We start from the raw sequence: 72,089 nt of genomic DNA, 5'->3' as shown, positions 1-72,089 counted from the left end.
GCAGTAGACAGCACCGCATCCAGAGCAAGCGCCATCGTCCCGGGTCTGACTGGACGAAACTTCAAGAAGTCCCTCCCGACGCAGACCAAGAAGACCAACAAAAGAGGTGAAAGTCGAGGGCCTGAACGTCGCCTTGTTGGGGGTATTGGGAGCTACCCACAGAGGAACGCCAACATGGCGTCCACCTCAGCCCTATTTGTCTTTGCCTTTGCCCTTAAAGAATTTTTACTCCATCATTGCCAAAACCAGGGCCCAAGTGCGCCCCAAAGGGGTCGGACCACGCCCCTAGGCTAAGTGTGTCCAGTTGGTTGGTTGGCCGGCCTTTAACATGTTATTTTCATAGCCAGGCTCTCTACACACCTCTGCCTGCATTATGGGAAATAGAACATTTAAGTTATTCCACAATTTTGGTAGTTCACAACAAAGAGAAGATCGGGTTCTATGAGTAGAAAAGGTCAGGTTGCCTAATGAGACATTTGAAGGTGACTCAACAATGAATAATGTCTAACAAGCAGCTCTGAAATACAACGTCTGAAAGTATTAAAAATGATGTAAGATCCATGTCGTAATGAACCAGAATTATCATTTAACTCTTAATGGAAAATGGGACGCAATCTTGTCAAGAAAACAGTCAGAAAATGTGAATTATTGCCAATGTTTATCAACTGTAATGCAAGTATTGTAACGGATTATAACCCAATGTTCTTCTCTTTCTTCTTCTTCTTCTTCTTCTTCTTCTTCTTCTTCTTCTTCTTCTTCTTCTTCTTCAGTGTGTTTCTGGAAGTACTGCTCCCAGAACTAGTCCCATTCAGCCGGTATTGACCTTTTCCACAGATGGTCTCCCTCCATACTCTCCCACCTTCTCCCACCCCTCACCACTCCATCACCTTCTCCCGTCTGTCCATCTTTCCATCCGTCCATCCATCCATCCATCTCACCATCATCCATCCAAAAGATCTTACCTCCACTCTCCCCTAGTGGTTAGATGATGTATTTAATACATTTGGTCGGATTCTCTTCATTATCATAAAATGAAAAAAAGCACGACTAGCTCCAAAAGTCTAAAAGCATTTGATTCTTTGATTGCTGTCAGAATGTGACGAGAACTTCAACAGAAATACCTGTTTACGATCCCTAAATTTAAATGTTTATTCAGGAAATATATTTATATAAACTCTATTGTCAGAAGATTGCAATTTTTTTTAAAATTTAACTAATTGTTAAAGATGTTCACCAAGTATTTGAGTGCGAGGGTATCAGGGAGTGTAACTTCAAACTTTTCTTTAATTTCTTTTAAATTATTATTATTATTGCCAAAAGTTCAAAGAAAAGATTGATACCAGTCTAATGTCGTTACGGTAAATATGATGCTGCTTAAGTTTAGTCTAGCTTAGCTTAGCATAAAGACTGAAAACAAGGGATGTGTGCTGTCTTTATGCTAAGCTAAGCTTAAGCGGCTGCTGGCTCTAGCTTCATATTTGCATATCAGCATCGGTAGAGACCTTCAGAAGCTCTTACTGCTTCACCCACCCCCCCATCTCTCCCTCCATCCCCCATCCACCCCCATCCAGTCTGTCTTCCTCTTCTCTGGCTCTCCTCAGACCTTTGCGTCCTAGGAGACTGTTGCCGTGACATCAGGAGAAGCCCCGCACACCCCCCACCTCCACACCGGCGCCAGCCTCTGACGCGGACCTTTTCCTTCACTTCACATTAATTAACACGACTGACCAATCAAAAGAAGACGATGTGTGCTCGTGGCCGGGGCGCATGAACAAACACCCCCCATGTTAACCCTTTCTCTTCCTTATAAAGACAGACGCACGTCGTTGTATGTGTGCACCACCTTTAAATAAAGTTGATTTCTAGCATTGGCAAACCCGCACTGAGACAATAAAAGATTTTATTTTGTTATCTTACACTCTCTTCAGTTGTTCATTACGCAGACGGACTCACAGATCACCTGTGTTCACCTTGTGAGTCTGTGTGTGAGTCACCATGGCAACGTCTGGGTTAACAAGGAGGTTGAGGGTACTCGGCCAGGCGTTCATATCTCTACGTATCTGTCTGTTGACAAGTCTTGTCATTGCGATAACTTCACAACTGTGTAAGATGAAGACACAAAACTTTACATGCGGGTAGTTAAGATCAAAATGAAAGATGAGCTTTAAGATTGTTGTGGTCCGAGCAAGGGTGCAAGATATTGGGGGGGTAGGAAGTGGGGAAGGTGGTCTGTTTTAGTTGCTTGGTCGACCTAAAAGTTGACGAAATGAGCATTATGTCTTCAAAATATGAATGACATGGCCTTTATTGAGGAAACGGGGGGCTCTGAAGAGCTCAATACTATTCATTTTATTTGGCGAAATGTTAATTGTGGTTTGTTGTTTCTTCATTTGTGAATCTGATCTGGCAAAATAACGTGCGTTCGAGCGTGATCATTTATCGAATTTTCGTGTATTTTGAGGTTCTTCTCTGGTTTTCTCCCAGAACTGTATAATTCTTTAAAGTTTGACTTTACCCCAGTGTTATGAGTCCACAGTACCCCGATATGAACAGAAGGACATTCCTCCTCTGGATGTTTCCATGGTAATCGAGCTGTGTGTTTGCTGTCTGGGTGTGTAAACTCTGGGTCATTACATTCAGAAGGGTTTCCACAGAGGTCATCATCACTGTCGCCCCGGTGATGAGCGTGCGCGTCTGCACATGCTCCGGTGTTTACGTGCGTGTTATGTGGTAAATATACACGTACAATTATTTAAAATTCTTTGAGCGAAGAGTCCTCAATATGAAGTAAAAGTACGTAAGTGTTCATAATGAAATAGCGGTGAAATAAGAGATTCTTTAAAAAGGAACTTTTTAGTATCGAATCTATTCCAATATAAGGAGTCTGTAGTGTGCAACTGAAATATGTATTGATATTTATAGCGTAAACTACAGATAAGTAATCATTTGATAAATTGGTGACATTCAATTGTGGTTCTCTTGTGCCATCCAATGAGCGTTTAACCAAAAAGGCTTCAAAGAGGAGAAGTCAAGGCGTCAAAAGTCTCACTTGCTGGTTCACGATCATCAAACGTGCAGATGATTTTCATGTTATACCCAAGAATTCCATGAATAACAGCTGAAAAATCATTAAATAGATCTATAATAAAAGCTTTCGTCTTGAAGACCTTGTATTGTACGTCGATTAGCACGTACCAAAAAAGTTCTGACAGTCCGAGTGCACCTGAAAAGCCCCTGAGCAGACACCAACGTCCCTTTATTCCTAGCTTCGTCTGCTGAAACCCTCCAATTTACTCATGTGTCCTACTCCATAGATCCAAAGACCTTTTAACCAGGAAGTAGCATGCAGCAATACCCATACTACCTTACTACCTAGTATGCCAGAAAAATATCTAGTATGTCCCAAAAGTGTTCCAGAGAAGGAGACAGTGAGCAAGCATGATGGATACCAGGAACCTGAAACACATCTGTGCTTTTCTTACTGTCCACTGTGATAAAAGGACCTTCACCACCGGGAGGAGCTCCAGTGTAAAAAGCACTCGTTTCCCAATGAAATGACAATAACAGAAACCCGGAGACGTCGGTGATAAAATCAGTTTTAATAAAGATTTTCTCCCCGGAGAGGATATAAGGCCTAGAACACAGCAGGCTGGTGTCACAACTCACACATCTCTGCCAAACACTGAATGGCTGGAAGACGTCTGTCAAAAGTGGCGGTTTGGTGCACAAACACGCTAAAACCCACTTCTGTCCATCAATCAAACAAATGATTTTAAAAGAAATAAAGCTGCATTCAAGGAACTAGAAAAACATCTTTTTTTTCCTCCTGACTTCTGCAAAAAAACTGTAATAAAATACCACATTGATTCAAATAAAACAAACACCATTTTCTAATGTTCACACTCAAATCATTTTGTTTCTACAAATAGTGAATTACCATGACAGGAGGCACTGTTTTTAACTGATAAAGGTGTTTCCTTTTAGGACATAAATGCAACAGTTCCTACCGTACTGCACTGTCGGTGCTGACGACAGGTGCAGGGAGACTTTGTACAAGTAAGGAAAGTATTATAATGATCTATCAAAAAGTCATCATCCCCTGTTAAACCAAGCGTCGCCAAGGCCTGTCCACACTCTGCCATTCAGTAGCATTAGATACAAAGCAGGATGTCAGCTATAATCACAATATGAGTACATCGTGTCATCAGCATAGAAAGTACACATTCAGTACAATGAACAGAAGAAACGCACAAATTGAACCTTCCATCTTGATTTTGACCTCAGATTCCTCATTAACATTAAGACATAAAGATAAATAGATATTCAATGAAGAAATGTATTTCATACACTGGGCCAATAGTAGCTGGCTCTACTGAAAACCACTGAACACTGTAGTTCAGTTGTTTTTAGATTTATGAATGTTTTTATTTTATTGTATTAAGTAAGGCTTAAAGCATCATTTCTGATTTATTCCAACTTATTACTTTAGAAGTTTTCACAATAACTGAATTTGTCCTGCAGTGTCAGGAGACGAGCTAACGTTTGGTAGCGCATAACGTTAGCTAAACTGAAATCTCTGCTCCCATTGCACCTGCAGTTTTTCCTATCACTTTTTAACGGCAAGACTTGAGGGATATTTCCAGTTGTCTGGTTTTTGACCTTCATTTCAAAGACAAGCTTGTCTTGAAACACAACGCAGTCAAGACATGTTTAGCCTAGCGTAGCACAAACACTTAAAAAGGGGCGAACGGGTCGTGTTTGAAAAGTTTGAAAACTCGAATGTGAATTTTTGCATCTAGAAAGGAGTAATTATTCAAAATTCAGTGAGAAATATATACTATACAGCATGCAAATGGACGTTGAGACATGATCACAAAGAAGCCACCTTCAGTGAGCCAGTGGAGGGGCCAAAATAACCTATAACTGTTATAAACTATAAAAACATATCATGTTTAAGGTTCATTTATTTTGCAGCCTCTGCCCTTAACATTGAAAACACAACATGTGAAGCTTCAGTGGTTCCCAGAATCCATTGCATTCACATCTAGATGGCAATATCCCAGACGCAGATCAACATTGGATGTCATGGTCATGTGATCATAACGTCTTGTACTGCAAAGCTCTGACTGAAACAGGACCTAGGTTTTCAGATTCCATACATTTTTTATGTTAACGCTTCTGATTCAAATGAAAAAAACGAGCTAAACATTGTTTTTGATATTTGATATTCATCAAGTCTTTGAAGAGAACTTGGACCCGCCATCATCTGAAAAGTGAAACTAACTAGACCTCTAATTACTGGTTGTCATTATTTGTAAAACGGTTGGTATAAAGATAAAGTAGATGACTGTGCAACCCAACCTGTGAGAGCACACACACACACACACACACACACACACACACACACACACACACACACACACACAAACAGGTAATCAGGTTATAACAGTTAAAAGTAAGAAGTTAATAGATGAATTAGTATAGATCGGCCTAGTCTATAACCTGGAGCTCTTATTCTTCATATTAACGTGAATTCATCAGGATTCACCCACCAGTTGGATTTTTTGTTTCTAATCACCAGTGTTCTCCATTCTGTACTTCTTCTCGACCTCCATCTTGGTTTTTCATGCCGCTCTTGCTCTTATTTGATTTGTTTCGCAACATCCAGATAGGCAAAGTGGATCTCCCTCTCAGCCGGGCAGGTGCTGGTGAACTCCTCCCTCTGATAGGCGCAGTTTAAATACCTCCACACCCCTGTCATCTCCGCCGGGATCTCAAAGCCTCTGTATTTCTTGGCTACGACCTGCAAACAGGGGAAAAATGTAACCAGGAGTGAGTGGACAGGTGTTGGGAGCATTGTTGTAGAGATCTAAGCCATCCTAATATTCCCAGAATGCATGATCTGCTGGATTTGGAGCAAAGGAAAACAGTTTAGGTCATTCTTTCCCTACAGTATGAAAATGAGGTGAACCTTCAGGATGTGTAGTTTAGGCAGCAGGTTGCAGTCGGCCAGGGTGAGCTCAGACCCGTCTAGGAAGCTCCTGGAGGACTCGGGAAGGTCTCCTGAGGCGTCAGCATCAATCTCCTCCGGCAGGGGAGTCCTCAGGAAGTCGTCGAGACGCCGGAGAGACTTCAGCAAGGTCTTCTCTAAGGCTGCAGAGATAGAGATGGAGATGAAGCAGTAGACACATTTATCAGATGATATGATATGATGTCAAATATAACCGGCACATGACCTTCAAAGGTAGATATCTGAAGATGTATATATACACATTACAGCAGATCTGCGTGATTTGGGCCAATTGGAAGCAGCCTAACAAGCTGGAAACTCCACACTGACACATTATCACCTCATAGTGGTGAACATGTTAGCAAACATCTAGAGCAACATCACAATTCCACAGTCTAATAGTCCCTCTCTTTGAGCTCCGTTTTTGGTCTCCACCACCTTCTGAGACAAACATCTTTGCAACCTCTTAATGCTCCACCATGTTCAGCAGTACTCGCATCTGGGTACGGATCCAAACAGTTGAACCGATACCTTGTTGACGAGGTGGTCACGGTTGGGTATCAATTAAACGTTCGTACTGTTCCAAACAGTCCGTTTGTGGCGAGAACGTGATTGGACCGCAATACGATCCAACTGGGGGATACTTTGCGCCTCCTGAATAAAAGTATAAATGTAAACAATGTCATAAATAATGACCAGGACCAACATCAACGTGAGAAGTCGCCCCTCCGTTGAGTACATTGGGAAGTGGCGCTTTAATCTAGTTCTGCAAACAGTCTGCTCTTCTTTCACTCTTTGTTTACTTCCGAGAGTCATCCTGCTTTGGAAATTCGGACCAATTAGAGAGCAGTTTCTTCGTCCATCACAGATGTTTGTCTGCTTGTAAATGCTGCTCCGTGAACACAAACCAAACTCGAGGCTATATGCATTATTTTAGCAAATTGGTCCCAGATTGGGTTGAGAACAAATGAACTTTAGTGAAAACACCTGACTGTGTTTGTGCTGTTTGGTTATTTCCATTAAACCTTTTCAGTCCTTATTTATTGGCATGTCGGCCACTCCCACATTCTCTCTCTTACCGTCGTTGGCGTCTTTCCTCGGGTTCTTGACGTAAGCCGAGAACTTGGCGAACACGTCGATGCCCGCTGTGTTGGCTTCGGGGTGTTTGGGAGCCAGTCTGGGGTAGCTGATGTTAAAGACACGTTAGAGAAGCCCACTGAATACCGCTGTAGAAGTTGAAGTGAACGTGTGGTAATGTGTGTTCTGTACCGTGGTGGGGTCAGTTTCTCCTCCAGGAACTCCTCGATCTTGTTGACATCGACCTTGACTTCGCCATTAAAGGTCACAAATGGAGGGTTTGTTCCTGGAGCGAGGTCCTGCAGGTCGGCCGGCTTCCTGACAACAAGAAAACATAAAAGATATGGTTTAGAAAGACATTAATTGAACATGTGTATATATCACTTATTCTGACCTGTTAGCTTCTCAACAACGGCATGAAAGTTCAAGCATTAAGGCCCAATCCAAATATATAATGGACATGTGTGTGTGTGTGCAGAACATTACCGTTTGAGGTCGACGGTGGTGACGTTGAAGATGACTCCTTTAAGCCACAGGATCATAAAGAGTCTCTGAGAGAATGGACAGTTACCGATGCTCTCCCCATCACTTCCCGCCTACACAGAAATGAGAGAATGCTGTATATCACATTATACGAAGCCTAAGAGTTTAAACCTGACCTATGACCAGGTCATAAAGGTCTGTTGATAGTCAAACAAAGACTGAAGCTCCTCTGAGACATCACACGCGATGCATTTTTGTCGGTATTCTCATTATATCCTGACAGAAATCAATGATTCAAATGCTCTGACAGAACAAAAACAAAAAATCGGGTATCTTCAATCATTTTATGTAATTGGACGATTGGACGAGCTCCCTGTCCGTCTACCTGCCTTCCGTGGATCCTGTATGAATGATCAGTTTTTAAGGCAGTGACTTTGTGAATATAATTATTGAAGGATTTCACAACATCACTTACCTTTACAAACAGCTCAATGGTAGGGAAGCCCAATTTCTGAACTGCAATGTCACACCAGGACATGGTGACCCAATGAACGGTAGTGTGAAAGGTCACACTCCCCCAAAGACAGCTTCTTACCCCAGTAACAAAAAACAAAACCCAACAAATACAGTATAGTCCATGTTTAGTTCATCCATAACAGCGTTCCTGATAATAACCACGAAGCAGCAACGTGTCCGTCCGTCCGCCAGTCCATCCTCCCGTTCCTCAGAATGCTGCTTGGTTTGTTTTTCTGCTTTCTCTGGAATGTCAGTGTCTCCTCCAACACACAACCCCTCTTTGTCAGAACAAATATCAAACTCAGTCTCCAGTCCAAATATATGTGTGCGTATTAATCACATTGTGGGGGTGAAATATGTTCACGAAGAAAAAGCCAAGATGCTGGGCATTGGGGAACTATGAGTTTAGACATCAAAACTACTTGGTTAAGGTTAGAAAAATAATCAGGGTTGATGTTCAAATAAAAACGTAACAACGTAAATGTCATTACTAAATAACATCTGCTCTCAGCGGACGTTTTTTTACATAACACTCAAACGTTACTCAGCACTAATGCTAGCATGTTCTCCCCATGCTGCCGGGGCCTTAGTTTACATCAAATCATAATCTGACATGAGGTCAGTGTTCGTGTGAAGTTGGGAGGCAGAGAACAGCGCAAGAGTTCCTTCATGTTCCAGAGGAGTGGGTGGGAGTGGAATCTCTGCTCCATCAAAGTTTCCAGTGTGAAAACTCACACCCACAGCAGCTGAGACGTCTCCTTTGTTTTCTACGCTGAATACATCCAATATGGATGATACATTACACATGAAGCTGCCTCTAGTAGTGAGTTCAACCGAGAGTGACTGTGAGTCTGTGGCCTGCTGATCCTCACTCCCCCGCTCTTAACCGGCCCCTGGTTTGTAGGGGCCACTGGTGTTAACACAGCTCTGCATCCATAGACACAGTGTTTGGCCATCAGCTAAGCTAACAGAACTAAACACACAGCTGACTGCATCACAAGACTTGACGGGTTAAACAAATGTGGGTAGTATGCCTTCTATTAAATGTTACATCTGTGCTCATTGCAAACACACCTGTAGGAGATCTGCTCTCTGAATGCACTTTTTCTAGTTGGTGTTGAGTTTAACCTTGGCCTAATTGTTCATTTCATCCCTTGGAATGAAGACATTGTTTCCTTTTATCCATGGAGGTAAAATCTGACTGTTCACTTCAGGGGGATCAACGATTGGCTGTATGGCTCTATCCAAAGGTCTGATTGACAGGGTCAACATCAAAACCCTATTCTCGCGGGAGTAGTATTACATTATATGTAATAATTCAACACAGTCTCACTGCAATTGATGAAATAGTACCGAAATAAGGTCTATTGGTTTTGTGTTCAGGGACACAAATTGCAGGGAGGGGGGTTTCACGTCACTTGGCACGACTTTCTTTTCGTGACGACTTAGGTTTAGGCAACAAAACCACGAGCAGTTAGGTTTAGGCAACAAAACCACGAGCGGTTAGGTTTAGGCAACAAAACCACGAGCAGTTAGGTTTAGGCAACAAAACCACGAGCAGTTAGGCAACAAAACCAAGGCAACAACAAAACCACAAGCGATTAGGTTTAGGCAACAAAACCACAAGCGATTAGGTTTAGGCAACAAAACCACAAGCCAAAACCACGAGCGGTTAGGTTTAGGCAACAAAACCACGAGCAGTTAGGTTTAGGCAACAAAACCACGAGCGGTTAGGTTTGGGGAACAAAACCACCAGCGATTAGGTTTGGGCAACAAAACCACGAGCGAATTAGGTTTAGGTTTTTAGGCAACAAAACCACGAGCGGTTAGGTTTAGGCAACAAAACCACAAAGTTAGGTGTTACCAATAACACCAATGATTACTCCGTTCTATTCACACATGAACGATACCAGGAACCTGGAATCAAAGCAGCTAAATGGAACTCAGCCTGAATTGATTTCATACAATATGTTTGGTCAGAAAAAAATGATCTGAATTGGCCTTAAAACGTGTCATGCGTACTGGTTTCTTAAGACAAGGAAAAGCTTCACAAGAAGATCTATGGAGTGGAGGAAAGAAAGAAAGTTTAGAGTACTAGTTTCCAGTCACAGAAAGTAGGTCCATGAAAAAGTTCACTAAAGGTTGTTTACAAGTTTATAGGACGGTGGGGGGGGGCTGAGCAGGAGTGTAAGTCGACGGGACATATCGGGTCAACAGATCAGCAGTGGACCACAGATCTAATTGTAGTAGAGGCCTCCATATCGGCCCCGTGTTTCTAAAAAAAACAAACAAGTAAAACTTGGGAGTCAACCCTTGTGGTGCTTGGTTATTACACATAATAACGTACATGCAGTGTTCAGTTTGAGGCGAGTGTGTGTTGTTTCCAGTGACGCTGTGCTTCAGAGCCAAACGGCAGGCTAATCAGCTTACAGAGTGAGAATGCAAGAGATTAACCCTGCATGCAACGAGCGGGCAGCGGCACAAGCTCTGCTATTCACTCAGTGGTGTCAAAGAAGACAACTGATATCATGACAGGTCAACATCGTATTCATTGGTCTGGAGTATTGTAATCATGGAAGAACCACTCAGTGAAACCCTCCAAAGACCGGTTATATAACTGGCTGGCTCGTTGTCTCAGAGGGGGTGGGGGGGGGGGGGTAAAGCCAGTCTAAATTGTGTCCTTCAGGTGCTTTTTGGAGTCCAGCGACACAGAAGGGCGCTTGAGCTTTTCCGTTGTTTCCCTACCTCAGTCTGTGCTGCCAACAGAGTCCCCTTTGTTTGAATGTGAGCTCCCACAGAGAACAGGCTTGTTGTGTGTATATGTGTGTGTATGTGTGTGTATATATGTGTGTGTGTTTGTGTGAAGATATTAGTGCATTTTTTCATGGTGTTAAACCCTCTCTACTGGCCTCTTTTATTTTCGCCTCCGTTAGGAATGTGCTGCTGAACCAGAGAGCCAAACTGTCCTTTGTGCCTTCACCTCATACATACAGTACCAGTCAAAAGTTTGGACACACCTTTTCTCATTCAATGGTTTTTCTTTATTTTATTTCTACATTTTAGATTAATATTGAAGACATCCAAACTATGAAATGAACACATATGGAATTATGTGAATTATTAAGAAACAAATCTTCAACAAACCAGAATATGTTTTATATTTTAGATTAGTAGTTGAATGAGAAGGTGTCCAAACTTTTGACTGCTACTGTACATCAGTGTTCAGGTTTAAACACACACACATATATATATATATATATATATATATATATATATATATATATAGGAGGGAATAAACACCGACGTAAACTGACCGTCACAAAGGTCACAGTTGGTTTGTATTGCAATATGTCCACATGGTTAAGGGTTGCATGCATGGAGCAATGTATGCTACCATGCGTGACGGATTAGGACATCACTGACTAAACGAGAGAAGGTAAGCAGATCAACCGCTCTCAAACGGTAAATATCTACGGTCCCTGACAGGTTTCTACATGTACACCTTATCTTTCAAGCTATGCATGTTGGTTTAAAATGATTATGTTAAGATCTGCAGGTGGCTAAATGTTCAATTATATTCTGTATTTCTTACTCTCATCCAGAATACTAGCCACAGGAGACGTTAACAACATGCTTGTATGTGTCTGCTGGATGGATGTTTTTGGCTAATGCCAAAAGAGCTCGGCTCAACAACTCGGCCTGAATCTGACATCTTGAGTTTGTGAGAGCCATGCCAGTCTGCTGATGAAGGATGCTACAAAACTGGGCCCTAGTTTACTGCTCCGGAGCTGGCTAGCGCTGCTAATTGGGACATTTTTTTTTTTGGGCCCACTTTTCGGGAGAACGTGGCCTTGGGGGACCTGATCGATTTTGGCAATCAGCTGCAGTTAGCCAAACTTAGCTGGCTATCTGTATCCTGTCCAAAAAGGTTCTAGCTGATTCAGCACAGAACAAATCAATGTGAATCTTGCATGGAACCCACTTACAGAAAGAGTTTGTTTCCATAACACTATTAGCTAGACTTCAAAGTGGCTCCATTGGTTGTTTCAGGTACCAGTGAGACCACGAATCCCAAACCAGGAAGTCTAGCTTGAGTAAACCAGTGGCAGCGCTTGGACCTGCTTCATTATGGGTTGATTTGTTGGTGCAAAAACCATCAAAATCTTTGACTTTGAGCAAGAAACCCTGGTTTTCTCCGTAAATATGAATATTTTTTGGACTCAGGATGGTCACACGGTATGTTTATGGTTGTTTCATTACCTTGACATACAGGGAGATCTCGTAGACCTGGTCTAGGGGTGTTCCGCTGCTCCCGCGTCCAGTGGGCAAACGGCTCTCCATCCTCTTATGGGGGACTAGTTTCACCTCCGCCCTCTTCTCCTCCATCACCTCCCCCCGCTGAGGGATGTACGAATGTCTGTCCTCCAGCAGCACCACCCTCTTTTTCTTTACCTGCTCATCCCTCTTTTTGGGCCGGTTGTCGTGTTTGATGACTGACTTCAGCTCCTTGATCCAGTCCTCCTTCCTTGGAGGACTTTTCTCTCTCTCTTTCCTCCCCCTCTCAGATTCCCAGACCTCTTTGTTCACCGGCCTCAGTTCTTTCCTCCAGGGATTCGTTTCCGGGGCGCTCTCTTCCTCCGGGTGGACTTTTTTAATCCAGTCGTTATCTTTCTTTCTGGGTGTTAGCACTCTTGCCTTCCCCCATTCTTCCATCCTGAGAGGCTGTGGCTCAGGACACAAGATCCCATTCTCCATCACTTCTTTCAGTCCTTTAACTCTTCCATTACTGTCCTCCTCTACCTCGCTGTTGTCACCTTTTGGCTTCTCATCCTCCTCTACCTCTTCTTTTTCACCTGTTGGCTTCTCATCCTCCTCTACCTCTTCTTTTTCACTTGTTGGCTTCTCATCCTCCTCTACCTCTCTGTTGTCACCTGCTGGCTTCTCATCCTCCTCTACCTCTTCTTTTTCACCTGTCTGCTTCTCATCCTCCTCTACCTCTTCCTTCTCATCTTTTGGCTTCTCATCCTCCTCTACCTCTTCTTTTTCACCTGTTGGCTTCTCATCCTCCTCTACCTCTTCTTTTTCACCTGTTGGCTTCTCATCCTCCTCTACCTCTTCTTTTTCACCTGTTGGCTTCTCATCCTCCTCTACCTCTTCTTTTTCACCTGTTGGCTTCTCATCCTCCTCTACCTCTTCTTTTTCACTTGTTGGCTTCTCATCCTCCTCTACCTCTCTGTTGTCACCTGCTGGCTTCTCATCCTCCTCTACCTCTTCTTTTTCACCTGTCTGCTTCTCATCCTCCTCTACCTCTTCCTTCTCATCTTTTGGCTTCTCATCCTCCTCTACCTCTTCTTTTTCACCTGTTGGCTTCTCATCCTCCTCTACCTCTTCTTTTTCACCTGTTGGCTTCTCATCCTCCTCTACCTCTTCTTTTTCACCTGTTGGCTTCTCATCCTCCTCTACCTCTTCTTTTTCACCTGTTGGCTTCTCATCCTCCTCTACCTCTTCTTTTTCACCTGTTGGCTTCTCATCCTCCTCTACCTCTTCTTTTCCACCTGTTGGCTTCTCATCCTCCTCTACCTCTTCTTTTTCACCTGTTGGCTTCTCATCCACCTCTACTCCTTCCTTCTCATCTTTTAGCTTCTCATCCTCCTCTACTTCTTCCTTCTCATCTTTTAGCTTCTCATCCTTCTCTACCTCTTCTTTTCCACCTGTTGGCTTCTCATCCTCCTCTACCTCTTCTTTTCCACCTGTTGGCTTCTCATCCACCTCTACCTCTTCTTTTTCACCTTTTGGCTTCTCATCCTCCTCTACCTCTTCTTTTCCACCTGTTGGCTTCTCATCCTCCTCTACCTCTTCTTTTTCACCTGTTGGCTTCTCATCCTCCTCTACTTCTTCCTTCTCATCGTTTAGCTTCTCATCCACCTCTACTTCTTCCTTCTCATCTTTTAGCTTCTCATCCTTCTCTACCTCTTCTTTTCCACCTTTTGGCTTCTCATCCACATCTACCTCTTCCTTCTCATCTTTTGGCTTCTCATCCTTCTCTACCTCTTCTGTTCCATCTCTCTGCTCCTCATCTTTCTCTTTAACATTTACTTCTCGCGGGTCTTGGTTATCTGGGTCCTTTGTCTCCACTGTGGTGTGTTCAGAAAGGGGTGTGATGGTGGCAGGCTTTTGTTCTTCAGGTTCTCCCCTCAGACTGTCCTCTATCTCCTCGATCTCATCATCTAAAACGGTCACAGGCTCCTCCGCCATCTCCAGCTCTCCCTCCATTGCTTCTTCTTCTTCTGCTCCTCCCCCCTTCTCGTCTTCAACAAGGGCCAGCTCTCGTAGCTTTTCTCTCAATCTTTCTCCCCAATCTGTCCCTTCTTCTTTGAGGAGCTGTGAAGGACGTTCTTGCAAATCACCTCCCTGCTCTGTTGTGGACTTGTAATCCTCTGATGGAACCTCTCCTCCAGGGATATCAGGTACAGCTTCACCCCTTTCCTCTAGTTCAAAGGCTTCCTCCACCTGGTCCAATTCCACATCTTGCGGTTTGCCTAAAGGTGCCTCCTCTGGTTCTGGGAGCTCTTCCTCCGCCTGGTTTTCAACTTGAACCATCTCCTCTTCTTGCATCTTGAGATCACCTCTTCCTCTGTGCTCTTCCTCCCCCTTTGACTCTCTAAGAACTTTATCGCCCGTCTCCCTGTCCTCTTCCGTGCTGTGTCCTCCCCCGTCCGTCATTGTTAGAGTATTAACCCCAACCTGTCGCACTTGCTTTTCCTCTCGCTCCCTCTTGCTGATCCCTACCATCCTCGTTTCCTCAATCCCTCCTTCTGTCTGTGGCTGCTCTTCAGAGGGTTCAAAGGGAAGGTCTGGTGTTCCTACCTTCTCATTTACTCCACCTTCTGTCTCGAGAACATCGTCAGGAGAGGTTGTTGCACCTTTCACAAACTCGTTGGTTTCCTCATCCTCAACCTTTGTTTCCATGCGGTCCTCCTGTTGCCTTGTGATGTGATTGCTTGATTCTGCGTTATCCTTCTCATCAACCTTTTCCGTTTCATCATTCTTCTCACCGGTTAATTGGTTGGCCTGGTTGGCCACCAGTTCGATTATAGCAGTCGTATCAAAGGCTCTTCCATTGTTGATGACAGTCGAGCTTTGGCACAGCTCCTCTCGGTGGTCCACTTGTTCTGCTATCGCCGTGGCAACAGGGGTCACATCTACTGCCGAGTCCTCACTGTTGGTGGGTAGAGTGTGAACTTCTGCTTCGTGTGTGTTGTCTGAACACAACGGTGGACCTTCTCCTGGCTCTTCTACAAGAGTCCCTGAGTCCTGAACCTGCTCTGCATCATCAGAAGTGGACACCATCGGGTGGTCTTCCAGCCCATTGTCTCTCGCCGAACTTGCTATCACTTCCTCCTTTTCCTCATTGCTGTCTAACATCTGTTCTTGACCTTTCTCAACCTCAACCAATGCTGAAAAGTGACCCGGCATTGCCTTTGTGTCTTTTGACTCTTGTTCTCCCTGTTCATCTATCATTTTCTGCTCTTCATCCCCCACTTCTTCTCCTGCCTCCCTGTTTTCCTCCGGTCCTCCTTCCTCCCCCTCTTGTATTACTTCATTTGGTAACAGGGCCACTTGGATAATCCTCACTTCCTCCCTTTCGCTCTGCTCTCTGCTGTCTCCTTCGGCTCGCCCCTCTTCTGCTTCAGCCATCATCAAAACCTCCTCCCCTACTTCCTCGGCCAGTTCCACCTCCTCATCATCATCTTCTTCTCCGTCCTCATCCACTCTTCCTCTGTGGGTCTCCAGGTCTAAACGAATACCTAGTGGGCCGTAGACAATGGTGCCATTTGAGAGGTCTGGGTTTGGGCAGGATCCTGACTGAGCCATTGGGGAAAGTTTGAGTAAATGATGGGAACACTTACTTAGGAAGAACGGGTGCCAAAGTGTCCAAGATCAGCGTGAAGTTCTACAAGATGTCAAGGTTTAGTTTGGGCCCAGTTTTTGGAGATATGGATCCAGTTTCCAGATTAGATCCCAGAGTGAATCTCAGCGTGTTTCTGAGGAGGCCAAAGCTCCAAAGATCAAAACCCAATATTCCCCCCAAAAAATGTGTCTTAAAGGATCTCACAATGTTTCTGATGTTCCAAGGCAAGATGCTAGGAGTGGGAATAAACTGTTACCAAGGTCCCAAGAGGATGATTTCCAGATGAGTCCAGGTTTAAAGAGTAGTAGTCCGAGGTGGATCTCTGAATGTTTTCACAGCCCTGAAAATCGTAAAAAAAAAGAAAAACCTGTTGGATTCCAAGGAAGTTCCAAAAAGGTTCCAGTCAAAGGGAAGAAAATCCAGATCTTGATTTTTGACCTCCACCGGTCGTTACTCTTTGCTTGTGGCTGTGGTGCTCTAATTAGTACTGCACCTTAAGCCCAGTTAGACATCAATAAATACAATCTCCCTCTCCCTCTCTCTCTCTCTCTCGCTCACTCTCTCTCCAGAGGATTAAATGGAGGCTGATCCCCACATGACCTGGAGCTTAAACCCTTTCTGCCACCCAGGGACCAGCACCACTCCAGTTGGATTTCCTTAAACACACACACACACACACACACACACACACACACACACACACACACACACACACACACTGCTAAGTAACACATATCATTATTTTTATTTTCTTCATATTTTAAACAGATTCAAGTGGTTTTGTGTTGGGGAAAAAAAAAAATTCAACCAACGAGATATTTTGCTACCAGTCTCTGGGGAGAATATCCTCCAACCAGGGGATTCTATTTCCTTCATGTAAAGTAACGAGAGCGTGTTCGTGTTTTTTTCCAACAAAAAAAAACATTTTAATGTGAATTTATTTTATTTTATTTGTAGATTTAGTCAGATGTGTTTTTTTAAAAATATTTTTTGATCTGAAGATTCCAGGGCCTTCTCTGAATACCTTGAGAGCCCTGACATTTCCCCACTGATATATATATACAGCATATATATATATATATTTACAGCCAATTTTTGCACATTTTACATAGCCTATAAAAATATATTTTTTCATACAGTCAAATATTTATCTCTTTAAATGCACTTAAAGATGAATTAGATGACTTGTAATAAGTAGAGGCCGCCACAAGAGGGCAGAATGTTGACCTCCATGACATCTTGACTTCTTGACTACAGAATGAGCAGAAATTGGGAGGTTTGTGAATAAACATTGACTTTATTAGCAAGATGAAGAAAAGAAAAGAAGTCCACTTAGTTCCAGTGTTCTCATTTTTGATGATTTTTGAATATAAAGCTTGATTTAAATCAGTTTTTAATTTTGAGAAAAAGTTGCATCTTTAAATATGTAACGGAATAATTCCTGTATATAAAATCACATATTGTTAATGTTTTTTTATTTTTTTTATTTGCAATATTTAGTTACAAATAAATATACAAACATTTAACATTAACCCACACTATTTTTAATGTTTATTGGTCTTTCGTTGTAGCCTTTGAAATTCAGCTTTTAGGCCATTTCAAATGGATCAATACACTATAGATATTTGGAGGATGTGAATACAACATCATGTGTTACCCTTAATTGTGTATATTTAAAAAAAGCAATTACAGAAATTGCAGTGATGTTCAAAGATATATACATTGTTTTTTTTCCTGATTATATTTCATTTTAATACTTTTTTTAATTCACAGATGTCCACCTGAAATATGGCACCGACTACTGGGAAACTTTGACAAAAATGTAAAGAAAGAAAGAAAGATTTTCTATTTTATTGTAATTGTATTTAAAAAACATTGTACATGTGGTATTTAAATTGTTGCTGTTACGAATTAATTGTAGCCTTTGTCACATGGGTTTCTTTGTCCTTTTAGTGGAAACTGCTGATGTATAATAGTTGTTTTGTCTGTATATATAATATTTCAGTTATTGTGGATTCTTTACTGTTTTTTTATTGCTTATTTATAATACTTGTATTGATTGTTTACAGCAGCACAATATCTATGCTGCTGTAAATCCTGTAAATGTCCCTGCTGCAGGACGAATAAGATAAGATAAGATAAGATAATCCTTTATAAGTATTTTAAATAAGTAAGCACGTAAGAAAAAAAAAAAATCCACAATAACTAAAAAAAAATCTTATAATTACAGACAGAATAATTATAGTTCTAGTATTGCACAGTGTATTTGTATTGCACAGATTTATTAGTTTTTTGTTTTGTGGTCTACTAAAGGATTATATATAAGTATATATATATATATATATATATATATATATATATATATATATATATATATATATATATATATATATGTTTCAGTTACTGTGGTTTTCTATTGCTTATTTGTTTTTTATTGCTTATTTGTTTTTTATTGCTTATTTGTTTTTTATTGCTTATTTGTTTTTTATTGCTTATTTGTTTTTTATTTTATTTGTTTTTTATTGCTTATTTGTTTTTATTGCTTATTTTACTTATTTGTTTTTATTACTTATTTGTTTTTATTGCTCATTTGCTTATTTATAATAGTTATTTTTGAGCTTGTTTTTTACTATGTCTCTTGAATAACGGATTATCTTATCTTATCTCATCTTATAACAGTTATAACAGTTATTCTGTCTGTATTCTATATATATATAATAATGTTTCTATAACTAAATAAATATAATTAAAGTGTCTGTATATATATATAATGTTTCTATAATTAAATAAATATAATTAAAGTGTCTGTATATATATATATATAATAATGTTTCTATAATTAAATAAATATAATTAAAGTGTCTGTGTATATATAATAATAATGTTTCTAAAATTAAATAAATATAATTAAAGTGTCTGTATATATACATAATGTTTCTATAATCAAATAAATATAATTAAAGTGTATATATATAATAATGTTTCTATAATTAAATAAATATAATTAAAGTGTCTGTATATATATAATAATGTTTCTATAATTAAATAAATATAATTAAAGTGTCTGTATATATATATAATGTTTCTATAATTAAATAAATATAATTAAAGTCTCTGTATATATATAATAATAATGTTTCTATAATTAAATAAATATAATTAAAGTGTCTGTATATATATAATAATGTTTCTATAATTAAATAAATATAATTAAAGTGTCTGTATATATAAATATAATAATAATAATGTTTCTATAATTAAATAAATATAATTAAAGTGTCTGTATATATATATATATAATGTTTCTATAATTAAATAAATATAATTAAATAAATATAATTAAAGTGTCTGTATATATATATATATATAATGTTTCTATAATTAAATAAATATAATTAAAGTGTCTGTATATATATATATAATAATGTTTCTATAATTAAATAAATATAATTAAAGTGTCTGTATATATATAATAATGTTTCTATAATTAAATAAATATAATTAAAGTGTCTGTATATATATATATAATAATGTTTCTATAATTAAATAAATATAATTAAAGTGTCTGTATATATATATATAATAATGTTTCTATAATTAAATAAATATAATTAAAGTGTCTGTATATATATATATAATGTTTCTATAATTAAATAAATATAATTAAAGTGTCTGTATATATATATAATATAATGTTTCTATAATTAAATAAATAATTAAATAAACATAATTAAAGTGTCTGTATATATATATATAATGTTTCTATAATTAAATAAACATAATTAAAGTGTCTGTATATATATAATAATAATGTTTCTATAATTAAATAAATATAATTAAAGTGTCTGTATATATATAATAATAATGTTTCTATAATTAAATAAATATAATTAAAGTGTCTGTATATATATATATATAATGTTTCTATAATTAAACATAATTAAAGTGTCTGTATATATATATATATAATAATGTTTCTATAATTAAATAAACATAATTAAAGTGTCTGTATATATATATAATATAATTAAATAAACATAATTAAAGTGTTTCTATATATAATGTTTCTATAAAAACATAATTAAAGTGTCTGTATATATATATATATATAATTTTCTATAATTAAATAAATATAATTAAAGTGTCTGTATATATATATATAATGTTTCTATAATTAAATAAACTATAATTAAAGTAATTAAAGTGTCTGTATATATATATAATTAAATAAATATAATTAAAGTGTCTGTATATATATAATAATGTTTCTATAATTAAATAAACATAATTAAAGTGTCTGTATATATATAATAATAATGTTTCTATAATTAAATAAACATAATTAAAGTGTCTGTATATATATATATAATAATGTTTCTATAATTAAACATAATTAAAGTGTCTGTATATATATATAATAATGTTTCTATAATTAAACATAATTAAAGTGTCTGTATATATATATATAATATATGTTTCTATAATAAACATAATTAAAGTGTCTGTATATATATATATAATAATGTTTCTATAATTAAACATAATTAAAGTGTCTGTATATATATATATAATAATGTTTCTATAATTAATTAAACATAATTAAAGTGTCTGTATATATATATATATAATGTTTCTATAATTAAAAACATAATTAAAGTGTCTGTATATATATATATAATAATAATAATGTTTCTATAATTAAATAAACATAATTAAAGTGTCTGTATATATATATAATATATAATAATGTTTCTATAATTAAATAAACATAATTAAAGTGTCTGTATATATATATATATATATAATGTTTCTATAATTAAATAAACATAATTAAAGTTTCTATAATATAAAATGTTTCTATAATTAAATAAATATAATTAAAGTGTCTGTATATATATATATATAATGTTTCTATAAAAATAAACATAATTAAAGTGTATATATATAATAATAATGTTTCTATAATTAAATAAACATAATTAAAGTGTCTGTATATATATAAGAATGTTTCTATAATTAAATAAATATAATTAAAGTGTCTGTATATATATAATAATGTTTCTATAATTAAATAAACATAATTAAAGTGTCTGTATATATATATATAATAATGTTTCTATAAATAAACATAATTAAAGTGTCTGTATATATATATATATAATGTTTCTATAAATAAACATAATTAAAGTGTCTGTATATATATAATAAGGTTTCTATAATTAAACATAATTAAAGTGTCTGTATATATATATATATAATAATGTTTCTATAATTAAACATAATTAAAGTGTCTGTATATATATATATATATATATAACAATGTTTCTATAATTAAACATAATTAAAGTGTCTGTATATATATATATAATAATGTTTCTATAATTAAACATAATTAAAGTGTATATATATAATAATGTTTCTATAATTAATTAAACATAATTAAAGTGTCTGTATATATATATAATAATGTTTCTATAATTAATTAAACATAATTAAAGAAGTGTCTGTATATATATATAATAATGTTTCTATAATTAAACATAATTAAAGTGTCTGTATATATATATATAATAATGTTTCTATAATTAAATTAAACATAATTAAAGTGTATATATATAATAATGTTTCTATAATTAAAAACATAATTAAAGTGTCTGTATATATATATATATATAATAATGTTTCTATAATTATAAACATAATTAAAGTGTATATATATAATAATAATGTTTCTATAATTAAATAAACATAATTAAAGTGTCTGTATATATATAAGAATGTTTCTATAATTAAATAAATATAATTAAAGTGTCTGTATATATATAATAATGTTTCTATAATTAAATAAACATAATTAAAGTGTCTGTATATATATATATAATAATGTTTCTATAAATAAACATAATTAAAGTGTCTGTATATATATATAATAATGTCTGTATATATATAATAAGTTTCTATAATTAAACATAATTAAAGTGTCTGTATATATATAATAATGTTTCTATAATTAAACATAATTAAAGTGTCTGTATATATATATATATATATAATAATGTTTCTATAAATAAACATAATTAAAGTGTCTGTATATATATATAATAATGTTTCTATAAATAAACATAATTAAAGTGTCTGTATATATATATATATAATAAACATAATTAAAGTTTCTATAATTAAACATAATTAAAGTGTCTGTATATATATATATAATAATGTTTCTATAATTAATTAAACATAATTAAAGTGTCTGTATATATATATATAATAATGTTTGTATATATATATATATATATAATAATAATGATATAATATATTTAATAATAATGATATAATATATAACAATAATAATAATGATATAATATATATATATATAATAATGATATAATATATATATATTAATAATGATATAATATATATATATAATAATGATATAATATATATATAATAAAAATGATATAATATATATATATAATAATAATGATATAATATATATATATAATAATGATATAATATATATATATAATAATGATATAATATATATATATAATAATGATATAATATATATATATAATAATAATGATATAATATATACATATATAATAATAATGATATAATATATATATAATAATAATGATATAATATATATATATAATAATAATGATATAATATATACATATATAATAATAATGATATAATATATATATATAAGAATAATAATGATATAATATATATATATTATAATAATGATATAATATATATATATATAATAATAATGATATAATATATATATATATCTCCTATTACTATTCATAGTGAACAGATCGATCAGGTATGTTCATACACATACCTAGGAGTAGCAATAGACCATCTTCTTTCATGGAAAGATCAGATTGAATCAGTGTGTAAGAAAACAAAGCAAAGAATCTATTTCCTTCGCCGTTTAAGATCTTTTGGTGCCAGTAGAAGGATTCTTCTTTTGTTTTTCACTTCTGTCATTATGAGTGTTCTTCAGTACTGCAGTACCACCTGGTATGGATGTCTGTCTGTAGCCCTAAAGTCACAAATGTTACAACAACTAAACATTTGTTCAAAGATTGTTGGACAACCACTTCAGGAGCTGTATGCTTCCATGTATGACAACAGCATGCTGAGGTTGGCAAAAATATCACCTCAAACACTAATCATGTTTTGTATAGTGAATACAGGTTATTGCCCTCAGGAAGGAGATACGAGGTACCACTTTTCAAGAAGGTTAGACTAAAAAAGTCTTTTGTTCATCAATCGACTTTGATGCTAAACCGGAGATAGGCGAAGTGGTGGACAATGTGCTCTCGACTATCTGTACCCATGTATGTAAATTTGTTGTGTTTCAATGTGTCATGTCAATGTGTGTAATTCATGTTTTATGTTTAAACATGCAACGGCTGCTGGGTCGCAAGACAAATTTCAGCACCAGCTGACGAATAAAGTTCATATCATATCATATCATATCATAATGATATAATATATATATATTATAATAATGATATAATATATACATATATAATAATAATGATATATATTATAATAATAATGATATAATATATATATAATAATAATGATATAATATATACATATATAATAATAATGATATATATATATATTATTATAATAATGATATAATATATATATATATATATATAATGTCGCTGCAGTCCTCCTCCGTCACCAGCAGGGGGCGTACAGCGGAGGACCCGGATGTAAGCGTCCACTGGACACCACCGAGGAAGAAGACGCCGCTGCGTTCCTGTGCGCCATGCTAACGCTGCTAGCCGTCCGCAGCCCCGCGTAGAGCGGCCGGGAGCTAGCCTGTGAGCTAACGGCAGCTAGCGGCAGCTAACGGGGTCTCCGGCCCGCTCGTCCAGGGATGCAGCCGGAGGAGCAGCAGCAGGAGGAGGCCGCGGCGGAGGTGAAGCTGAGCCCGCTGCCCGGCGCACTGGTGGCCTGCAGGGTCCCGGACGGCCTGTTCGAGCCCGGAGGAGGAGCAGGAGGAGCAGGAGGGGGGGGGGGCGTGAAGGTGAGGGGCAGACACGCACGCACAGACACGCGCTGCGCAGGTTCGTGCGCGGGAGGAACCCGCAGAAACCCGCAGAAAACCCGCAGAAACCAGCAGCGCACTTCCGGGTTCAGGACCAGTGACGTGTAGCTGATCGCATGACGTCACCCGCAGTGATGCATCATGGGAACGTTTTAATAGAACATGTGCACAGGATGACCTTTAATTAATTAATTAAGATAAGATAATCACTATTATAACTATTATAACTATTATAACTGTTATAACTGTTATAAGATATAATATATAATAATAATATATAATAATAATATATAATATAACTATTATAACTGTTATAAGATAATATATATATAATAATAATATATAACTATTATAACTGTTATAAGATAATATATATATAATAATAATATATAACTATTATAACTGTTATAATATATAATAATAATATATATATAACTGTTATAATAATAATAATAATATATATATAACTTATAACTAATATATATAATAATAATATATATACTTATAAGATAATAATATATATATATAATAATAATAATAATAATATAACTATTATAACTGTTATAAGATAATATATATATATAATAATAATAATATATAACTATTATAACTGTTATAAGATAAGATAATATATATATAATAATAATAATATATAACTATTATAACTGTTATAAGATAATATATATATATAATAATAATAATATATAACTATTATAACTGTTATAAGATAAGATAATATATATATATAAATAATAATATATAAACTATTATAACTGTTATAAGATAATATATATATAATAATAATAAATATATAACTATTATAACTGTTATAAGATAATATATATATATAACTAATAATAATAATATATAACTATTATAACTGTTATAAGATAAGATAATATATATATAATAATAATAATATATAACTGTTATAAGATAAGATAATATATATAATATAATAATAATATATAACTATTATAACTGTTATAAGATAAGATATATATATATAATAATAATATATATATATTATAACTGTTATAAGATAAGATAATGTATATATATAATAATAATAATATATATATATATTATAACTGTTATAAGATAAGATAATCCTTTATTCAAGAGACAAGTAAAGAACAAATCAAAATAACTATTATAACTGTTATAAGATAATAATATATATATAATAATAATAATATATAATATTATAACTATAAGATAATATTATAAGATAATAATATATATATAATATTATAACTATAAGATAATATATATATATAATAATAATAATATATAACTATTATAACTGTTATAAGATAATATATATATATATATAATAATAATAATAATAATATATATATTATAACTGTTATAAGATAAGATAATATATATATATAATAATAATATATAACTATTATAACTGTTATAACTGTTATAAGATAATATATATATATAATAATAATAATATATAACTATTATAACTGTTATAAGATAATATATATATATATAATAATAATAATATATATACTATTATAACTGTTATAAGATAATATATATATATAATAATAATAATATATAACTATTATAACTTTAAAGATAATATATATATATATATAATAATAATAATAATATATATATTATAACTGTTATAAGATAATATAATATATATATAATAATAATAATATAATATTATAACTGTTATAAGATAATATATAATATAATAATAATAATATATAATATTATAACTGTTATAAGATAATAATATATATATAATAATAATATAATATATATATTATAACTGTTATAAGATAAGATAATATATATATATAATAATAATATATATATAACTATATAACTGTTATAAGATAAGATAATATATATATATATAATAATAATATATAACTATTATAACTGTTATAAGATAATATATATATATAATAATAATAATAATATATATATATTATAACTGTTATAAGATAAGATAATATATAATAATAATAATAATATATATATATATTATAACTGTTATAAGATAATATATATATAATAATAATAATAATATATATATTATAACTGTTATAAGATAAGATAATCCTTTATTCAAGAGACATAGTAAAGAAACAAGCTCAATAATAACTATTATAACTGTTATAAAATAAGATAATCCTTTATTTGTCCTGCAGCGGGGGGATTTAAAGGATTAAGAGACTTAGTAAAAAACAAGCTCAAAAATAAGTATTATAAATAAATAAATGAGCAATAAAAACAGTAAAGAATCCACAGTAACTCAAATATTATATATACAGACAGAATAACTATTATAACTGTTATAAAATAAGATAAGATAATCCTTTATTAGTCCTGCAGCAGGGGGATTTACAGGATTAACATCAAAAATAAGTATTATAAATGAGTAAATAAGCAATAAAAACAGTAAATAATCCACAATAACTGAAACATTATATATACAGACAGAATAACTGTTATAAGATAAGATAATCCTTTATTCAAGAGTCATAGTAAAAAAACAAGCTCAAAAATAACTATTATAAATGAGTAAATGAGCAATAAAAACAGTAACGAATCCACAATAACTGAAACATTATATATACAGACAGAAACTTATAAAACATCAACAGTAATGCGTTTATTAGTGTTCATACATTTCTAACGTATTCAAAACATTATTTGAATTTTTTTTTTTAAAGCCATTTTAATATTTTAAGTATTTTATTATATTAAAAAAAAGCATTGGAAGAAGCCACGGCAGCCTTTGCACGGCCCTTTACTGACGGGGAAACTGAACCAAAAATAGAAACTTATCTTTTCTCTCTTCAGGCGTCGTTGACAAAAATAGTATATAGATAAGTTTCACGTGGGAGAATATTCTAAAAATAGAGTTTTTTTTTTTTGGGTAGGTAGGAAGTTTTATTGCTCATCATTGCAACACAGGATAAGTTCTCCTGAAGCTGACAGTGTTTATCATTTAAGATGGAAGAAACGTATTCCTCTATATGTCAGGGGGTTTGCGCGGGGCTTCACAATACAACGTTACATCGTCGGCATAGCGACGTGTCCTCTATACTTAAGAAGGCGTACGTATCTCATTTGCAACCCTTACATCACCATCTTTGAGCACTCCTTATCTTCCTTTGGAGCTTGGAGGAGACCAAAGAAGAGCAGTAAAGTGACAGCGTGGGCTCCATGGTTAAGTCGGAGCAGTAGGCGTGGGCGGGGCTTAGCGAAGGGTCAGTTATACTCCCTTTGAATAGGTCTGCTGCTTTTTCTACACCGTTTGAAGACATCGAAATCCAGAAATCGTGGTCCCATTATTGTGAGAATCAAGAGTATAGATGTGTGACCACAGCGATGACTCTTTACACAACGGATGGGGGGGGGGGGGGAAGCACTCATCCGAAGAACAAAACAAGTCCAAATGGTGGCACTGACTCAGACTGTCACTCCACAGGTCCACAGTTGTTATTGTGAGGCGTTCAGTGGAAGGTGGGTAGATCTTCGGGGGGGACGGACGGATGTGTCACGGTGAGGATGTGGATTTCTGTCCGAGCCGCGAGGAAACACTCCGTCAGTGGAGTCTGGCTTCCGTTACTTGACGCCCTTCTGGCTGGGGGGGGGGGGGGATGTGTCATTGTAATCTGGAATCCACCTAAAAGCACAAAGAGTCTGTGGCCATGTCTTCAACCACTGAGGGGACGACTCTGTCCAAAAGCTAAGACGTGGTTTGGTTTAGAAAATGGCCTATTTTGAGCAGAATCCAGCAATTCAATTAAGCGTTTTACAATTTTGCTACTTTTCTAGATGTGGGGAAAAAATAAAAAAAACGCAATCGAGACAATATTTGTCCCTCGCCTCGGACATTTAAACGTGGAGCTCAGGCCCAACGCATCCGAGGTCCTCGAGCTGGTTTTCCGTGTCACCTTTGCCAGCCGGGTACGACCAATCGCGTAGCAGCTAGCCGCGTGTATCCGCCTCCAAACAGCAGCTGTTAGCGCTAGCGACAGTTTACCTTTCACCTCAACCGCAGCAGCTGGCTATTAGCTCTGTGTGTGTGTGTGTGTGTGTGTGTGTGTGTGTGTGTGTGTGTGTGTGTGTGTGTGTGTGTGTGTGTGTGTGTGTGTGTGTGTGTGTGTGTGTGTGTGCACACACCTGTCTGCCTCTCTCTCTCTCTCTCTCTCTCTCTCTCTCTCTCTCTCGTCTACTGAGGGAATGGAAAACAAATAGGGGGAAGATGAAACAAAAAAAAAAAAACACGGCGATGGGGGAAAAAAAGCAAAAAAAAAATGCAGCGCCGTGCACACGCTCACAGCGGGGCGAGGTCTGGAGATGATTAGCACCTACACACACACACACACACACACACACACACACACACACACACACACACACACACAGGCGGTAATGTTTAACGTCAACAAACAACACTTACACAAGAGCATCGGCCTCACTGTCGGGAGCATTACACCACTTTATTTTCCATGCGACACGCACACACACACACACGCACACACACACACACACACGCACACACACACACACACACTGACAGGACGGTGCTATTGATGGCTCCGGCGTGCATTAACACATTAACACCTGCACTCGGTGAGCCTCAGTACATCGTGTACAGTACATCCAGTGGTTCATGATGGACACATTCCAAGCCGAGCGCCAGATATAACTGTCTGCGTGACTCTCTGACCCCCCCAACGCGCTCGGTGGAGCCCGTCCTGCCCCACAGGTGGAGGTGGCGTCATGTGAAAAACATCCACGCTCCAACGTGGGTTGCTTTGTTTTGAATATGCCGGGAAGGAGTGGTCTTATGGGAGTCGTAAATGGGGGTGTATATGGTGGTTGGTGGTGTGTATGGTGGTGTACATGGGGATATAGGTGGTGTGTATGGTGGTGTACATGGTGGTGTACATGGTGGTTGGTGGTGTGTAGGGGGGTGTATAGGTGGTGTACATGGTGGTGTATACGGTGGTGTACATGGTGGTTGGTGGTGTGTAGGGGGGTGTATAGGTGGTGTGTATGGTGGTGTACATGGTGGTGTGTATGGTGTGTATATGGTGGTTGGTGGTGTGTAGGGGGGTGTATAGGTGGTGTACATGGTGGTGTACATGGTGGTGTGGTGGTGGTGGTTGGTGGTGTACATGGTGGTGTACATGGTGGTGTACATGGTGGTTGGTGGTGTACATGGTGGTGTGCATGTTGGCTCGCTGTCACACTGGTGAGGCTTACTGGGAGAGAAACCATCAACGTGAATGCGTATTAAAGCATATTTAAAGAGACAGTACGCACACATCATCTGCTGCTATTCAGTGCATAATTAATATATATATGTGTATATATATATATATATATATATATATATATATATATATATATATATATATATGTATATATATATATATATATATATATATATATATATATATATATATACATATATATATATATATATATATATATGTCTCTCTATGTCTCTCTATCTCTCTCTCTCTATGTCTCTCTCTATGTCTCTCTATGTCTCTCTCTCTCTATGTCTCTATGTCTCTCTCTCTCTCTCTATGTCTCTCTGTCTCTCTCTGTCTCTCTCTCTCTCTCTCTGTCTCTGTCTCTCTGTCTCTCTCTCTCTATGTCTCTCTATGTCTCTCTCTCTCTATGTCTCTCTCTCTATGTCTCTCTCTCTCTATGTCTATGTCTCTCTATGTCTCTCTCTCTGTCTCTCTCTCTCTCTATGTCTCTCTCTCTCTCTCTCTCTCTATGTCTCTCTCTCTCTCTGTCTCTCTCTCTCTGTCTCTGTCTCTCTGTCTCTGTCTCTCTCTCTCTCTCTCTCTCTCTGTCTCTCTCTCTGTCTCTCTCTCTCTCTCTCTCTCTCTCTATGTCTCTCTATGTCTCTGTCTCTCTCTGTCTCTCTCTCTCTCTCTCTCTCTCTCTCTCTCTCTCTCTCTCTCTCTATGTCTCTCTCTCTCTCTCTCTCTCTCTCTCTCTCTCTCTCTCTGTCTCTCTCTCTGTCTATGTCTCTCTATGTCTCTCTCTCTCTCTCTGTCTCTCTCTCTCTCTCTCTCTCTGTGTCTCTCTCTATGTCTCTCTCTCTCTCTGAACAGCCTGCTCTTGTTTTTCCAACTGCTGGCAACACACACACAAACAGACACACTCAAACAGACACACACAAACAGACACACTCACACACTTGAAGCTCTCTGCTATTAATACCTCATAAAAGCATGTTATCAAACTGCATACTTTCCATGAGCACCACCTCTGTCTCTCTCTCTCTCTCTCTCTCTCTCTTTGCTTTTCATCCCTTCATCCTGCATTCTTCCCACCAGCCATGTCTCTTTTTCTTTTTTTCTATTCCTGCCTGTCTCTCTCTCTCTCTCTCTCTCTCTCTCTCTCTCTCTCCCCCTTTGTCTCTCATCTTCATTCCATATTAAGTAGTCAGGGCTGGTCATGTGACCTGCAGTCAGCTGATGGAAAATCAAGAGTGTAAAGGCTCATTGTCACATATTTTCCATTCAACAAAGGGCTTTTTTTCTCTTCTTTGTAAATGCTTCAGAAAGCAGATTAATGCGTCAGTTTGCTTAGCCGTGATGTCATTATTTTCCAGTATCTCTCTCTACACACACACTCTACACACACACACACACACACACACACACACACACACACACACACACACACACACACAATGTGTGATTAGTCAGCACTGCCTAGTATCTGTCGGTAGAGAAGAAAAAAAACAAAATGAAAAGGAGGCCGTCCCTCCCTCCCTCCGTCCTCCGACAGGCGATTGGCTCGAGGGCGAACGAGCGAATGAATGGGAGCGGGTTGAGGGGAGGGAGGGGATTGTGGGTAATGCGTCATCGGCTGGCAGGAGGCTCATTTAAGCGGCGGTGGAGAGAGAGAGAGAGAGAGAGAGAAAAGAGAGAGGCCCGGTTGACATTTTCTGCCTCCACACCCAAAATCCTCTGGAAGATTCCTGCAGTGAGGTCGGCATAGTAACGGGGGGACGCTGCGGCAGAAGATCCCGACCGGATCACCCTGGAATGTGGGCGAGGAGGCGCTGCGTCGGAGAGTTGGCGTATCTCTAACATCGTGGAAGACGGAACAAGAGCAGCTACGGCTTTTACCACCACAGAAGAAGACCCTGGAGCTTCCCGTTAAGGAGCATCCGTCACTTCCCCCTCAGCTGTCACCCTGGGGAAGGCAACGCTCCACCGATTTCCCCCTTCCTCGTCACCGTCCTCCTCGGCGGCGCCGTCGCCCTCGCCCCCGCTGAAGACCGCCCCGGCGTGCCGTCGCGCCCTGACCTCCGGCGTCAGGTGGAGAAGGTTGGGGCTCCCCGGGTCGCCCGTCATGCACATCAAGACCACCAAGTGTAACCGCTTCTGCCTGGTCGCCTCGGTGACCAACCAGGAAGTGTTCAACCGTCCCGAGGCGCAGGTAAGAAGAGAGCGCTCGGACGCGGCTTCCTCCCAAATGATATGGCGTCTGAATATTTGAATGGAGAAAAAAAAAAAGGCTGTTGGATTGCATTATGGGAAATGTAGGCTCGAATCTGTCTTGAAGACAATGTAGCTGTTTTCTTTTCAAGCTGTGTGTTTTGAGGTGAATATGTACGTATGCACTGAATGAGGTGGATTGGAAAGTACACCGTGCACCGCCATGTTTAAGTACAGGTTGTTTTTCTTTTCCTGGAGGCCCGCTGAGAACCTTCTCAAGCATTCTGGGAAGTGAAATGTTGATCTGAGGACGGAGAGAGCAGGGAACCAGGTCCAGGTCTAAGCGTGGTGTGGCTTTCGGTGTGATAATGAGGGGCTTGAGCACTCCTTCCTCCTTTTGCCTTCATGACTCACCGCACAAGTCGGTGGCCGCTGAACAGGCGTGTTCACTGCAGGGCCACTTTGCAAGACACTCTTTATCATTTTATGGTCTTGGTTTGATGTATTCAATTCAGTTTATTGTGTACAATCGGTGCACATGTGACATCCTCTGTCCTTTGACCCTCACTTCGGCTCAGGAAAAACAAGCGGCAATGACTATAGTAGAATTAAAACACTGATATAGGGAATAATAATAGTAATGTGACTTATAATAATAGTGGTAGTAGTAGAAGGAGGCACGACCACGGTCCAGGGACCACAACGATTCGTGGAAACCTGCAAGGCGAGAAAGCAAAAAAGGGGTTCAGGGTGGAAGCAAAGCCAATAAGCGTAAAGGTACAGGGAATAGTAATAGTAATGTGACTAATAATAATAATAATAGTAGCAGTGGGTGTCTGCACGGCCACAGTCCAGGTACAGCCACGATTTATGGAAACCTGCAAGGCGAGAAAGCACAATGTATGTGCTCCATATAAGTCCCTTTAATGTTGGGTTACTGGGTCCGATATTTCTTAACATAGAAGATATTGAGTGTTATTAAAATATGTATCTGCCCCCCCCCTCTCGTTCCAGGCCCGCTTTGAGGCCCTGTTCCGTTCGTTCGAGCCCGAGGTGCAGTTCCAGTACTTCAAGTCGTTCCGGCGGGTGCGGATCAGCTTCGGCGACGCTCTGGCCGCCGCCGAGGCCAGACTCCGCCTCCACAAGACGGACTTCAACGGCAAGGAGATGAGACTCTACTTCGCCCAGGTAGCGTCTTTTGAAATCTTTTTCTCCTCGTGCTGCATTGATCGGTTCATCCAGACACAAATCATTCAGTATGAAGAGGTTCAGACTATCGGGGGACGTTTGGTAGTCTACTAACCTCCCCTTCACGCTCAAAAAACCTCAATATTTAATCATTAAATCACACAAATGATTAAATTATCATGAAATGACATTGCATCTTGCATATATTTATCATAACATTTTCTTTAAATGCCCCCTTATGTGTTTTTAAAACTAAATTAGACCTTTTTTCATTCGATCCGTCCTCCGTCTCCAGTCCGTCCACATAGGGAGTCCTCGTCTGGAGCCCCCAAGCCGGACAAACAGTTCCTGATCTCGCCCCCGCCTCCCCCCCGGTGGGCTGGGCCCAGTCTCAGGACGCCATGCCGGTCATCAACTACGACCTGCTGTGTGCCATCTCAAAGCTCGGACCAGGTACGTGGGCGGTGCTCCCTCTGATCACATGACCTCCTGGAGTCTGAAGAGCGTTGTCCTACTGAGGACTGCTTTATGACGCTTCATGACATCGTCCTTCCTTTTGTGCGTTTTTCTTTTCCCCCAGGGGACAAGTACGAGCTCCACACCGCCACCCCCACCACCCCGAGCGTGGTCATCCACGTCTGCGACGACGAGCGCGGCGGCGACAGCTCCGCCCCGGACGACAGCGACCAGGACGACAAGCCCCGCCCCTGCGGCCGAAGATCGTGCAGACGCGTCGCCCGGACTTCGCGGCCGAAGCGGATCAGTGAGCGAGCGGCGCGCGGCGGCGGCGGCCGCAATGTTTTCTTTTCATCCTGAAGTGATTTGGTCGAGAGCTCCGACGCGGGCGCTCAGAGGGGTTCGAGGACTTTGGTTGAGAGACTTCCCGCCATGTCCCGTAGACGAGCATTTCATAAGACGGAGTTGGGAGTCCAACGCTGCATTCATGTCCCGTGGGGAAAGACGGGAGATATGAACTTCCTGACACACTGTTGAGTTTAGCCATTCAGATAAAATGTGGTACGTCTGAGGATTTGAGAAGAAACCGGTGTTGAAATGTAGGAAATTATGTATTCTGATGTTTTTTTTTTGATCGTAGTGCTCAAGTACAATGACCAGGCTGTGCTGGATTTATTTGTTTGTGGTGATAATTTTTTGCAACAAAAAAAAAAACAACCTGAAAGATATCACGATTATCGGGCGCAAATAAAAGTCTGTACGAGATCATGAAAAGTGATTTGGAAGTCGGTTATTCCCACGTGACGCGAATGCAGCGTCGCTCTGACGGGTCATGTGACAATAAACAATATTCGGATGGATTTCTGTATCTGTAGATATCATAACTTCTGTCACGTTGTGCGTCAGTCGGCCGTAGAGAGTCGCCGACATGCCCCGCCCCCCCCTTGACACCCCCCTCTCCACCGCTGTGTGATGTCACGGTGGACACGTGGTCTCGGTGACATCACCGTGAGGATTACTCGGACCGGCTGCGTTTAGCTCGTAGTTTAGCTAACAGCTGTTGCTATTTTACTTGAAGGCGTTTTTTGATTGCAACACACACACGCACACACACACACACACACACACACACACACACACACACACACACACACACACACTCGATTCAACTGCACCAACCTTGATTTCTTGTCTGTAAAGAGGAAACAAACAGGGCTAACCTTTTTTTAAGCCTCTTCTGGTGCTGTGTGTGTGTGTGTGTGTTTCCATTAGCTCATGTCTTGTGTTCTTATTGGCTGTCAGATTGTGTGTGTGTGTGTGTGTGTGTGTGTGTGTGTGTGAGACCCCCACAGTGTCCAGGTCAGACCCCCCTTATGACAGTATCCAGTTTTCTTTACTAAAAAGCGGTTTTTTTGGTTACATCTCTCTGACAGGAGTCTGGCTCTTTTACTGTATGATGTAATACTGCTGCTTATGATTTATTTGTGACATCATCTGTTAGTTGTTAGTTGTTAGTTGTGAAGCTTTTTTCGTTGAGAGGACTCTGAGGATGTAATGAAGCACTGTGAAGAGCTGGACTCAGCCTCTCTGCATACTTTTATACCGCTGCTGTCTCCAGTTCGCTAACGGCATGGATTTAACATTCAATAAAGGTCAAAGTTCACACGTCTCTTTGGGATTTGTTCACTTTCATCTTCTTGTTTTTTTTGGGGGGGGAAATAGTGGATGACGTCACAGTGACTCCGCCCACTTGTTTTATAAAGACATGCTGCTACACTCTGCAGACAATCTGGGAATTTGCTTTTGATTTTAAATATTTATATATATATTTATATTATATATTTATTTATTTTATTTTATATATTTTATTTTATATATATTTCATATATAAATAAATATATTTATTTATACATATTTTATATATAGATAGATTTATTTATATATATATTATTTTATTTATATATTTTATATATATTATATATAAAGGTATATATTTATTCATATATATATTTTATGTTATATATTTATTTATATATATATTTTAAATATATATATATATTTATATGTATATTTTATATATATTTATTTTATATATATTTATATTTATTTATTTATATATATTTATTTTATATTTTATATATATAGATTTATAAAATATTATGTTTATTTATTTATATATTTTTTTATAAATTAAATATATATATTTATACATATATATTTTTATATATATATTTATTTATATATATGTATATATTTATATATATATTTTATATATATATAAATATTTATTAGTATTTATTTATATATATATATATATGTTTATTTATATATTTATTTTGTAATTAAATAAAAATATATAGAGATATATGTAAATGTATTTATATACCTATATATATATTTATATATTTATTTTTATATATATATATATATATATATATATATATATATATATATATATATAATTTATTTATATCAAAATACTATTTCCAACATCAGGAAAAAAATTCCACAACTTTGAACTCATTTATTTATCTTGTATTTTATTTTTGTTAATACTCTTTTGCATGAGATATTCATGTTTTTTATATATTCCCTACATTCTATTACAAGAAAAGGGACGCCGCTCACATTTATCTTGTACTTCAAGGTAGAATGCTCCTTGAATTATGATATTTTATGACTGAAAACACATAAATAGTGTCAACATGACATGTAAATATTTGAATTTGTTTTACATAAACTTATATGGATGTGATAATGATTTTCATATATTAGCAAATATCTGTAGAGAGCCATTAGCTGTCTTCCTGCCTCTGTTTTGAAAAAGGAAGCAGCAGCGCCCTCTGCTGTTTGTAACATGAAGTGACGTAACTTCTCCTGGTATTATGAAGAGAGAGATATATTTCTATTATAAGACCTTTTATGACCTACTGACCTCTAAGTCCTGCTGCCATGGCCTGTTTCTGCTGTTGATGTGTTCAAGGTCCTGTGTTTCTGAAATGTTGAGCTATTCTTTTCCCCCATGGAGCCTGAAGGCATCATCAGTGAGTTCAAATATTCATCTACTGTCCAACATTCGTCTTGTTGTTTTTATGAAGTCTGATGAGAAGTTATGTTTAATTCTAGACAAGAACAAAGTACTTACTCATCATTAAAATGGGCTTTGTGCTACTATTACTTCTCATAATTATCATTATTAATGACTTTTTCAGATATTCTGACAATCCCGAGATTGGGATACCAGAGAGAACCGCATTGACTGTGCAACACAAACCTACAGATATTGGTAATATTCATCTTCATTCTTATTCTGGTTATTGCTGATCTGACAGTTACCATCCCAAAACACAACTGTCAAACTGACAAATTCATAAATATTTCGATCACCTTTTTGTGCATTTCTCCCCCCTCATGTGACAAACACTTCAAACCGACCGTCCTTGACCTTCGGACAGAAGGAGTGACGGATCGTTCCCCTGTTCTCCCGGATGATTCCACACAGCCAAATATAGGTCAGTGAGAATGAAAAATAGGATTATTAAAGAAAAGTAAAAAAAAAAAAAAAAAAAAAAAAAAAGGACAGTTTATACAGCAATAGACACAATCGTGTCCTTTTGATTCATTATTCTAGAGTTTCTAGAATATAGTTTGAAGAAAAAGCTCGCTGCGGATCGGCTCACCGCGGATGATCTTGCGTGGAAACTAGACTGTCATCTGTAAATGTGGACATATAGAGTATAATTAACAAGCTCTCAACCTCTGTAAATGACAGTGTGAGGTGAAAGTATTTGTGATATTGTTGGCGGGAAGACCAGAAGAATTTATGTGCATGTTTGCTGATGACATCCGACTGTGTGTCTTCAGGGTCCACATGGGACAGGAGCTGATCCGGCTCTGGTTAGGAATGGGCGACAGCTGAAAATTCAATTTAGAAATGACTCGGTGCCAAACTGCTGTATAAGGCGGTCATATAAGTATGTAAGTATGTAAACCGAAGTATATTTCATTTCCATTTATTTTTTTGATATAGTTTAATGTCCTATACATATGTGCGATGGCATGCTGGCATTCATTTTGGGACAATTCTAATCCTAAAATGCAAGATGTTAAATGGGAAAACCTTGGATGAACCCTCTATATATATATATGCAGCGAGGACATTATGCAGTACATGTATATTAATAGAATGTGTTATAGTACCCTGCTACGTGGCTTAGTGTACGTGTGAGAGTGAGAGCTGGGATGGATAAAGGCCACATTACTGCTGGGGTCCAGACTTTTATCACAGGTTCTGAAATAGATCCCCAAAAATCCCATTAAACTCCATTTTGAGTTCCGTTCTACTCCTAAAACTCCCCTTAATGTGCAACTCCTGAGGTGGGAGGAGCGTTCTATGTCCGATGAAAAATCATGCTGTATTGAAGAAGACTTGAAACTAGAGATTGAGACCATAAACTCATGTTTACAATGTTTACTGAGGGAATAAATCAAGAGAGAAGTAGAGTCATTTTCTCATAGACTTCTATACAACCAGAGGAGTCGCCCCCTGTCACAGAAAAAGAGCAAAGAATTCAATGTTCTTGTAAAATGAGACCTTGCAGTGATGCTGAACATCCTGCAGAGGGAGTGCTGGTATTGTAAATGGACTGACCTTCCTCCATGATGTGTGAGTTACATTGAATTATGTTTAAAAACATGAACATGTGTTACAATCTTCTTGGTGATTGAAAGCAGTTTATAAACTAAGCAATCAAATCAGAAAATGAGTTTACATGTTCTCCCCATGTTCTCCCCATGTTCTCCCCATGTTCCCCCCATGTTCCCTGCATGTTCCCCCCCCATGTTCTCCCCATGTTCCCCCCATGTTCTCCCCATGTTCCCCCCATGTTCCCCCCATGTTCCCCCCATGTTCCCCCATGTTCCCCCATGTTCCCCCCCCCCATGTTCCCCCCCCCATGTTCCCCCCCCCATGTTCTCCCCATGTTCCCCCCATGTTCCCCCCCATGTTCTCCCCATGTTCCCCCATGTTCCCCCATGTTCCCCCCATGTTCCCTGCATGTTCTCCCCATGTCCCCCCCATGTCCTCCCCATGTTCTCCCCATGTTCCCCCATGTTCCCCCCCCCATGTTCTCCCCATGTTCCCCCCATGTTCTCCCCATGTTCCCCCCATGTTCTCCCCATGTTCCCCCATGTTCTCCCCATGTTCCCCCATGTTCTCCCCATGTTCTCCCCATGTTCTCCCCATGTTCTCCCATGTTCCCCCATGTTCTCCCCATGTTCTCCCCATGTTCCCCCATGTTCCCCCATGTTCTCCCCATGTTCTCCCCATGTTCTCCCCATGTTCCCCCCATGTTCTCCCCATGTCCCCCCATGTTCTCCCCATGTTCACCCCATGTTCCCCCCATGTTCTCCCCATGTTCCCCCCATGTTCTCCCCATGTTCTCCCCATGTTCCCCCATGTTCTCCCCATGTTCTCCCCCCCATGTTCCCCCCCCCATGTTCTCCCCATGTTCCCCCCATGTTCTCCCCATGTTCCCCCATGTTCTCCCCATGTTCCCCCATGTTCTCCCCCCATGTTCCCCCCCATGTTCTCCCCATGTTCCCCCATGTTCCCCCATGTTCTCCCCATGTTCCCCCCATGTTCTCCCCATGTTCTCCCCATGTCTCCCCATGTTCCCCCATGTTCTCCCCATGTTCCCCCCATGTTCTCCCCATGTTCTCCCCATGTTCCCCCATGTTCTCCCCATGTTCTCCCCATGTTCTCCCCATGTTCTCCCCATGTTCCCCCCATGTTCTCCCCATGTTCTCCCCATGTTCTCCCCATGTTCTCCCCATGTTCTCCCCCCCATGTTCCCCCCATGTTCTCCCCATGTTCCCCCATGTTCTCCCCATGTTCCCCCCATGTTCCCCCATGTTCTCCCCCCCATGTTCTCCCCATGTTCTCCCCATGTTCTCCCCATGTTCTCCCCATGTTCACCCCATGTTCTCCACATGTTCTCCCCATGTTCCCCCCATGTTCTCCCCATGTTCCCCCCATGTTCTCCCCATGTTCCCCCCATGTTCTCCCCATGTTCCCCCCATGTTCCCCCATGTTCTCCCATGTTCTCCCCATGTTCTCCCCATGTTCCCCCCATGTTCTCCCCATGTTCTCCCCATGTTCTCCCCATGTTCCCCCCATGTTCTCCCCATGTTCTCCCCATGTTCTCCCCATGTTCTCCCCATGTTCTCCCCATGTTCCTCCCATGTTCTCCCCATGTTCCCCCCATGTTCTCCCCATGTTCTCCCCATGTTCCCCCCATGTTCTCCCCATGTTCTCCCCATGTTCTCCCCATGTTCTCCCCATCTCCCCCGTTGGGTCGATTGGTGATTCTTCAGAGAGCGTGAACGGTTGTCTTTCTAGATATCTGCTGGCATCGTCTGCATATACTTCAATCTGATGGATTTGACTGGATGCAGTTCTTGCTATTAAATGAAAAAAAGCTCTCAGTCAATGTCTTTAAAAGCCATTTTATGAAGCTATCAGTCGCAGCTCCCGGACCTTTGGGCCTTTATCAGAAAGTAGCAAGACTGTGAGGAATAACGGTGATTGCTTTTAAAGGGGCCTCCGACTGTTTTTGTAGTTCTGAAGTGATTTGGAATCAGTGATAAGACAGTTATGCGTTTGTAAAGTAGATGTTTGTATTTGATGTATCAGAATTCATTCTAAAGAAGACATTTACAAAAGAAACTGTGTCAATGTAAGACTAAAATACAGATTCAAAGATTTCTCCCCATGTTAACTTCTTTTCTCCCTCTAATCCGTCCTCCATCTCTCCTCCCCCTTTTCCTCCACCTCCAACCCCCCCTCTGCTCTCTCTCTCTCTCTCTCTCTCTCTCTCTCTTCTTTCTTTTTCTTCTCGAGGAGCAGCTCACTTTCACGCAGAAGAATGGAGGAGAAGAGCGGAGAGTCATCGGCTTTCTCCGTCAGGGTCTTCACCCTGCAGGAGGAGGTGCCGGCTGAGGAGGAGCACATGGAGACACCTGAGGAGGTAACAGTGGAGGCTGCAGAGGGCGCACTTTTTGAATGTGATGATTGCATTTTGAGGTAAATAACTAACGAATCTCTTCTCTCATTAATAACTTTCAATACACTTGTGCAGTTCTAATCTAATCAGCTCTGGAACAAATCTCTTAAAAATTGCAGAATCAGCAAGAACAAAAAAAACATTAAGTGATTAAGTAATTAACAGAAACCTTCTGGCTTTTCTCAGCCTAATAATCAATTATTTCTTACTAAATTGCCATTTTGTTTTCACGTCATTATGCAGTCTGGCGTCATGTCGATGTGCATTTGAACAATGTTTGACTTAAACAGAGAAGTTGTTAGGAGCAGCTCCCTTTTAAGTAATTCATTTTTCATGTTGAGTGAAGGAATATGTTGATTTAAAGGGGAACTACACCCATTTTTTAAAAAATTCATACATGTCAAGACAGTCCGAAAAATATAAGTGAACATGAACACAACTCTCCCAAATCCAAAAAGTAGAGTTCTAAAACTTAAACGAGTGATGTCATCAAGGATAAAGGGTGGAACCGCTCCATAGACGATGAATTGGGAAAGATGAGCAACCAGAGGAATGTTCTGAGGATATCGGGACATTTTCTGCTTCAAAACTGAGAACAATACAACAGAATAAAGCAAAATTTTTGTTAATAAAATAAAATTCATTCATTGTCTATGGAGCATCACAAGTTAAAGACACACCTCTCTGGTTTGTAGCTTTGAGAGAACGAGAGCAGTTCATGTGCACATTGGAAATCATCATTTAGGTGGTGTTGTTCTTTAAGAGATGTAAAGTCCACGTAGGACAACTAAGCGGCAACCTCCAACATTAAGAAACCTCTGGAACTAAGAACAATCTTTGTCTCTATAACTAATATCCATCACAACGTAGGTGGGGTGATTTTTATATAACCCACCAGTTTAAATTAAAAAATGCACCAAATATAACAAAATAACTTTTTTTGTAAGATATCATACAAACCTTTGTATGGGGATACTTTGTCTGATTACATCCTGGTCCAATGACCATCCATCCATTATCTATACCTGCTTATCGTCTCACAGCTACAGGCAAACCAAACCTAACTAAATCCTAACCTAACCTAAACCTAACTTAACCAAACCAAACAAAACAAAACCTGACCTAAGCAAACATAACCTTACTTAAACCAAACCTAACTAAAACTAAACCTAACCTAACTAAAACTTAACCTAACTAAACCTAACTTAAACTAAACCTAACCTAACTAAAACTAAACCTAACTAAAACTAAAGCTAAAACTAAACCTAACCTAACTAAAACTTAACCTAACTAAACCTAAACCTAAACCTAACCTAACTTAAACTAAACCTAACCAAACCAAACAAAACCTGACTGAAGCAAACATAACCTTACTTAAACCAAACCTAACTAAAACTAAACCTAAACCTAACCTAACTAAAACTAAACCTAACCTAACTAAAACTAAACCTAACTTAAACTAAACCTAACCTAACTAAAACTAAACCTAACCTAACTTAAACCTAACCTAACTAAAACTAAACCTAACCTAACCTAACCTAACTAAACCTAAACCTAACCTAACCTAAACCTAACCTAACTTAAACCTAACCTAACTAAAACTAAACCTAACCTAACTAAAACTTAACCTAACTAAAACTAAACCTAACCTAACTAAACCTAAAACTAAAACTAAACCTAACCTAACCTAACCTAACCTAACCTAACCTAACTAAAACTAAACCTAAACCTAACCTAACTAAAACCTAACCGGCCCTAACATCACCGTTGCACCCGTCCCAGTTATGTTTGTTTTGGTGATGATTTGGAAATGTTCTGTTGAATTAAAACCATACTTCAAAAAGAGGAATGACTGAGCGTGTTTCTTAGACTGACAGGTGTCTCAGCCTATCACAGTCAGCAGGCGTGTCGTACCTCGGGCTTCCTCCTCTTTGCCCAACTAAACATTTAAATAGTCCGCAGACTTAATACTAAAAGTAACGGTGTGCAGTCACATAATCCAGCGTTGTGGCTCTCTGAAGGAGGTGCAGGTCCAGGAGGAGGAGGAGGCGAGCAGAGAGCAGCAGGTCAGCGTGAGCAGACAAGGAGCAGGGCAGGAGCTCACTGTGCTCCTCAGCACGGGGCTGGAGGCTCAGCAGCTCACTGTGCAGGATGGTGAGCGCACACACACACACACACACACACACACACACACACACACACACACACACACACACACACACACACACACACACATGTTTGCTTATTTAGAGAATGGCTGTAGTAGTGGAAAAAGTGTGTGCAGTGTTTGGATAAAGCTGAAGACCCAACCAGAGAGGGAATGTAGGAGTCATGATGACAGCTGACCATTTATAACATCATGTGAAGTAGAGCTGGTCAGTGGTGTAAAGGTGTATTATAGTGTCCATTACAGGTGAAAGTACCACAATGTTAAAAATACTCTATTACAAGTTAAAGTCCTGTCTTAAAATGTACAGAAATATAAATTGTACCTGAATATTAAAGATTTTTAAATTTAAATTTGACCCGTTTTGACATTTGACAGCTGTAAAAATCCCCTAAACTTTTTCCTAAAGTGACCCAAAATACACAAAAATGAAAAATATTTTAAAATGTTATTCTTTTGTATATTTCTTTTTAACACTGAGGCTGTTTCGGGTCAAATTTGACCCGTTTTGACATTTGACAGCTGTAAAAATCCCCTAAACGTCATTCTTTTAGCCTGAAATTTGATGACTTTTTCCTAAAGTGACCCAAAATACACAAAAATGAAAATATATTTTAAAATGTTATTCTACCAGTGTTTCGGTCAAATCAAGGAAAATGGTGGTTTTAGGGAATCTCGAAACTGTGAAATAGTAAAACAGCATAGGAGTGATCATATATGGTGCACAAAGGGAACAGAAGTCATCCAGAGGTCAGAGGGTGCCTTGTCACAGACACAAGATCTGCACCTGCATCTGCATAAAATAATCTACAAAGTAACAAACTTGAATCAATTTGGGTTGGGAGGGTGGTGGTGGTGGTGGTGGACCCACACTGGTAGATCTAAAATAACATTACAAAGGTACCTGAGCTGCCATTTCAGTGACTGACTTTCAACAGTTCCAGAACGTTCATGCCATTTTCAAATTCAATAAAATATATTGAAATCATCATGGCTTTAATGTTTTTATGTCTTATGTAAAACAGGACATAATAATGTGTAATAGTAGATGTTTTTCTCCAAAAAACGAATGTTGTAAAACTTAAAAAACACACTCTGAAAACATTTATTAAGGATTAATCATGAGACATAGTCTATTTAGACATTCTAAATAGATCTGCAGTTTAAAATTGGGTGTAGACACTTACTACGAGGGAATACTCTGGGTCAAAATTGACCCGGACCATGCTGTGAAGGCATTAAATATGAACAGTATGTAAGGGTTAAACCAATGTGTTTTCAGCCAACGGAGCATCGGTCTTCCAGCTCACCGTTTCCACGGAGACGGACTGCTGCCAGGTCGGAGGACAGTCCTTCCTGGTCACCGTCGGCAAACTGAGTCTGCTGCTGCAGTTCAAAACTCCAGCTGGTTTGTACACATACGGCTTCTCATCCTGGGGGTTTGGTTAGTGTGTCAGGAGTTCAAACATTCCTCTCTGAATCTCCAGATATGAAGAACTTCCAGCGGTTATTGAAGACCCGAGATGATGAAGAGACTAGGGAAGGTTGCACAGAAGGAGATGAGAGAGCTGACAAGGATGTAGAGAGAGGCCTAACAAGACATCCAAGGACTGAAAATGCTCCAACACAGGACTACCAGGTAGGTAGTTCTGACTTTGCAGGTGCAAGGATAGATAGGTTTGAAAAAGGAACTTAAAAGAGTCATTGTATTGTGTGTGTAGTTCCACAGCTGTCTGTCCCAGCAGCAGAACCTGCTCCAGGACTGCCTGAGGATCGCCACCTACCAGAAAGCCATTTTACTCAACGAGAGTGACTTCAGAGACAAGGTGTGTTCACACGAAAAGGCACTCTGTTTTTTTTTTTTCCCCAGTAAGTGCTTTAACAAACAAGCCTTTCTTTTGCTAGCCCAAAAGTAGCATCCGTTAATATTACATTTAACATGAACTACGGTTGCACCTTAAGATAAGATAAGATAAGATAATAGAGTATAGTGCAAAACAAGAGACATAGTAAAAGAAAAACAAGATAAAATTAAATTAAATTAAAAAAAACCAAGTATTATAAATAAGCAATAATCCAAATAACTGAAAAAATATTATACGTACAGACAGAAAAACTATTGATAATCAAGCTAGCGTTAGCTGCTAACTTAGCTAACTTGTTTTTGGTTCGTTTGGCCTCGCGCCTCGCTAGCTCCACTCTCTCGTCCACTTTCGGTAAAAAAAACAACAAAAAAACAAGATGGCGACGGCTAAAAAAACCCTGAGGCTTTAAAGCAGCAGACCAATGGGGGACGCCATGGCGACTACGTCCACTCGTCTTTACAGTCCGCCGTCCAAAGCTACTGACGTTTTTCCATACACACCATTTGGGGTGAAAGATTAACTTAGTATAATACTACGTCACTTGGAAGATACTCGTCATAGGTGACCAGTAGACAGATTACAGACCCACTTCCTGCTTCAACTGCTCTTTGTTCTAGTGATGTCACCATGTTCCCAGATCAGAGTGACTTCAATATTATCATAACCTATAGAATTGATTACCAGAACTACAAAAATAAGACTTGGAATTATAATTTATAATACTCCCTTCAGTTCAATGCTTCCTAAAAAAATAAAGAAATGTAGAAAGGTTTTAGGTTTTAGGTTTTAGTTAGGTTAGGTTTAGGTTTAGGTTTAGGTTTAGTTAGGTTTAGTTTAGTTTTAGTTAGGTTTAGTTTTAGTTAGGTTAGGTTTAGGTTTAGTTTTAGGTTAGGTTTAGGTTTAGTTTTAGTTAGGTTAGGTTTAGGTTTAGTTTTAGTTTTAGGTTTAGTTTTAGTTAGGTTTAGTTTTAGTTAGGTTAGGTTTAGGTTTAGTTTTAGTTAGGTTAGGTTTAGGTTTAGTTTTAGTTAGGTTAGGTTAGGTTTAGTTTTAGTTAGGTTAGGTTAGGTTTAAGTTAGGTTAGGTTAGGTTTAGTTTTATTAAAGTGGTGTGGGCGGGGCTTATTGGTCTAACGTGACATGATATTTCATGTATGGCAAAATAGCCCGGATAAGTAAAACAAAAGAAAAAGAAAATATAGCACAAGATCTGCACGTTTGACATAAATATAATATGTTTTAAACCCAACTGTGATCTGGCAGAATGTTTCGGGAGCGTATATGTATTTAGTTTGTCATTGTCGTTAGAGGCTCCCAGGAGCCTAACCAGCTCTGCCTTTCTCTTCCTGTCTCTGTAGGTGGTTCTGGATGTGTGTTGTGGTTCTGGTATTCTGTCTTTCTTTGCAGTCCAGGCAGGAGCCACCAGAGTGTATGCTGTTGAGTCCAACCCTATGGCCAAGTTTACACAGGTTATCCTCCATCTTTGTCTTTCTAATGCCAGCTTTAAGATGGTGTAAGCTCGATTTAAAACTGGTCCCTTTCTCTGCAGAAAATGAACTTTCACTGAGTCTCACCAACAAACTAAACTTTGAGGTCCCATGCAGATTTTGGAGCACAATGTTATGTGTGTGTTGGCCTAGTTAGAACCTAAAAGAAACCACAGCAATGCACTAGACAGCCCACTCGCAAGCATAGAGAACATACATCACATGCAGAGCGTGGCATACTAGGGAGTTAATGGGTTGCAGCAGCATCTGGCCAGATGTTCAGAAGAATAGGGGCTGCATCAGAGAGATGCTGAGGCACACAGTACCGGGCATAGACCGACATTTGGGGATTATACCTGCTTTCTCTGGAATATTAAACAATAACATGGAGTCATATTTCCTATTTACCTGCCCAGAAAGAGATGGAGTTTGATACTTTTCCAAAATCTGTTACTCTGGATAATTCGAAGAACTGTCCCCTGTTTTTATTGGATCGAGAATTCACCGCAAACTAAATTCTTTTGACCTCCACGGTGTTGGGATGGAGGCAGAAAATCTCACTGAAAGATATCTCGGAACCCTAGCCAAATAGAACCAATGGATTTGGAATTTAATATCCCATAGATTTGTTCCCATTCTAGCATTTGGAGCACATCCACGGCTTGAAATGATCGCGCTTTGTTCTCAACTGTGACAACACAGTGTTTTGAATTGGCTCCCACTTTAATTCCTGCCTCTGACTGGCTTATTCTCCATGGCAACTGCAATGTAAAAGGAACTTGGGCATTGTTATATTTTTGAACCATCAACCTTGCCAACATCATGGACAAAACGTGTTTCTCAGAAATAAAGTTGAAGTCATTCAAATTGTTGGCCACAATATAAACCTACAGGATGGATTCATTATCTCTGAGACTTCTGCGTTTCTATGTTAAGCACCATGGAGGATATAAGAACCTCACACTAATCAATAACTCACACACATAATTCATATTAATCTTTATAATTCATCCAGCTGCCATACATTGCATGTGATATAGCGGTTGTATTATATTATATTATATTGTTTTATTGTTTAACTGGGATAGGGTTAACAGATAAGGTTGAAAATCAGCAAATTTTCCCATTTAAGGAAGTTGTAATCTGATTTAAAGTGCACATGTTTCTATCTCCCGTGCAGATCCTGGTCCAGAATAACTGTCAGTCTGAGCGGATCAGGCTTCTAGAAGGGAAGGTGGAGGAGGTCAGCTGTCCCGACATGGTGGACGCCATTGTCTCTGAGCCAATAGGATACATGCTGCTCAGTCAAAGACTCATGGAGAGCTTCTTGCATGCCAGAAAATGGCTGAAACCCAATGGTAGGAGTAGAGAAGCGTCAGGCAGGCAGAGGACAAAACTCAGACACTTAATAATCAGACTTGGGACTAGATTGCATTGACTTGGGTCTTGCTTTGGGATTTATCTGTCAGATTTAGGACTAGTTTGTACTGACTTGAGTCTTGTTTTGGATTTACCCATCAGACTTGGGACAAGTTTGTTTTGACTTGGGACTTGCTTTGAGACTTCATTTTCAGACTTGGGACTAGATTGTATTGACTTGGGTCTTGCTTTGGGATTTATCTGTCAGACTTGGTACAAGTTTGTGTTGACTTGAAACTTACCCATCATGACTTTGGACAAGTTCTGTGTTGACTTGGGACGTGCTTTTAGACTTACCCGTAATGACTTGGGACAAGTTTGTGTTGACTTGAGACTTGCTTTGAGACTTCATTTTCAAACTTGGGACTAGTTTGTATTGTCTTGAGTCTTGCTTTGGGATTTACCTATCATAACTTGGGACAAGTTTGTTTTGACTTGGGACGTGCTTTTGGACTTACCCGTAAGGACTTGAGACAAGTTTGTGTTGACTTGGGACATGCTTTGAGACTTAATTTCAGACTTGGGACTAGATTGTATTGACTTGGGTCCTGCTTTGGGATTTACATGTCAGACTTTGAACAAATTTGTGGTGACTTGGGACTTGATTTGGGACTTACCAATCATGACTTGATACAAGTTTGTGTTGACTTGGGACTTGCTTTGAGACTTAATTTCAGACTTGGGACTAGATTGTATTGACTTGGATCCTGCTTTGGCATTTACCTGTCAGTTTCTTGATTAGTTTGTATTGACTTGAGTCTTGCTTTGGGACTTACCCATCATGACTTGGGACAAGTTCTGTGTTGACTTGAGACTTGCTTTGAGACTTCATTTTCAAACTTGGGACTAGTTTGTATTGTTTTGAGTCTTGCTTTGTGATTTACCTATCATAACTTGGGACAAGTTTGTTTTGACTTGGGACGTGCTTTTGGACTTAATAATCAGACTTGGGACTAGATTGCATTGACTTGGGTCTTGCTTTGGGATTTATCTGTCAGATTTAGGACTAGTTTGTATTGACTTGAGTCTTGTTTTGGATTTACCCATCAGACTTGGGACAAGTTTGTTTTGACTTGGGACTTGCTTTGAGACTTCATTTTCAGACTTGGGACTAGATTGTATTGACTTGTGTCCTGCTTTGGGATTTACATGTCAGACTTTGAACAAGTTTGTGGTGACTTGGGACTTGCTTTGAGACTTAATTTCAGACTTGGGACTAGATTGTATTGACTTGGGTCCTGCTTTGGGATTTATCTGTCAGTTTCTAGATTAGTTTGTATTGTGTTGAGTCTTGCTTTGTGATTTACCTATCATAACTTGGGACAAGTTTGTGTTGACTTGGGACATGCTTTGAGACTTAATTTCAGACTTGGGACTAGATTGTATTGCCTTGGGTCTTGCTTTGGGATTTATCTGTCAGACTTGGGACTAGTTTGTATTGACTTGGATCCTGCTTTGGCATTTACCTGTCAGGTTCTGGATTAGTTTGTATTATCTTGAGTCTTGCCTGGGATTTACCTCTCAGACTTGGGACAAGTTCTGTGTTGACTTGAGACTTGCTTTGGGACTTCATTTTCAAACTTGGGACTAGTTTGTATTGTCTTGAGTCTTGCTTTGGGATTTACCTATCATAACTTGGGACAAGTTTGTGTTGACTTGGGACATGCTTTTGGACTTAATAATCAGACTTGGGACTAGATTGCATTGACTTGGGTCCTCCTTTGGGATTTATCTGTCAGATTTAGGACTAGTTTGTATTGACTTGAGTCTTGTTTTGGATTTACCCATCAGACTTGGGACAAGTTTTTGACTTGGGATTTGCTTTGGGACTTACCAATCATGACTTGATACAAGTTTGTGTTGACTTGGGACTTGCTTTGAGACTTAATTTCAGACTTGGGACTAGATTGTATTGACTTGGGTCTTGCTTTGGGATTTATCTGTCAGGTTCTGGATTAGTTTGTATTATCTTGAGTCTTGCCTGGGATTTACCTCTCAGACTTGGGACAAGTTCTGTGTTGACTTGAGACTTGCTTTGGGACTTCATTTTCAAACTTGGGACAAGTTTGTTTTGACTTGGGACATGCTTTGGGACTTACCCGTAAGGACTTGGGACAAGTTTGTGTTGACTTGGGACATGCTTTTGGACTTAATAATCAGACTTGGGACTAGATTGCATTGACTTGGGTCCTGCTTTGGGATTTACCTGTCAGGTTCTGGATTAGTTTGTATTATTTTGAGTCTTGCTTTGGGATTTACCTCTCAGTTCTGTGTTGACTTGGGACGTGCTTTTAGACTTACCCGTAATGACTTGGGACAAGTTTGTGTTGACTTGGGACATGCTTTGGGACTTACCCATGTTGACTGGGCTCTTGTAGGTATTGACTTGTAGGGATTGACCTATCTTGTCTTGGAACTTGTTGCTACTGACTTGGCACTTACCTTCTCGGACAGCTTATCTTTTCCCCCAATGCCCTCAGAGGGGTAACTCCAGCCGTTGACCTTGTCAGTCCAAGTGTCTGCTTTTGTCTCTGACATTATTTCTATCTTTCTGTGTTCTCTCTCTCTGTCTCTCTCTCTCTCTCTCTCTCTCTCTCTCTCTCTCTCTCTCTCTCTCTCTCTCTACCTCCAGGTCTGATGTTTCCTTCCTATGGAGATATCCATCTGGCTCCCTTCAGTGACGAGCAGCTCTACTTCGAACACCACGCGCGAGCTAGTTTCTGGTCTCTCACACACACACACACACACACACACACACACACACACACACACACACACACACACACACACACACACACACAAGCATGTACAAGCATAAATCCATGCATGAGGACGCAAATACACTGGCTCCCTTTCTTTCACCCGGTCTAGGTCTCCCTCACAGGGACACACATGTTCCTCAGTCAGGCATGTTTCCTGTTGGGTGTTAAACGCTCGAGTTCAGTCCAGTCCTGACTCGTACAGGGGAACCAAGAGATTGACTGATATGAGCTTTTGTAGGCCGATAAATTGGGGTTAGAGCTGACATTTTGTGCTATTAGTATGATTACATCAGTCAATTGAATGTTTCGAAGAAAAGTATTCTGGAATATGACAGGACATTATGCCTGAATGGACAATAAGTGGTTAATAATTGTATTTGCAATTACGGTTTTAGCTTCCAATGATTATGAGAACAAGATAATCAAGAACAAACGATTATTGGGCTGCATTCCATTTTGTCTTTCCTATTCCTGTTACTATAAAAGCAGTGCGCTTTAACTCCGGGTCGAGCAGCCCTGTCAGTTGGTCAAACATAGTGACGGGAGAGCATATACCATAATAACATCCAGCTGAATATGATCATAAACTGTTTTTGGTTTCATTAACATGACAGAATATAACATTTCCTGTTGAGTCATCCTGTTCCACATTGCACACATGTGGGTTTGTAAAAACATTGCATTGCCATGTCCAGTATGTGATAGTGAAACACTTTACAAACAGCCCCATATACTATTATCACTAGCCAGGTAGGATCCCAGTAGATTCAAAATCTAATTTAAGAGGCTAAGACAGACAGTTTTAAGTAATTTAGCAAGTCAATATAGACAGCAGTTGTAGAATTTCTGATTTATATGTGCCCAGTTCATTTTACTTTTGGGTCAGAGGAAAAATAACTGTTGAGAGCTCACAACAAACCAAAAAAATCAAGTGCAAACTACAGTTAAGAGCCTCATTCAGGCTGAACAATACAAGACAGTGTCATCTGTGTAAAAGCGAATCAGTATTTTGGCCTGAACAGCCGGATAAAGTGATGCAATGAACACAGAGAAGTTTACAAAAATGGGACGACAAGGAACCCATGTAAGTGATGCATAGATATAAAGATGAAAATATTTTTTTGGATTCACTCAATTATTTAGTTCCACAAAATATATTTTTTTCTTCTCTACAAAAGTGAAAAAGATATATTCTGCTTTATCAATGTTTTATGGAAAATCTGTGCAAACAATAGAAAGCTGCTGTACAGTTTGTATACCAGTGTGTGTGTGTGTGTGTGTGTGTGTGTGTGTGTGTGTGTGTGTGTGTGTGTGTGTGTGTGTGTGTGTGTGTGTGTGTGTGTGTGTGCTGCCATGGTCTGTGCCCTTCACTGCTCCTCCACTATGTGTAAAAGTCAGGCTCAGTCAGCCTTGAGGAATGAAGGTAAACTACGCTAGCATTAGCAATTAGTTACGTTTTAGTGGAGCTCTGGGAAAAAACACAAACTTATTGGTTATCGGTCGACTAATAACAGTTGCAACACTACACTTAACAGTTATACATGTTTAATATGAACTATAAGGAAATATTTAACTCTTTTGCTGCGGTTTTGTGACTCTACTTCTCTTTCTTCAGGCAGCAGAGAAACTTCTATGGAATTAACTTGAATGCTCTTCACAACGCTGCAGTGGATGAGTTTTTCAAACAGCCGATAGTGGTACGTGTCGCGGATAACTCAGCGATTCTATTTTTAGTTTCATTTTCAGATTCTTCATTCATTTTTTTTTCTTTCCCCAGGACTCGTTTGATGTGCAGATCCTGATGGCCAGGTCTGTCAAGCACCGCATCAACTTCAAGGAGGCTAAAGAAGAGGATTTACACAGGTCGGATCCATCAATCATGATTCATTTTCTGAAACTGCGAAACTGCATTTTAACCAGTGTATTTAGTACAAACATTTAATGGACACTATAGTGCGAGTTGTACGCAGGTCAAAGGTCAAAGACGGTAAATCTTTTGGTTTAAAATCAGCAGAAAATTGAGAGAAAATGACCAAAGATTTGAAATCTATGAATTGATAGGTTTTAGTGATGCAACCGAGGATTTATAAATGCTTACATATTCAGCGCACATGTTCAAAATGCAGAAAACTGACTGAGACTAGGAACCAAACGTGTGTTTGTTTCTTCCAGGATGGAGATTCCCTTTGTGTTTACGCTGCTGCAGTCCGGCCTGGTCCATGGACTCGCCTTCTGGTTCGATGTGGCCTATTCGGGATCCAAGTAAGAGATACACACCTGTTTCTAGTTAGACATATTGTTTTGTTTTGGCTTTTAGTACAGTGACAGTTTAGCATTTATTTAGTTTTTTTTTTTTTATTTCTGTGAAACACGTTTTTTGTGTGTTTTCAGGATTATTTTTCAAGTGTTGTTGTAATACTCATTTTGGCCACAGGAGGCTGAAAACAATAGTGTACTACTTACTGTGTACTTCTAATCCTGTTTATTCAAAGTTGTCCTCTACGGCCTTTCGTATTAATATCATAGTAGCCGCCACCTTTTTTATTTTTATTTTTATGCTGTCCGTTAATGTTCAGACTCACATCAGGACTTTGTGCCTCTGCAGGTCAACAGTGTGGCTCTCCACGGCTCCCACGGAGCCTCTGACCCGCTGGTATCAGGTCAGATGTTTGCTTCAGACGCCGCTGTTCGCCAAGCTGGGACAAACGCTGTCTGGGACGGTCCTGCTGTCCGCCAACGACAGGTAGATGGTCTGTCCATCTCTACGTATATATCGTAACAGCCGGTTTCCAGTGTCCTCGCTACTGTAGGACCGACTGGCGTTCGCTTCAGAACAGTTCCAGATCAATCAGTCGACGGTGAACACTCTGGTAATTTCAGTTTATGAACGTTTCCCACTTCTCAGGGAGAGCTACGACATCCACATCACCGCCACAGTCGACCAATCGGGCTTCAGATCTGGAAACGTCCTGGACCTCAAGAACCCCTTCTTCAGGTTACTCCTTCTCCCTCTGATACATTCAAAAAAAATAGAACCAGATGCTATAAGATAAGATAAGATAAGATAATCCTTTATTAGTCCCGCAGCGGGGACATTTGCAGGCTTACAGCAGCAGAGAGTAAAGTGCACACAAGAGACATAGTAGAAGAAAGACAAGATAAAAAATAAAAAATGAAAATAAAAAAAGAACCAAGTATTATAAATAAGCAATAAAAACAAAAAACAGTAGAAAAACAACAATAACTGAAATATTGTATTTACAGACAGAAAAAAAACTATTTTAACTTTTTTAACGATTATTGCACATTAAATAAGTAAATTCTGTTTCTTAATTGAGGTTTAAATAAGTCTGACTGATCAGAAAGAGTTTATACTATACGCAACCTTTTAAAAAAAAAAAAAAAAAAAACTCACATTCAAACTCCTTTCGACAGCTGCACCAACATCCTGCTCACTCACAAATATTCACATATTATCTCCAATATTATAGGACTAATAATTTGCCTGAATTTATTTCTAATTATATAAAAAATACAATTATTTGTGTTTTTTTTCTGTCATGCAGATGCTAAATGAAGTGGAGATTGTTCATTTCAATACAGCACATATGAGGCAAATTAGCGACATTAGGCATAATTGGGCATAATAGTAATTAAACAAATTCGGAAGCGGTTTTGAAGCGAATTCGCGACAATACTAAGTTTACACGTTACGCACATGTCTGTGTGTGCAGTAGTGCTTCTCTGTACCATGTAAAACTCATTAAACATTTGAATGACATGTGAAAATCCGTGTGCAGGACGCCGTCCTGGTAGAGAGCCGAGGACCGTCGGCCCCCAGGAGGACCAGGCAGGGTGGCCTCTCTGCTCCAGGAGAACACAGGTAAACATAACCCACGTGCACATTAATAAATTATTTAAAAAGAACAGCTTACTGAGGAATCCACTAGAGGGCAGCAAATAGCATTAATCTGCAAAAAAAAAGAATCCACATAGAGGCAGAATGATGAAGACGTCTACTGTAAAAACTAAATATATAGTTGATGTGGAAAATATGCACTTGTTCATTTTTCATATCGAACCAAATATTGATTAATTTGGAGTTTCATTGAGATAGTACATATCTCTTTAATTGATAAATAAATAAATCGACAAAACGATTCTAACTTTTTAACATTCTCACAGTCAGACAATCTTTTTTTTTTATGCATAACTGTTCAAAATGTCTGTGTTTAATATCAAGATATGCATCAAATGTTGACTTCAGAGCGTTAACAGTAGAGAGGGTGCCTTGTCATTTAAAAAAAACTTACATTACTTACGTACTTTTTTAAATTTCAGCTTACACAAGATGTTAATTATTATAAATTACCATTATTATCCTTTACCGTATATCTCTCTTTCATCTCAGGAGCCTCATAAGGAATCACCAGATGTCACACCTCCACATGTCACACCTCCACATTTTAATGTTGTTCTTTAATACAGTTTGTATGAATGTAAATCTTTACCTAATATTAAGATTAGGTATGTATTTATGTATCATACACATTCATACTGCAATGTGGTAAAAAAACACACACATTGACGCATGTACAAGGAAATTGCAAATGACCATTTTTTTATGCAGTAATAAAACGTTCCCCTCACAAACTGTATTTATGGGGTTAATTATTCTGTTGAATGCATAGTTATGCTATACTAAACAATTTCACAATTTCACAATATCATTAGTGACTGAGCGTACAAGCTGCTGATGAAGCTCTGGCGCCCTCTGCTGGGCCTCCACTGTTACAACCACACCATAAATATCAATACTCGTGTAATAAAACCTTTAATGTGGAAATAAAAGCCGGTCAGAAACATCAAGCAAACAGTGTGTGAAAACGTATACGACTAAAGCGAAAGGAAATGTTTAATTACACAGCAATCCCCTATAATCGCATTTATAAAAAATATTAACCTTAAATTTCAGATATTTCAATATAACATTTCAAAATAAGAGCCCAGAGAACAGGGAGGATGCCGCTGCCGGAGCTCAACACAAGAGGGAGTCCGTCCCAGACCCGGCTCAGCTGCAGGTGAGCCGGGGCCAGTGTTTTCCACAGATCTCAGGTTACGCTAGGTTACGAGAGAGAAGCACTAAGAACGGTCTCTCTCGCAAAATATTTGATGTCATTGCTGGGAAATCATCGCTCCACAATCTAAGCATTCAATGTTTCTGCTGATGTTCTCCACCAAGGAGGTTGAGATAGATGCTGGTGGAGGTCTGAGAGGTTGAGATAGATGCTGGTGGAGGTCTGAGAGGTTGAGATAGGTGCTGGAGGTCTGCTCTCTCACCGGGGCCCCCTGTTTCGGACTACTACATCAACTATTCTACACACCTCTCGTCGTGGAGGTTGCTGCTGGGTACTGTAGTTTCTCTTTCCTGAGAGGAGGTCATTGTGAGGGAGCCCCCTCCATTGTAGCCTTGGCTCCTCGCTGTGGTGTAATCTGAGCTGGGAAGCTGATCTGAAGCTGTGGATTATTAATGCCTCTGGTACCTGAGCAGGGGATTCACATAGATTATGAAACTCGTGGTCATCACACTGCTCATACAAAGCGTTTATCTGCTTGTTGCTAGGAAACCACTGAGCGTTTGCTTATGTTAGATTAACACAAACAATGATCTGTAAGCTACTTATAGTTAGTTATACAGTTTAAAGGGTGAACACATGATCTCTGGTCCTGCACTAATTTGCCTCCTGCTGTTTCTGTTTAGATCATAAAGCTCCAAGTATCCAGCGAAAGTCACCCCAATAATAATAATAATTATAATAATAATAATAATAATAATAATAACTTTATTTATATAGCACCTTTTAAAAACAAGGTTTACAAAGTGCTTCGACAGACAAGCCAGCAAAACAGTGCAATAGAAGAAACATTAAGAACAATGGTGAGGATAAAACTGAACTAAGAAACAAAATGAAATAACAAGTGACGATCAAATAAATGAACAAAATAAAATAAATAAATAAATAAATAAATAAATAAAATAAATAAAATAAATAAAATAAATAAAATAAAATAAATAATATAAAATAAAAAAATAGTAAAACCAAAATAGTAAAACCAAATGAAATGAAACATTAAGAACAATGGTGAGGATAAAACTGAACGAAGAAACAAAATGAAATAACAAGTGACGATCAAATAAAATAGCGAACAAAATAAATAAAATAAATAAATAAATGAAATAAATAAAATAAAATAATAAAATGAAATAAATAAAATCAAGTGAAATAGGTAAAATATAGTAAACGAATATAAGATAAAATAGCAAAACCAAATGAAAATGAAACATTAAGAACAATCGTTAGGATAAAACTAAACTAAGAAACTAAATAAATAAAATAAATAAAATAAATAAAATAAATAAAATAAATAAAATAAATAAAATAAATAAAATAAATAAATAAAGTAAATGAAATAAATGAAATAGGTAAAATATAGTAAACGAATATAAGATAAAATAGTAAAACCAAATGAAAATGAAACATTAAAACGACGACATCACATAAAAAAAGGGTTAACCCTAACCCTAACCCTAACCCGCACAAGACTCTTCAGTCTGATGGGAGACTATTAGAAAAGGCAGATCCAGGCTTATGAAGATCTCTGATAATGCAACTGCAGATCCCAATGATCTGACTGCTTCAAAAATTGCAAAAATGCATTTACTAAGATTTTACACCGTTTTCCTACTGTAAAAAAAAACAAAAACACAATATATCACTATATATTTGATGGTAACTGTATCATAACACAGATTCTTGGAATTGAATGAGGACACAACCCTTAAGAGGAGTTTTAGAAATGCAAAGCGAGGCCAAACAGGTGATCTGGAGAGAGAGAGAGAGAGGGATGGGGGGGAGGAGGAGGGGAGGAGGGCGAGCGTCACAATAGAGGAGACTCCTGGGCTTCAGTCGTTGCTGGCTTCCATCACATGCAGAGGAACGACAGCAGCAGCAGCAGCTCCCGGGTCTGTTCCTGATCTGATCCAGCTCTGCAGCACCGACCCCGGACTCAGGGATGATCCTGCAACAGGTCAGATCCACGTGGTGCAAAAAAGAAAAAAAAGAAAAAATGCTTCTTGAACTTCATTTGGCTTGTTTTTTTAAATTTTTTCTTATAAAGACATCCAGTAATAGTCGGACGTTTAATATGTGTGGATGTTCCACAACGGTAAAAGAAGGGAGTCAGTTTAAAGAGGTAAATGTAGGACTAAACAGAAAACCAGACATCGCCGTATATCGTGTTCCAGTGAATTTCTAATCTGTCTGCGTGCTGTCGGACAACATTTTCATGTTATCTCTGACTTTATTTAAACTAATGGAGGTGTGACAGAGAAACACAGCACCCTTGTGAATAGTCAAATTCAAAAGAAACCTTGACTTTCTCTTTTTGTGTAGTTCTTTGTCTATGTCATGTATTTACTGAAGTCTATCTATTGTCTTGGCCTTTTTTTATTAAGTGACCCAGTAGAACCTTGACCAATCATAAAAGAACGACCGCAGGCTGAGAGAAAAAAAGGTGAAACTTTATTCGTGAAATATAATAAGTGACGTTAGGTGAGTTGGGCCTGCATTCTGTTAGTTTAGCTCATAAGTGAAAAGAATGCGGAGACCATGACCGGGGGGATTTTGGGGAGATTAGTCGGCTTAGTGAGTGCGACGCAGACACAGAGAGAGAGAACAAAAAGTGCCGGGGGGGGGGGGGGGGACAGCAGAGAAAGCAGTGAAAAACCATTACAGAGCAGGAAAGAGAACATCCCAGATGAGCTCAGCGAACACTGGGCTGAATGAGTGGAACGAGGATGCCACGGACACACGACGGAACTAGAACCGGAGAAAGAGTTCTTGCAGGGGTTCTTTGGTTTTGGAAAGTGATTGAGTTCACAGAGTTCCTCGACTGCTACTTGCAGTATCTTAGCGTCGTATCGCAGCAGCGTCTGCTATAACCGACCTGTATGTAACGTTAGGCAAAAAGGTTCTCTAAGAATGTATGAATCTACCATATTGTCTTAATCAGGAGTGAATAATTAAAAGTGTTTATTAGTGACTAGGTCTACGGCAGAGCATCCAGCTGCCTAAAGAAGACTAAATTCAAAATACTTTATTAGATAATGAATTGTTATTTAGTGTATTTGTGGTAAATATTGTACTTTTTACTGTACTTAGAGGTACATATGATGGAGTGAACTTTCATCTTACTAAACTGTTCCTGCTCGTCCTAATCCACAATAGTCATATGTTAATCTTAATAAAATGATGACTGAATAAGATTATGGTGAATAGTCCTGTAATGTACATTTGTCTTTTAACTGATGTGTTTAGATTGGAAAAACATTCAATAGGCTCCTTTAACCAAAAAAAATGACCCTTTCAGCTTTGGTGTATTTTAAGTCCTGCCGTGGATGCAGTGATGAGTGATTGTGGACTGTAAAATACGAATACATAATAATTCGTTTTGCAGATGAATAACTGACCTCTTCTCTTTAGATGGCAGGAGTGTGAGACAACAACCAATGGCTTTCACAGGAGTCGGCCTCCGTAAGTCTGTTTTTTTTGTCTCCTGCGGTGGGTTTATGGTTCATTATTCAAAAATAAGAGACTGAAGACAACGCGTGTCAGTTCACCGCCAGTTCACTGAATCGATATCAAATAGCCGATACCGGCCAGGTTGTTAACACTTAAAATCTAGTCTAGTCAGTGCTATATGATCATTTTATCAAATTTAAATTCCATTTTTATTTAGGTGTGGAATGTGCATGTCTGACAAAATCTTAATTCAAATGTAAAAAAAAAAAAATATCTATTTTCATCTCCCATTTTGAAATTTCATAACAACTGCCAAAATTAAAATTTGAATCGAAAACTCCATGAACGTGACTCCATAGCGAAACACTGCCATAATGTCACTGGCATTGCATGTGAAACTGTCTCTTCCTGTTCAAATTTGTAGGCAACCCTCAAATGGTGTGCTTACAGTTATATTCCAACTACATACGAGCAAAAACACCATCTAATCACACTCTTATCAATATATAACTGTCCTTCTCCTTCCAGGGATCCAGGGGGACGACAACCTCCAGTCCATGCTGGTGGGGACGATAATGAGGAAAATCAAGTCTCGCACCTGGAAGAAGCAGCGCTACTTTAAACTGCAGGACGACTGCATGACCATCTGGTACAAGTCCAAGAAGGCTGGCAACACCCACTCCACATGTAAGACCACGTGATTTACTGATATGATGGACCTCTCAGGTTAGACATTATATTTTAAAAGAATGCAGCCCATAAAAACACATCGAAAGAACCCTCTTTGATGCCCTTCCATTGGGGAAACGTGACGAAAGTGCCCTTTCAGGAGAGAAAACGTGAAGAGGTGCCCTCCAGGGTTCCCTTCCAGTAGAGAAAATGTAATGAAGTTTCTTCCAGGGTGACCTTCCAGTAGAGAAAACGTAATGAAGTTTCTTCCAGGGTGACCTTCCAGTGGAGAAAACGTAATTACGTTTCTTCCAGGGTGACGTTCGAGTAATGAAGTGCCTCTCTAAGGTGCCCTTCCAGTAGAGAAAATGTAATGAAGTTTCTTCCAGGGTGACCTTCCAGTAGAGAAAACGTAAAAAGGTGCCATCTTTGGGGATGTTCCAGTATAGAAAATCATGATGAGGTGCCTTCTAGGGTGTTCTCCACTAGAAGAAACATGATGAAGTGCCCTCTTAGGGGATATTCCTGTTGAGAAAATGTGATGAAGTGCCCTCGAAGGTTCCCTTTGAGTAGAGAAAACGTGAGTAAGTGCCCTCTAAGGTGACCTTGCAACCGTGAATACAAATACATAATGAGGTGTCCTCTACAGTAACCTTTTAGTAGAGAAAACGTGATGAAGGGCCCTCTAGGCTGCTCTTCCGGTAGAGAAGTGTGATGAAGTGCCTTTAGGGTAACCTTGCAGTAGAGAAAACTTGATGGGGTGCCCTTCTAGTAGAGAAAATGTGATAAAGTGTCTTCTAGGGGGCTCTCCAGTAGAAAAACATCATGAAGTGCTCTCAAGGTTGACCTTCCAGTAGATAAAACTTCCCTCCAGGGTGACCTTCCAGTAGAGAAACTGTGATGAAGTGCCCTGTAGGGTGACCTTCCAGTAAGTTCCCTCCAGGGTGACGTTCGAGTAATGAAGTGCCTCTCTAAGGTGACCTTCCAGTAGAGAAAACGTAACGAAGTTCCCTCCAGGGTGACCTTCCAGTAGAGAAAACTTGATGGGGTGCCCTTAATAAAGTGTCTTCTAGGGAGTCCTTTTCAATTAGAGAAATTGTGCTGAAGTGCCCTCTGGGATGTCCTTCCACTAGGCCTAGATAAAACGTGAGAAAGTGATGTTCAGGGTGCTTTTTCCACGAGCGTTAACGTAATGAAGTGCCCATACAGCTGACAAAACGGGATGAAATGCCCTCCAGGATGCTCTTACAGTAGAGAAAATGGGATTAAGCGACCTCCAGGATGTTTTTTCCAGTGAAGAAGACTGTTGCACCAGTTTTTCTGCCCGCAGCCTGAGTCCGCCATGATCCTTTTTCTTTTCTTATAAGCTGATTATGAGCAATTTCATCATTGTTTATCTGCTGTTGATCACCACCCGGAGATCATACAGTAGTTCACCTGGCCTTTTTGATTAATAACTGATCATTACTTAACTCTTTTAAGACTACATTTAATTAGTTCTCTATCCCGTGTTGGTCTGTGGGCCCAGTTTCAGTGAGCGATGTGGAGGCAATACGAGAGGGACACCAGTCCGAGGTGCTGCTCAGCATCGCCGACGAGTTCCCGGCCGACCGATGCTTCACACTTGTGTTCCGCGGTCGCAAGGGCAACCTGGATTTGGTAGCCGAGTCAGCCGAAGAAGCACAGACCTGGATCAGAGGCATGAAGAAGCTGATCGAGAACCTGGAGAACATGGGGGAGCGGGAGAAACTTGACCAGTATCTTTCACTCAGGGTTTTCAGTCATCAATGCTTTCAAAGTGTTTTGCTGGTTTTCATGAGATTGGAGATTGAAAACATTACATAAAATGTAATAAAACACAAAATGGTTTCCTGGAAAATGCACCTTTTGGATTCTTGATACAGTCAGATCTTTAAACATTGAAATTTGCCAGTTTGAGAAATGCGTAACGTTTATTGTTCAGTGTGTCTGTCCTCATCGGGCATCTCTTCCGAAGCTCTCGGAAACTCAGTCGAGTATTTCAGCCACTATTGAATGTGAAACTCTCCTGAAGTGGCCCACCCAGATGGATTGGTGACTGGTTCAGGAAGGCAGACAAGAACAACGATGGCAGGATGAACTTCAAGGAAGTGCAAGACTTACTGAAGATGATGAATGTGGACATGAACGAGCACCACGCTCATCGTCTCTTTACGGTAAGAGCCTATTTAGGGTTTTTTGTTTTTTTGGTTTGATGCATTTATCCGTAGAGCAACAGCACGACTCTTTCTCTTCTCAGATGGCTGATAAGTCCCAGTCGGGATCACTGGAGGACGATGAGTTTGTGCTCTTCTACAAGATGTTGACCCAGCGGGACGACGTCCTAAGGGTTTTCCAGGAGTACTCAGTTGATGGCCAGAAGTTATCCCAAAGTGACTTGGAGGACTTTCTGAGAGAGGAGCAGCTGGATGGAATCGACATCCAGCAGCAAGCCAAGCAGCTCATTGAGCGCTACGAACCCTCTGACACAGGTACCGGGACTGTACGTTCTATGTATCGAACCTTGGTGAAAGATGTGAAGAACTGTCTCTTGGTAGTAAAAGGTTGGGTGCCAACACTTTGTGACTTCACCCTGCTGTGTTTTTTTACAGCCAAGCTGCTGAATGCCATGACATTTGACGGCTTCTTGATGTACCTGGGCTCAGCTGAGGGCTCCATCTTCAACCCACAGTGGCGGGGCGTCTTCCAGGACATGAGCCAGCCACTGTGCCATTACTTCATCTCCTCCTCCCACAACACCTACCTGATGGAGGACCAGCTCCGAGGGCAGAGCAGCGTGGAGGGATACATCAGGTGATGCTGCTGGGTTAACTGATGGAAATGTCTTTGTGATGTTTGAGTGACCGCTAACAGAAACTACTCGAGGGGGTTCTTTGGCGAGCTGCTGTGGCTGGCAAGATAATCACAAGGTATTTTGTCTTGCCGGTTGTCTGTTTGCTCAAAGGTCTCAAAATGGTTTGGAATTGATAAATTATTCAAAATTTACTTTGGAAAGTTTACCAAAGTGGAACTCTCCACAAAAGAAATGCACAATTTGCTTCGTCCCTGATAGTCAAATGGTAAATGGACTGTACTTGTATAGTGCTGTGGTATCTTTGGTACCCATATGAACACCCATATATATATAAATCTGCTGGGAAATCTAATAATTGATTGCAAGACAACTTAAGTCTACCTATGGCATACATCCAGGAACGCCACTTCAACTACCACCTAACCATTTCCAAATCCACTTCCGAAAACCAATTTAGTAGATTTCAGGATTCCCATTAGCGCAAATCCCTTACCTAATGTGTTCCTCTCAGGGGTGATGAGCTCCTCTGTGACGTTGCTCTGAATTAATCATCCACTATTCATTAGTTTTACAAAATTGAGTGAAAAGATAAGGTACTGAATGAAGGACCGGATTTGTTTTTGCCGCTCAGGGCTCTGAGTCGTGGCTGTCGGTGTGTGGAAGTGGACTGCTGGGATGGTGCCAATGGAGAGCCCATCGTCTATCATGGACACACCTTCACCTCCAAGATACTATTCAAGGATGTGGTCAACGCAGTGGGAAACTATGCCTTCAAGGTAGCGTCCCCTGTCTGGTTGTATCTTTTTTATTGGTTGCTTCAGTGTAGGAGGGGATGCGAATCCATCAAAACATCTAGTCGTAGGCTGTGTTGGCTTTCTGATGAACTCGTCTTTCTAGAAGACTTTCCAAATGTGGCTTTTTTCAAGTAGACCAAGCATGTTAGTGTAATCCCCTCTTGTTGGCATTGCAATTGCTTTTGCTTTCATTGTCTAGTAAAGCTGTATCAACAAATCGCTCAGCATCTCATCGTACATTCATTGGAGGGAAGAACAACAGCGCAATGATATCCAAGACATCACGTGGAAGCCCTCTGAAGTCAGCTAGCCAGGGATCTGCCTCATGCCAGAGTGAACAGCTGCCAAGTTCACATGCTCGACAGAGCCTGTAGAGTCTGAGACATCTGTCTTCAGAGAATGCTGAGGCCTCGTGACCCCCCGATTGTCCATCCATCTGCTGGTCTTTAAGCCAGCCAGCCAGCCACACAAACCCAGCAGGCGTATTAGCTTTCCCTACGATAATGCTCCCCCGGTGTTAAATTACAAACTCACTCCCCCTCCACGCAGGTATCGGAATATCCAGTCATCCTGTCCATCGAGAACCACTGCAGTGTTGAGCAGCAGAGAGTCATGGCCCAACACCTCAACCACATCCTGGGTGACAAGCTGCTGAAAAGCACACTAGACGGAAAGGCCCCCATCGGGCTGCCGTCGCCTGAGGTGAGCATCGCGCGGTCCATTGTCTGTCGAATGAAACAGGTATATTTAAAGGAGCCATACTAAGAAAGAACCCACTTTTTCAGATATAATTTGGTATCTGGAGATCCTATTAACCCACAAACTCTGCAGTTTATCAGGCTGGTTGGATCGGAAAATATGTGATTCAACAAGCCAATCAGATTATATTATATTTATATGGTATATTATATTAGAATATACCGCCTACAGCTTAAGAACTACCTTTGCAAAGGTGCGCCGTATTTTTTTATCGTAAAAATGCGTGAAGTAAAATGAAGTAAACTTGCAGGTCAAGACTACACACCCAATGCTACGTCAACTTTACTGTGCTCGCCAGTATAGACAAGAAGGTAGTAGTAGGTCTCGCAATTGTTATGTTGCATTTTTGTTGCATAATTAGCAAGAGTAACAAAAATAACTGTGGGTTTACAGAGCCTTTTAAATGCAGCTCATGCCTGAACCCTAAGACCCTGTCCGAGGGCGCCTTCGCTTTCACCCCCAAAAGCCCGGTCAGAGCCTCCTGAGCCATACGATCTGTGTCCACGCGCAACACCGACACCCTGAATTATTCAAACTACAACGACATTTTTGAAGGTGAAGGATGACTCTAGTTTTTTATGTGATCTTCCTGTAAGGATCTCAAGGGGAAGATTCTCCTGAAGGCCAAGAAAATCGGGGGTCTGGAGGAGAGTTTCAACGGGATGGTGGAGGACTCTCAGTCCGGAGAGGTCAGCGATGAAGACGAGACGTCGGAAATCAACGAAGATAACCCTAACCGCGAGAGTGTCTGCCGCAGGGTTAAGGTAGGTCAGCTTGTTTAGGCCTTAGACCCAGACACCCTGTTATGCACAGTCTGATGAACCAGCCAGGTATAGAAGCAGGATCCCGTAGTTCCGTCCTTTTAAAGGCTGATGATTCCACACCGAGACAGATTTAAATGTATGAATGGAACACTTAATAGATTAAGCAGATTACCCCAAAAATGAGGGCAGATTAAATGCATCATGTTGATTGCGGTTAGTAGACTCAACAAACAACTGTGGGACGGACTGGGAATGTTGCATGTTTGAATCCCTGAAGCATTCTGGAACCAGTTCATGACTTTTGCCTCCTTCAAAACCAATGCCAAGGTGGACCTCATCTTTGAAATTCTTGTTTTTCATGATGATTACTCGTCATCTCCATTAAACAGAGATATTTAGAGAGATTTCACATTTTCTTTAATTATAATTTCTCAAAGATAGACACATCTATGGGCTTCTTCCCCCATATTGGTAGCCATGTGTCAGTTCACAAAGAATTCTGGGAATTTTCTTCTACTGTTGAGAATAGAAAGGTATTGTGTGGCTGTATTCTTATAATATAATAATAATAATAATAATAATAATAATAATAATAATAATAATAATTTATTTATATACAGCACCTTTTTAAAAACAAGGTTTACAAAGTGCTTCGACAGACAAACCAGCAAAACATTAAGAAACATTAAGAACAATGGTGAGGATAAAACTGAACAAAGAAACAAAATGAAATAACAAGTGACGATCAAATGAATAAATAGAATAAATAGAATAAATAAAAAATAAAATAAATAAAATAAATAAAATAAATAAAATAGAATAAAATAAATAAAATAAATAAAATAAATAAAATAAATAAAATAAATAAAATAAATAAATAAAATAGAATAAATACGATAATTAAAATAAATAGAATAAATAGAATAAATAAAATAAAGTGAAATAGGTAAAATATAGTAAATGAATATAAGATAAAATAGTAAAACCAAGTGAAAATGAGACATTAAAACGACGAACATCACATAAAAGCCATTCTGTAAAAATGTGTTTTAAGCAGTGATTTAAAAGAGATTATTATAGCTGACATTATTTGCATGTTGTGTTAAATCATGATCATTTTATACATCATTTTCCTGATTGCATTCCTTTGTACTTTGTACTTCATGACGTTGTTTTACAGCACATGGCATCACATTTAACTAAATGACAAAGATGTGTCCATCCTTGGTGTGTGTTCAGGGACGCCCAGAAATCTGGTCTTCTTTTATATCCAGCGGAAAAGGATTGCATAAACTCCTCATGAAAAATACAGAGGATTTAAGGGGCAGCGAGCAGACTCTGGGTGTTAGATATGGTGATCTGTTTACACCGTGATAGCAGAGTAAGACAGGTGGGGAGGTAAGAGAGGATGAGGATCCAATACTGCCAACCACTCGTGAAAACCACTCGGCCATCCAGATCTGAATTTTCAAAACGTGAAAAAAAACCCACATAAACTCTTACTTAACTAAAGGAAATACACATCTTTTACCAGTGCACATGTCACATGTACAAGTAGACTGATAAGATAAGATAATCCTTTTTTTTTTTTACAGGATTACAGCAGCATTGAGTATAGTGCAAAACAAGAGACATAGTAGAAGAAAAACAAGATAAAACTAAGATGAAATAAAAAAAAAACAAGTATTATAAATAAGCAATAAAAAACAGTAAAAAAAAAATCCACAATAACTGAAATATTATATGTACAGACAGACAAGACAGGATAGAAAAGAAGGACGGACAAGAGGATGTCATGGTTGCTGTAAAACAAGACCAAGACCGTGCCATGCCAGGCTGGGCCACGCCAGGCTAAGTTCAGCAGGTGAAGGTTGTACAGTCTCCTCTAAAATGGGATATTTGATACTCTGAACAGCACTAATTGCAGTCAGTAATCACCTCTGTTGATCATTACTGAGGCGTAAGTAGGGCTAGAATGTGATATCAAGTGTCAAATATTTCACTGGGCAATTACATTCAAACAGGGGTTCCTTAAAAGTCCTTTAATGAATAAATTACTAATCACTGAACTAATCAAATTTAATCATTTGACCTAGCAGCTTTGATACTGAACATAAAAGCCAACCTCAAATACTGTATCAGTACGATTTAAACTCATGAGCGAGGTTCTCGAATTCCAGAAACGTTTCAAGTTCTTCTTCCGGCTGCGATGTAGGTTGTACTTTGACGTTGTGCGTTCATACCATTGCGTTGACTTCCCTGGTTGCCGTCAGTACTGTGTATTTAAAATGGATTCACATGGATGGTACAGCCGTTTGAGGATAGCGGTTGACGTCGAAATGCGCATCAATGCCCCCAACAAACTGAGCGTGCAAAAAGGAATCATCGGGCCACTTAGAGTCATGTTTATTGATAAGCATTTGAGAAGCATGAAACGCCACACTGGGACTCCTGTCAACACGGTCATGAGAGAGGTGAGGCCAGCGGCGAGTTTGGCAGCGATGTGAGCCCGGCGGTGCCCCTGCTGACGGTGTGGGTGTCTGTAGAGAGGCGGCCTCGCTGTCTGGCAGACGGGGGTGAAGGTGGACCAGCCGGATCAGCTTTCACGTGGAGGCAGGCAGGCGTGCATGCAGAGGTGCCCAGCGGGTAACACTCAGTCAGTGTGCTGTTTAGGGGCGCCACACCTCGGATCTCACAGTCATGGAGGCTGCTCTGGCAGCACACCTGCATTTTGCTTGGCATCGTGGTCGGGTGTCACTTACACAATTCAAGGGGTTGTCTCGAGGGTTCCGATGCGCCCGGTGCCTCCATCCATGACAGGATTCCTTTGCATCACCAGGGTTTACCTTCTCACGTGGTGGTGGTGGGTCAGCTGACTTTACACAGAGCCAGTTCATGGGTTGACCTCAAATGAACCTCATTTGACCTCAATGTGTTCACGACCCAAAGATGTTCAAATGCCTGCTTGGGTCGATGGGTTTGGGCTTCTTCTTACAATTGAGCAGAATGTAGAAATCATCTTTGTTCCAGACCTTGTCAGTCAACACATGTCCACCAGTTGCCTTCCTCTTCATCCCAACAACCCCATATTATACATACTTGTTGGGTTATTCCAGTCAGTTGCCATGCCACCAGATTCCAGCCATTTCTGCCTGTATCTGTACTCGGACAGACAACTGTCTGTGCCTTTTGGGGGTGGTTTACCAGTTTGGACTTCTAATTGTGGACATAAGCTTGCTTTTGAGTAATCCTGAGAAGGTAAAGTGGCCAATAGTATGCCACTAATATCTTTGGTGACGAATTCCAATTCTGATTGGTATGCCCTCGTTGATACTTGCCACGGCTGTGCTACTGGTTGATGCCAGGTATTAGTAACTCATGTTCCATTTTTCACTTTCATATACTAGTGGTGTGCTACTAACAATCAAACAATACCTGCGATCGATACTTTTTGTGCCCAGAACTAGAAAAACAGCACTATACAGCATGCTTCTTTGGATGTCACTGCTGTTCTTCTGGCATAACTGACATAAAAAATAGCATTTCATTCACGCTCCACTGCTACATACCACTCCACCCTGGCATTCAGTACACCTGCTGACTACTGGTATGCTGTCTGATGGGACAAACACAAGTGTTCTACCAACAAGTTCTCTAAATTTAACAACAAAATATGTCATTGGTCCCTTTCTGATCCGAAGACCAGATCATGAGGAAGACAAGCTTGGTTTGGCTTTGTTAGGCTTAGGTAAAGATCATGGTTTGGGGTAAGGCTTACTTCGTAGGGTTATGGGACCTTTGTCGTCATGGTTATAAAGATAACCACTTAGGTGTAGGTTAGGGGGGGCGATTGTGGAAAACAATGTTGACTCATACTACAGTCTGACCTTTGTTGAGCATCCATCAAACCCTACTTCCTTTCCATAAAAGCTGCATCTGACTTCTTCCATGCTAACTTGAGTGTAAACATGTTGAGTTTTGGGGCACCACCATAATAACATTTATATCCACCGTCTCCTTCTTCCATAGAAGTCAAAGCAGCGTCTGTCCAAGGAGCTGTCAGACTGTGTTGTGTACTGCAAAAGCGTCCACTTCAGTAACTTCAAACACTCGCTCATCCACTCCAAGTTCTATGAGGTGGCCTCTTTCACAGAGTCCAAGGCCCGCAAGCACCTGAGAGAGGCTGGTGAGTCCATTTTTATCAAGCAATTAATACTTAAGTCATTCTTGTACTGTGTTAATGATCAAGACATATGAATATGCATCAGGGGCTTCAATCAAATATTTTTTTTTATCGACTTTCACTATATTTCTGATGTGATCTCCATTTCAGGGACCGAGTTTGTGCACCATAACTCACGGCAGCTGACCAGGATTTATCCCAGCGGCTTCCGAACTGACTCCTCCAATTTCAGTCCTCAGGAAATGTGGAATGCTGGGTGCCAAATCGGTGATTGCAACAGAAATACAGGCTTGACTTTTAGCATTTCTGTCTGAATTACACACACTATTATTACAGAGGTATTTGTCACATGCAGTTCGGGAGAAAATATGTTTCCAGCAAAACGTAATCGACAAAAGCAGCTTCGTTGTATGGAAACTGCATCTGGTTTAGGAGACCAGGCTGTAATGTACCCCCTCTTTTGGCCTAAAGCCAGATCATATCAAATGAACTTCCTAGGCTGTTCATGTCACTTGACACCCGTTCTCTTGATGGCCGTCACGTTGAGTTTTGATCCTAAAGTGACAGCAAAGATGGCAGTGGAGCCTGCAAGGGGAGGAGCAAGGTTCATTTAGATAGAATAGTGAAATAAATAATATCTCTGGAATGAGAGTAGTAGAAGAATGGTAAGTAAACATGTTGCCTATCAGAGACTTTAAAGTAAAATCTCAATTTGCTCTAGAGAGAGAATGGGGAGTACCAGTTTTGGTCTAGGTTAAGAGTGACTTATTATGGACTGAACTGCCTCTCTCACACTCTACTGAAACATATTTTAGGAGAGTTTCAAGCAACATTGTCAAAAACAACCAGTAGCTCAGTGTTACAAAGTTACCTCCATGCTTTACAACCCAACTGTATCATGTATACTATTGTCAAAAGATAATCGCTCCTCCCTGGGGACATGAAAAGGATCAGTGTCTGAACCGGGCAGCCGACAGGAGTCCCACAAGGCTTCGTCCTGGGACCCCTTCCTCTTTTCATACTATGTCCTTGTGTAGAGGGCAAAGTTATGTACCAAGACACGGTCAAACCCTTCAGCCCAGTTTGACCATTTTGCTCCTCTGCATCTGGACTTCTTATCTGTTGCTTTGGACAAGAGCCAAATAAGTGTAATGTAGATCTTTTGTGTGTCTTTGGTATTGTTTTGCATACGCCAAGAATAACTTGGATTTCATGTATTCAAAGTTAAAGCCCAAGCCCTGTGCAGCAACAATACCTTTCCATTGTCTCAAAGTGCCTGAAAATGGTGTGTTGAGCATGAGTGAAAAAAGTAAATGTTATTTCTTTTCCATTTCATTCAGTCGCGTTGAATTTCCAGACAGCCGGGGAGGGGATGGATCTGAACGACGGACTGTTTAGTCAGAACGGCAGCTGTGGCTATGTCCTGAAGCCCAGGTTCATGAGAGAGGTCGAGAAAGGATTTGACCCCGAGACACCCCAACAAAGAGATGGCTACCAACCTGTCCTCCTCACCATACAGGTACAAACCATAAAGAAAGTAAGAAAAATGTATCCATGCAGTTGATTAGCTATATCATATCATCATCTTCGTTGTGTTTAAGGTGATCAGTGGTCAGCAGCTGCCCAAAGTCAACATCAAAGAGGATTCCATCGTGGATCCTCTGGTCAGAGTGGAGATCCATGGTGTTCCGATGGACCAGGCCAAGCAGGAGACCAGATACATCGAGAACAACGGTGCAGTACTGGCTGTGGGCCTTTACACTTACCTACATATAAATCAATAAAGGTGTTAACTATATAAAGGTGCAGATCTCCGCCAGGTGACCACTGCTGTATTGTGTTGTAAGTCATCGTAAAAGACACGTCGTAGACTCTTGCCAAAAACTCAATTAAACTCACAAAGCGATCTGCCCCGTTTAGCGGCGATGTACTCAACAGAGTGTGTACTGGTAGTTCCGTTAGCTGTAAGCGGTTTTGAAGTTGTACGAGCTATTCATCCGTAGTCATCGTATTACCTAAAGTAGATGATGGTCCACAAGCCTTCAGTTTGGCGAAACAGAGAGTTTCTATTCATCTCTCCTCAAAGTGACAGTTCCCTATCAGGAGATATTGTAACATAGTGTAAACTTAAACTGATATTGACTTTTTTACATGTCTAAAAAACATTTTACAGCATTATATTGCTTTGCTCCCATTGCTGGTACTTCTTTCTATCCCACTGCAAAAAAGGCCAAACTATCCCTTTCAGAGTATTGAGTGAGGAGTCAGCAGGCGGTCAATGGCAGTATAAAACAAGGCGTTTTGAAAAGGTGTGAGTCAGCGCAACAACAAGAAGTCCTTGATCATAGAGTCATAAATGGACACCCAAAATATTATGCAATTTGCTGCAGCAGATTTGAGAGATTAGCCGTGGACAGACAGAGAGGTGCACTCTCACTCACTCACATATGCACAAATGCGACCGGTCGTAGATCCTTCTGGTGGAGAGAATGGATGAATGTATGAATGCACAGGACGGGTCATCGTTGGGACACTTCTCTGAGCAGCATGAGGTCTGATATTGAAGGATTTGTGCCTCCTGCAGGATTCAACCCGGTGTGGTACGACACTCTGCGCTTCACCATCTACACTCCTGAGCTGGCCTTGGTGCGCTTCGTGGTGGAAGACTACGACAAGACATCTAAAAATGACTTTGTGGGGCAGTATGCGCTCCCTCTCGGCTGCATGCAGCAAGGTGAGGCTGCTTCCTTGACTTCTAGCACACGTAGATACAGAAAATCTGCTGTCAGGTGATTTGCTTATTTGTGTTTAAAAGTCACTTAAGAGAAAAAGAGGCAGAGATATACATTTTCTTTCCGATAAAGAATAGCCTCCAAGATCCAGAATGCAGTGCACAACCATAGAGACATTGGGCGTAGCTACGTTTAAGCTTGCTTTTCCTCTTTCGTGAACCCAGTGGTGCATTCAGCAGCTAAAGGAGATGGTGGAGACCAAAACAGAGCTAAAAGACATTTGCCGGGGCGAACACAAACACAACTCCAGATGAATGAACGCTTCTCTTCTTGTGTTCCCAGGTTATCGTCACATTCACCTGTTGTCCAGAGACGGAACCGGCATTCCCCCTTCCTCCTTATTCGTACACATCCGGATCTCAGAACTGGACTAATCCTCCTCGGCTTTACAAAAACACAGAGGTATTGGAAAGAACATCCTCGGCACATGTTATAAAACGTTATTAGACTAGTAGTCATTCCTTCCTATACAAAATACTAATAGTTCCTAAAATAGTATTTCATTTTATGCTTATTTGATGTGAATACATATTATGCCAAATCTTCTAGAGGTCCTTAGGCAGCAGATGGATATGAGATATGCATGTTTTTTTTTTTTTTTTTTTTTTGCTCACTATAGTGTGTGTAACTTGAACTTTGCTGCTCATGTTTGGTGTACTGTGTCTGTAGCACAAGTATTTTGTTTCTGCAAAAAAGATATATGTGTTGTAGAGAAGAAATGTGCCACCGATGTGTTTGGATCAGGATGCGAATCTCCTTTTTAAC

The 72,089-nt window shown here is 39.1% G+C and overlaps 4 protein-coding genes across 5 annotated transcripts; 3 read left to right on the top strand and 1 right to left on the bottom strand.

The window, feature by feature from the left end:
- Positions 1–5,641: 5,641 nt before the first annotated feature.
- LOC129111769 (chloride intracellular channel protein 4) lies at positions 5,642–15,961 on the bottom strand. Of its 2 annotated transcripts, none has more exons than XM_054623855.1 (7): positions 14,096–15,961; positions 12,347–12,886; positions 7,574–7,683; positions 7,280–7,405; positions 7,090–7,196; positions 5,972–6,153; positions 5,642–5,803 (listed from the first exon to the last, which is right to left on the bottom strand). In XM_054623855.1, the coding sequence occupies exons 1-7, from the start codon at positions 15,959–15,961 to the stop codon at positions 5,642–5,644; spliced, it is 3,093 nt and encodes a 1,030-aa protein (XP_054479830.1). The 2 variants fall into 2 exon arrangements, with proteins under 2 accessions (XP_054479830.1, XP_054479831.1); XM_054623856.1 differs by lacking the exons at positions 12,347–12,886; positions 14,096–15,961 and adding exons at positions 8,046–8,069; positions 11,671–11,718.
- A 7,774-nt stretch (positions 15,962–23,735) lies between these two features.
- rcan1b (regulator of calcineurin 1b) lies at positions 23,736–34,853 on the top strand. The gene is given in 7 exon segments (XM_054623891.1): positions 23,736–24,060; positions 32,559–32,732; positions 33,028–33,061; positions 33,064–33,093; positions 33,096–33,185; positions 33,313–33,440; positions 33,443–34,853. Coding segments are annotated over 7 exon segments (663 nt in total). The 5' UTR covers positions 23,736–23,910; the 3' UTR covers positions 33,500–34,853.
- Positions 34,854–40,114: 5,261 nt separating this feature from the next.
- carm1l (coactivator-associated arginine methyltransferase 1, like) lies at positions 40,115–53,042 on the top strand. The gene is made up of 13 exons (XM_054623461.1): positions 40,115–40,216; positions 42,274–42,406; positions 43,702–43,827; positions 43,907–44,058; positions 44,141–44,245; positions 45,639–45,749; positions 46,948–47,125; positions 49,819–49,909; positions 51,564–51,645; positions 51,726–51,811; positions 52,121–52,210; positions 52,554–52,691; positions 52,854–53,042. The coding sequence occupies exons 1-13, from the start codon at positions 40,115–40,117 to the stop codon at positions 52,999–53,001; spliced, it is 1,542 nt and encodes a 513-aa protein (XP_054479436.1). The 3' UTR covers positions 53,002–53,042.
- Positions 53,043–59,105: 6,063 nt separating this feature from the next.
- Positions 59,106–71,698, top strand: plcd4a (phospholipase C, delta 4a). The gene is made up of 14 exons (XM_054623725.1): positions 59,106–59,217; positions 60,728–60,956; positions 61,265–61,394; positions 61,478–61,709; positions 61,830–62,031; positions 62,664–62,808; positions 63,376–63,528; positions 64,182–64,349; positions 68,382–68,535; positions 68,683–68,799; positions 69,873–70,051; positions 70,134–70,266; positions 71,117–71,266; positions 71,607–71,698. Exons 1-14 carry the CDS (start codon positions 59,106–59,108, stop codon positions 71,696–71,698), a joined length of 2,196 nt encoding a protein of 731 aa, XP_054479700.1.
- Positions 71,699–72,089: the final 391 nt, after the last annotated feature.

The sequence above is a fragment of the Anoplopoma fimbria genome, chromosome 22 (assembly GCF_027596085.1).
Source record: "Anoplopoma fimbria isolate UVic2021 breed Golden Eagle Sablefish chromosome 22, Afim_UVic_2022, whole genome shotgun sequence".
Lineage (NCBI taxonomy): Eukaryota > Metazoa > Chordata > Actinopteri > Perciformes > Anoplopomatidae > Anoplopoma > Anoplopoma fimbria.
This window is presented reverse-complemented; position numbering and strand designations above follow the sequence as displayed.

Bases quoted from the DNA above. Each gene is read 5' to 3' on its own strand.
- LOC129111769 (XM_054623855.1), bottom strand. From the start codon at position 15,961: ATGGCTCAGTCAGGATCCTGCCCAAACCCAGACCTCTCAAATGGCACC. The intron at 12,887-14,095 runs GTAGATGTGGAT...GACAACAGCGAG, and splicing joins CAAAAGATGAGAAGGAAGAG to GTAGAGGAGGACAGTAATGG. The intron at 7,684-12,346 runs GTAATGAAACAA...ATTTCTGTGTAG, and splicing joins AGATCTCCCTGTATGTCAAG to GCGGGAAGTGATGGGGAGAG.
- carm1l (XM_054623461.1), top strand. From the start codon at position 40,115: ATGGAGGAGAAGAGCGGAGAGTCATCGGCTTTCTCCGTCAGGGTCTTC. The intron at 40,217-42,273 runs GTAACAGTGGAG...GGCTCTCTGAAG, and splicing joins ACATGGAGACACCTGAGGAG to GAGGTGCAGGTCCAGGAGGA. The intron at 47,126-49,818 runs GTAGGAGTAGAG...CTCTACCTCCAG, and splicing joins AAAATGGCTGAAACCCAATG to GTCTGATGTTTCCTTCCTAT.
- plcd4a (XM_054623725.1), top strand. From the start codon at position 59,106: ATGAGGAAAATCAAGTCTCGCACCTGGAAGAAGCAGCGCTACTTTAAA. The intron at 61,395-61,477 runs GTAAGAGCCTAT...TTCTCTTCTCAG, and splicing joins ACGCTCATCGTCTCTTTACG to ATGGCTGATAAGTCCCAGTC. The intron at 70,267-71,116 runs GTGCAGTACTGG...TGCCTCCTGCAG, and splicing joins CAGATACATCGAGAACAACG to GATTCAACCCGGTGTGGTAC.